This window comes from Erinaceus europaeus, chromosome 1, assembly GCF_950295315.1.
Source record: "Erinaceus europaeus chromosome 1, mEriEur2.1, whole genome shotgun sequence".
In the NCBI taxonomy this organism is placed as follows: domain Eukaryota; kingdom Metazoa; phylum Chordata; class Mammalia; order Eulipotyphla; family Erinaceidae; genus Erinaceus; species Erinaceus europaeus.
In genome coordinates, this window is record NC_080162.1 from 101,266,646 (window position 1) to 101,338,734 (window position 72,089).

Here is a 72,089-nt window from a genome sequence, read left to right on the forward strand (position 1 = left end):
CACCTGCTTCTGCTTGCACTCCATGTGGATTCACCAAAAGTACAAGTTAATTAAAAATAATGAAAACTGATGAATTATGAGGGGAAAAATAATTCCAGAAAAATCTAAGTTGATGTTAAATATGATGAGATAGACTAAGCACATGGCCACTGCTCTGCTCTGGCATTTAGTACAGTGGGGTATTGAACCTGGGACCTCAGAGCCTCAGGCATGAACATCTTTTACATAACCATCATGTATCTCCCACTCCAAGTTCAAATGATTTGAAAAAGATGATTCATTCTGAAGAACTGCTGTTAAAACCTAAAACCGGTGTGTATGCAGGACATTTAAAAATTAGCTGCTATCCAGAAAGAATTCTGTACTTGGGTTACTTCACCAGAGTCTTGAGTTATTTTTATTCTTTGAGATGGGAACACAAGACTCCTTCCTCCCAACAGTGAATCCATACACCAGAGAATAGGCTTTCACCTTAAAGACTGGCAAGTAACTATAACTTGTAAAGAGAACCAGAGCAGCATATGAGATGGCAGTGATTGAACTTGGGACATCGTGCTTGACAATCTAATGCCTTAGCCATTGTGCCATCTCCCAGTCTGCACATAGCTCATAAAATTGTTTAAAGGAATGTACATTCAACTTTTTTATTTATTTTATTGTTTAAAGGAATGTACGTTCAACTTTTTTTTATTCTGTTGTTTTAAGTCCATTGTTAAAATCCAATCAGGTTATCAATTTCGAGACCTTTGAGACATTCAATTTATTTTCCCCTCTCATATTGATTAGTGATTTATAAGACTGTAAGTTAATAGGAATATTAACACCAGTCCTGCCACCAAAGATTTGTGTCCCTATCCACAGCCTCCTATAGTGAAGCTGAAAATCTGCCCTCACCCTCCACCCCATTTTTGACTTTGGTGCAATACTCCAAACACAGTCAAATTCTACTGTGTGTTTTCCTTTCCATTCTTATTTCTCAACTTCTATTTATGAGTGGGATCATCCCATACTCATCTTTTTCTTTCTGACTTACCTCACTTAACATAATTCCTTCTAGTCCCACCCAGAACATCTTTTGATGCTCTACCATCTTACTTTGTTTTCTAAATTAAGCAATTAGACACATATCAATTGTACCAGAGTATAAATAAAGGAGGTAAGTTATTGCAATGAGACTTCTTGAAAAACTCAAGAGGAACAAGTGGGCAAAAATAGAAATATAGGTGCTTCTAAATTTATGCACACTCGGCACATGTTTGCAGTTGTGCTTCCTTTCTATTTATGGGTCTGTGCTTATTTCATGTGTTGAAAATAGGAGTGCATAATGGCGTTCATCAGCAGATAGCAGTAACTGGTCTTTCCTAATGATGCTTTTCTTAGAACATGAGTCACTACTGCTTTGCTTACAACAGAATATTAATGCCTTTAATAAATGTTCTTGGCAAAATGATCAGTAATAAACACACAATATCAATAGTTTCAGTTAACTCATTGTAAGATGTGATTTTGAAAGATGACTATTGACAAAGAGGCAAACTACCAAGGAATGTATGGAGAATACCTAACACATTTTGGAAGGCTGAAATGCATGTATGAAGGCATTGTAAAGCAAATTCACCCCCCAAATAATCTGAATTTAATGAAGTCTGATACCCCTGAATTTTTTTTTAAATTTCTTTATTGGGGGATTAACAGTTTACAGTCAGTAATGAAATATAATAGTTTGTACATGTGTTAACATTTCTCAGTTTTCCATATAATAATTCAACCCCCACTAGGTCCACCTCCACCATCATGTTCCAGGACCTGAACCCTCCCCCACCAACCAGAGTCTTTTACTTTGGTGCAGTACACCAACTGAATTACTTATTTATGACTGGGCATTCAAAAAGAGTAACAGGATAGCTAGAACATTTCACAGAAGACAGTTTTATGCATACATTGGTATACCGAGCATTATATAACACAATTCTAGAAGTGAAAGCTACTATTTTTCATGCATCGTTGATTATATTTTTGTTTAAATTTTATTATTAAACATTTTTATTAGTGATTTAATAGTGGTTTGCAGGATTATACTATAGGGGAGTAATTCCATACAGTACTCAGCATCAAAGTTTTGTGTCTCCTTCACCTAATGAGAACCACCAGAGTTCTCACAGTTTGAGATGAGAAAACTATAACTGATACTGAAAGTCAGAGATCAGTGAAACAGTGAGGTGGAACCATCTGCTCTATTCCTGCCTCTGGGTTCCTATTAATTAAATAGTTTGTCCTGCTTTATATCTTACCACTTTTCAGCTGCCAAGTTGCAGACACTACCATGACACTATCCTGGCTTCCCTGGGCAGACTTCACCAATATGTCCTGGAACCTCACCTCTTCAGAGCCCTGCTCCATTAGGGAAAGATAAGGAGAAAGAGGCTGGGAGTTTGGATGAATCTGCCAGTGCCTGTGTCCAGTAGAGAAGCAATTACAGAAGCCAGACCTTCCACCTTCTGTGCCCCACAATGATTATTGGTCCATACTCCCAGAGGTATAAAGAATAAGGAAACTTCCAATGGAGGGGATGGGATATGGAACTCTGGTGGTGGGAGTTGTACCTCTCTTATCCACAATCTTGGCAATCATTATTAAATCACTAATAAAAAAAAGACAAATTATGGGTTATTCAGTAAGTGGTAATGGAACAATGGGTTACCATGCAGGAGAGGCACTACAGCATAGTGATTAAGGGCAAATAGTGAAGAGATACTGCCTATCTTAAAGCAACAATACACATTAGAACTACTTGAGACCTTGGGTGACTATATAGCCATTTTTATCTCTCATCTCCCTCATAACATTGCAAAGAATAAGTAGGTAAGTGTGAAAAGTTCAGAGTAGTACCTACCAGAATATGATAGGTAAAGGGCCCAGGCAGTGGCGCACTGGGTTAAAACCCACATAGTATGAAGTGCAAGGACCCACTTAAGGATCCTGGTTCGAGCCCCTGGCTCCCCACCTGCAGGGGGGTCACTTCGCAAGCAGTGAAGCAGGTCTGCAAGTAATTATCTTTCTCTCCCCCTCTCTGTCTTCCACTCCTCTCTCTATTTCTCTCTGTCCTATTCAACAACAGCAGCAACAAAAACAATGGAAAAAATGGCTACCAAGAGCAGTGGATTTGTAGTGTGGGCACAGCCCCAGAGATAACCCTGGAGGGAAAAAAAAAAGACAGGTGATAGGTAAACATATAACCACTTGGAAAGAGAAAAAAAAAAAAAAAAAGCAACATCATATACCCAATGTTATTCACAGTAAATTCAGGTAGGTTAAGTAATTTTAAACTTGTAAAATACTAGAGGAAAAAAAATACATAGATTTTTTTTTTAAGTTTAAATTAGAAAAAGACCCAAACATGACCATGAAGCCAGAAAATAAGAACCTTGATGTGTTTTTCTTTATAACAATGTTAACAGAGTACAAATAACTAGTAAAATACATTTACAGTGCAATTCCAGACAGGTTTAGCATCCAGGACTTATTTTTAATTTTTATTTATGTATTTATCTTATTTGTGTGTGTGTGTGTTTGCTTCCAGCATTATCACTGGCACTCGGTGCCTGCACTAAGAATCCACTGCAAATAGAGGCCATTTTTGTTGTCCTGTGCCCTTATTGTCATTGCTATTATTGGATAGGACAGAAAAATTGAGAAAGGAGGGGAAGAGGGGGAGAGAAAGACACTGCAGACCAGCTTCACCACTTGTGAAGCTACTCCCTCTGAGGTGGGGAGCTGGGGAATCCAACTGGGATCATTATCATTCCGGTCTTCATGCTTCCCACCATGTGCACTTAACCCACTGCGCCACCACCCGGCCCCCTATTGGTATTATTATTATTATTTTTAACCAGAGGTCTTCTCAGCTCTGGTTTATGGTGGTATTGAGGTTTGAACTTGGAGCCTTTGGTGTCATAGGCATAAGGTATGTCTGCCATCCTTCCTTCCTTTTTTTTTCTTTTTTTTTTTTTCTACCAGAGAGCACTGTTCAGCTCTGATTTATAGTGGTGCAAGGGATTGAACCTGGGACTTTGGAGCCTCAGGCATGAAAGTCTCTGCATAACCATTATGCTGTCTATCCTCTGCCCTGTAGGTTTCTGTATAAATACTATGCTATCTCTCTAATCTACACCACCCTGAATTTCTTTTTTTCCTTTCTTTCCATGCTGGATTTCTAAGAAGTATTTCCCCAAAACAGGCAATGTAACAAATGCTATTAGTGTCTACCTGTTCCCTTTACAAGGTTGGTGTACTTGTCTCCCCACTGTTCTGGGTACTGAGTGCTAGTGACTTCACTCCCAGAGCATTGTCCTGAGTGGGCATAGTCACTTACCTGGGAAGCTCCCCTGCCCCCCATTGCTACAGGTTAGCCCACCACTACCTGATTTCAGGTGTTAATAATCCACCCTTCTGGGCTCAGCAATTTATGCTCCTGGACTCCTACAACTTTACTCTGAGAAACATCTTCAGAAGCCTTTTCTATTATTTACCTTTTCTATTCTGCCCTGTTCCTTGTTTGTAGAGCATTCTCAATAGCTTACACAAGACTCCTCATTTAAGTTCTGCTTTCAGAGAACCTGACTTAATAGAAAACTGAACAAAGAAAGATGACCCAGAAAAATGCTCAGTAAACATGAAGGTACTGAACTTACCTGGCAACCAGAGAAAAAGCAACAAAGTACATTTTTCTGTTTATCAGGTTGAAAAAAAAGAAAAATGTAAAAAAAAAAATTTCAGGATTACATAGAAAAGACAATAACATTGTGGAATATGTAATTTGATCATATCCTTACAGACATTCTCTGGCTACAAGGATGAAGTTTGTTATAACAATGTCTAAAGCAATGGGAAAGTAGAAACAATATACTAGCCCAAATGATTATATATTACTTGTTCAAGGGCAGAAAGGAAATTTTACCATTTGGGGGGTAAGGCAACATGATACATATTATGTCCTGAGGGAGGAAAGGAGGCTCAAGAGCACACCCCTAGGGAACAAACAAAGATGAAGTTTCTAGAATGGCTTCCTAGAGGAAAGAAGAGTTCATCTGGAGGGGGAGAATGGATGAGGAGAAAGAAATTATGCAGTGGAGTGTGATGAGAGCCTTTCATAAGAGCAGTAAAGCAAGCGCCTGGGTTTTAAAGGAACTAAAAATTCACTGGAGTTGAAATTTAGAATCCGGCTGAGGAAGTAATGAGAAATAGATGAAAATAGTTTACAGAAGTCAGACTTTATGGATTATTTATTTATTTGTTTATTCCCTTCTGTTACCCTTGTTTTATTGTTGTAGTTATTACTGATGTCGTTGTTGTTGGATAGGACAGAGAGAAATGGAGAGAGGAGGGGAAGACGGGAATAGAAAGATAGACACCTGCTGACCTGCTTCACTGCCTGTGAAGCGACTCCCCTTGCGGGTGGGGAGCCAGGGGCTTAAACTGTGATCCTTACACTCGTCGACTTTATGGATTTTATAAGAGGTTAAGAAGTTTTCTCTGGGAGTCTGGCAGCGGTGGCGGTGGCGCTGGCACAGCGGGTTAAGTGCACGTGGTGCCAAGCGCAAGGACCAGCTTAAGGATCCCGGTTCGAGCCCCTGGCTCCCCACCTGCAGGGGAGTCCCTTCACAGGCAGTGAAGCAGGTCTGCAGGTGTCTGACTTTCTCTTCCCCTCTCTGTCTTCCCCTCCTCTCTCCACTTCTCTTTGTCCTATCTAACAAAGATGACATCAATAACTACAACAATAAAAAACAACAAGGGCAACAAAAGGGAAAATAATAAAAAAATTAAAATTTTTTTTTTTTAATTTCTCTACATCTTTGGGGAAAATGGAAAACCTTTGAAGGATTTTCGCTTCACAGGTGGCAAAGCAGGTCTGCAGGTGTCTGCCTTTCTTCCCCCCCTCTGTAACTCCCCCTCCTCTCTCAATTTCTCTCTGTTCTATCCAATGAAATGGAGAGAAAAACAACAGCCACCAGGAGCAGTGGATTCCTAGTGCCTGCACCAAACCCCAGGATAACCCTGAAGGGGAGAAAGAAAAGAAAATAAAATAAAAGATGAAAGAAAAGGAAAGACTTGACCAGATTTGTATTTCAGAAAAATTATTGGCTGAAGGCTGGCATTTGAATAGCAGGGTAGAGGAAGTTAGGTGGAGGTAGTACCTGTGCCATGCAGGGTATGTCATCCAAGGACATAATGTGGTGAACTGAACTAGGGGATCGGCCTCAGGAATGTCAGGAAGTAGATGGATTACAGAACTGCTAGGTAGCTTGCTTAGTAAGAAGATATGGCTGATTGAAAGACGGGTGGGGGGGTTGGGTGGTAGCGCAGTGGGTTAAGCGCACATGGTGCTAAGCGCAAGGACCAGGGTAAGGATCCCAGTTCCAGCCCCAGCTCCCCACCCACAGGGGTTGTGGGTGGGGTCGCTTCACGGTAGGTGAAGCAGGTCTGTAGGTGTCTTATCTTTCTCTCCCCCTCTCTGTCTTCCCGTCCTCTTTCGATTTCTCTCTGTCCTATCCAACAACGACTATAGCAATAACAACAATGACAATAGCAATAAAATAATAAAACTACAGTGGCAACAAAAGAGAAAAAATAGCTTCTAGGAGCAGTGGATTCATAGTGCAGGCACCAAGCCCCAGCAATGACCCTGGAGGCAAAAATGAAAGAGGAAGGGAATGCTGAGAACAACTTCCAGACATCTCTTATTGGCTGAGCCTATTGATCATGTCCCTCATTTTGAAAAAGATCACAAGAGAAAGACTGCGGGCAAGGAAATGTACAAGATGAAGAACTTTAGAAAGCTGAGCCCTGGATCCTGGGGTTGGTGTCTCCAACTCAGCACACACATTACCATGTGTACTTCAGGTCTCTCTCTCCTCTATTCATCCCCCTCTCAATTTCTTTGTCTTATCAAATAAAAAGAAAGGAGAAGGGGAAAAATATGGCCACCAGGAGCAATGGATTCATCATGAAGGCCCCAAGTCCCAGCAATAACCCTGGTGGAAGAAAAGAAAAAAAATTGAGGACCATTCAACTTCAAACAAGGACAGAGGGGGAGAAAACAAGAAACAGAAATAGATGGTGAGGGGCCCAGCAGTGGCACACCTGTTCAAGTACACATAGTAATAAGAGCAAGGACCCATGTAAGGAACCGGGTTCAAGCCCCTAGCTCCCCCCATGCAGCAGGGACAGTTCAACAAGTGGTGAAGCAAGTCTGCACATGTCTTTCTCCCTCTCTATATCTTTCACTCCCTTCTCAATTTTTCTGTCCTAGTGAGTAAAATAGGAGAGAGAGAGAGAGAAAGAGAGAGAAAGAGAGGAAGGAAATGGCCATAAGGGCAGTGACTTTGTAGTACAGGCACTGAGCTACAATGTTATGCTAGAGGCAAAACAAAACAAAAAGTTCAATGTGGAAACAACATAGCACTGCTCCACTCTTCACAAGCTTACCCTTTTACTAGCATTCAAACCCAGGTCTTTATGCATGGGGGGTGTTTGCACTCTTCTCAGTGAGCTTTCTCCAAGCCCAGAAACTTGACATTTTTGCCTGAAGTGCTTTTCTTTTCCAATAGCAAAATTAACTAAGCATTGGCATTAATATATATATGCATAATTTATTTATTTGATAGACAGAAATTGAGAGGGGAAGGGCATTGAAAGGGAGAGACAGACACCTGCAGTACTGCTTCACTACTCATGAAGTTTTGCACCTAGAGGTAGAAGCTGGGTGGTTTGAACCCAGGTTCCATGTTTGTGGTAACATATGCACTTAGCCAAATGCACCATTACCCAGCCCTTGGGTTGGTCTTTTTCTAATGTGACTTAACTGCAACTTTTCTCTTTCATCAAAACTCATGGAGATAGCATAATGAGCTGTGTAAACAGACATTCATGCCTGAGGCTCCAAGAGCCCAGGTTTAATACCCCTACCACTGTTAGCCAGAGATGAGCCATGCCTCTGGGTGGGGGTGGTCATGGGGGGGTAGGGGTAGGGAAGAGAACTGCTAAATAGAAAAAGAAAGGGTCTGTCGGTGAATGACAATTTTTAAGTTGGGAAGCTTCTCTAAATAGGCTGTAGAGAAAGCTTCAAAAAAAGAAGACAAGAGAATCTGCTTTTATGCCAAGTAGAATTAAGTTAATGCAGTAGTCTGTAGATATTTAGGAGTGTTCTGGGAAGATCATACATATCTTTGAAACAGAAGGATGGGCATATAGTTAGGGGACATAGAGTTTACATGTGGTCCAGGAGGTGGTGTAGTGATAAAGCTTTGGACTATCAAGCATGAGGTCCTGAGTTCAATCCCTGGTAGCACATGTGCCAGAGTAATGTCTGTTTCTTTCTCTCCTCCAATCTTTCTCATAAATAAATAAATAAATAAATAAAATCTTAAAAAAAAAAAAAAAAGAGTGTACATAACCACACATCACATGCATAGAAAGTAGCAGAGAAAGACGACCAGGAAAGTGATTTTAGCATGGAATGAGGAGAAAGGTCAAGGTGTGCTCTACTGTTTGGACTCTATTGACCATTTCTGTCCAGGCAGTGGTCTGGAGGCACTATTAGTATGAGAAGAGGTATTTGTACAGCTCTGTTTTGTCTAAAGACAAAACAATATAGGTGTATGGCTGCTCCCCAAAAAGAGTTGTCACATCCTTCACACTGCAAGTCTCAGGTCAGCTAGTTTATATTATCTTAATGCCAAAGAAGACATCTCGGTGTTATTGGAGAAAAGAAAGGGTGCAAAATTGCAACTTGATTACATCTCTCATGACCTCTACCTCTGTACAAGTGCACATCTATAGATGTGGTAACATAAATGTGGTTTTTCAAAAGACTTTATTGACTGCTAACGAGAAAAAGAGAGAGAAGGTGAGGGAACCGGAGTATCACTCCAGCATATGTGATGCTGAGGCTTGAACTTGAGACCCCATGCTGAGGATTCATTGCCTTCCCCACTGTGCCATCTCCCAGCCCTCCATAAATGTGCTCTAAAGTCCTCTTTCTCTCCTTTACTTTTCCAGCTCTTGTGTGGAAAGATATACTAAAATAACAATACACCCAAGTTGATCCATGGGAGATGACAGGTCTAGCAATATTCATCTTGGAGGACATGGAATGATGTATTAGAGTCAAGTCCTTGGCCAATAGCCAAGGGTTAGAATAGAGGAGTAGCAAAAGAAGGGAAACAGATAGCAGAAAATAGTACTCCTGTTGCCAAAGGAGGTAGACTCCACTGATTGTCAAGAGACTAGATAGTAAAGTTCAAAAGTATTGTGAATCATCCTAAAAAAAAAAATGTATGTGTTCACAATAAGCTAAATGGGAGATCTTCTAGTATGGACTGTACCTAAATACTTGTCAAGACATGAGAGGCATAGTTAAGAGGTTATTTGTATGATCCTATTTGGAGCAAAGTATTTTTTTAATAGCAGTGACTCACATTGGCCTTAAGTTGCCCTTCATACACTTCCTCAAGTACCACACTGTCCCTATAACCTTATCCTTTTCTACATATTTAGGTATGACACCAGGAACATTCTGTGATTAAATAACTCCACTGTATTTTTCAGACAAACCTGAAAGGTCACCAGCTCAAAAATGTCTTTATAGAAACCTCATTATTCTTCCCACCAAATAATGTGTCTTCACAGCTTAGATCTCAGAACACTGTAATTTCCCCCTTCATTGTGCTTACCACAGATTGTTGCTATGTATTTATTTATGTGAACAATATATGTGTATACACACACACACACACACACATACACACACACACACACACACACATACACACATATATTTTGTTTGTTTTATTACCAATAGGGTTATTGCTGGGTCTTGGGGCCAGTATTACAAAGCTACCACTCCTGGCAGCCATATTTTCATATTTTCTTTTTTTTCTTTTCTTTCTTTCTTTCTTTCTTTCTTAATTGAGTTAATAATGATCAACAATACCATTGGATAAGAGGGGTACAATTCCACACAATTCCCACCACTAGAGTTCCATATCACATCCCCATCCATCGGAAACTTTCCTGTTCTTTATCCCAGCTTGGTGGCAGAATAATGGAGATGAAAGGTTGAAAACCCATGCCTGGCATCTCTAGACACAATCCAAAGTGAAACATGTCAAGGCAGCACTGGTTGTGTTGATTTGGTTGGGATCAGCAGATGCAGTAGCAAATGGTATGGATCAAGAGAAACATGAAGAAAAATGAGCAAAGCCTCAGAGGTTCCTGGACTGGGAGAAATGTGAGTTTTATAGAAAATGGGGAAGGTTCCTGCTGTCTTAGAATTTAAGAAGGCGGGAGTCGGGCTGTAGCGCAGCGGGTTAAGCGCAGGTGGCGCAAAGCACAAGGACCAGCATAAGGATCCCGGTTCGAACCCCGGCTCCCCACCTGCAGGGGAATCGCTTCACAGGCGGTGAAGCAGGTCTGCAGGTGTCTGTCTTTCTCTCCTCCTCTCTGTCTTCCCCTCCTCTCTCCATTTCTCTCTGTCCTATCCAACAATGACAACAACAATAATAACTACAACAATAAAACAACAAGGGCAACAAAAGGGAATAAATAAATAAAATAAATATAAAAAAAAAGAATTTAAGAAGGCAATAGATATTGTTATAACCAAGTTATTTGGGAACCTGGCTTACTTTGAAAAATGCCATGAATAGGATTTAATGAACCATACAATACCTTGCCATGATTTATATCATTTAATGCTATTTACAATTCAAGACCAGTTGCTTTTGTTCTCCCTGATCTAAGATTATAGGTGACTTAATATTTAATAAAAGGTCATCATTAGAAATGTATTAACAATTTAAGCCTACTGTTAAAATTCAGTCATGTTACCAACTTGAGACCTTAAGTATTTAGATTGAAGGAATATATACTCAGAACTGGGGTCTATGCCTCAAAAAATTAAAGACGGGGTCGGGCATTAGCGCAGTGGATTAAGCACATGTGATGCAAAGTGCAAGGATCAGAGAAAGGATCCCGGCTCCAGCTCCCCCCCCCCACTCCCCACCTGCAGGGGAGTCGCTTCATAGGCGGTGAAGCAGGTCTGCAGGTGTCTGTCTTTCTCTCCCCCTCTGTCTTCATTTCTCTCTGTCCTATCCAACAACAATGACATCAATAACCACATAATAATAACCACAACAATGGTAACACAACCAGGGAAACAAAAAGGAAAAAAATGGCCTCCAGGAGCAGTGGATTCATGGTGCAGGCACTGAGCCCCGACAATAACCCTGGAGGCAAAAGAAAAGAAAAAAAAGACAATATATTTTCCCCTCTCACATTGATTAAATAGTGATTTATGAATATAAGTTAATAGGAGTATATATATATATTTAATATTTATTTCCTTTTTGTTGCCCTTTTTATTGTTGTTGTAGTTGTTGTTGTTGATGTCGTTGTTGGATAGGACAGAGAGAAATGGAGAGAGGACGGGAAGACAGAGAGGGGTAGAGAAAGATAGACACCTGCAGACCTGCTTCAACACCTGTGAAGCGTCTCCCTTGCAGGTGGTGCCAGCCAGGGGCTCTAACAGCATCCTCACGCTGGTCCTTGTACTTTGTGCCACGTGCACTTAACCTGCTCCCCTACCGCCTGATTCCCAATAGGAGTGTGTATTAACACCATTCCTGCCACCAAAGGGGTCTGTGTCCCTACTCCTACCCCTCTACAGTAGAGCTGAAAATCTACCCTCCGCACCCCCCCTCCCCCAGAGATTTTTATTTTGGTGCAATACTCCAAACTCAGCCAATTCCTGCTTTGCATCTGCTATTGTGTTCTTTTTTTTTCTCTCAACTTCTTTATTTATTATATATATATTTATTTATTATTGGATAGGACAGAGAGATATTGAGAGGAAGGGGGAGGTAGAGAGGGAGAGAGACAGAGAGAAACCTGTAGCCCTGCTTCACTACTTAGGAAGCTTCCCTCCAGGAGGTGGGGAGCAGGGGCTGGAACCGGTTCCTTGAGTCCTGTAACATGGGCGCCCAACCCGGTGTGCCACCACCTGGTCCCCCCCTCAACTTCTTTTTATCCCCCTATATTTTCTTTTCTTTCTTTTTTCTTTCTTCCTTTTCTTTTCTTTTCTTTTTTTTTTTTTTTTGTCTGGCCCTGGTGTATTTTTATTTCTGAGAATGCCACTCAGCTCTGGCACAGGCACAGGCTGTGCAAGGGTCGAACCTGGGCCCTCAGGCCTGCCAGCCCTGCCCCCCTAGCCACTGAGATACCTCCCCAGCTTGGTTCTGTACTTCAACTTCTTTTTTTAAAAAAAATTTTTTTAAATATTTATTATTTATTTATTTATTCCCTTTTGTTGCCCTTGTTGTTTTATTGTTGTAGTTATTATCGCTGTTGTCGTTGTTGGATAGGACAGAGAGAAATGGAGAGAGAAGGGGAAGACAGAGAGGAGGAGAGAAAGATAGACACCTGCAGACCTGCTTCACCGCCTGTGAAGCGACTCCCCTGCAGGTGGGGAGCCCGGGTTCGAACCGGGATCCTTATTGCCGGTCCTTGTGCTTTGCGCCACCTGCGCTTAACCCGCTGCGCTACAGCCCGACTCCCTGTACTTCAACTTCTACAGTCACATGTCCAGGTGACACGGCCCAAAGCACGCGAGAGCTGGGTGGCCATTCACCTCTATCCTCCAGGAAGAGCCTTGGGTCGCCGGGGAGGTCTTCCTGCAGTCCTGGTGCACGAGGTGGAAGTCGGCCTGAAGGCCACCGGCAGGCGTTGGCCTTAGTGCAGCCGGAGCTCCAGCACGCAGCCTGGGGAGCCTCGTGCAGGTCAGTTCCAGCCTGCAGGGGCGGCAGGAAGCTCAAAGGCTGTGGTCTGTGGCGCTGATGCAGAGGTGAGGGTTAGTGAGGAGCCCAAGAAGGTTCTGGGCCTCTGCAGGCTCAGCAGGTGGTCAGAGACCTGCTCCTGCAGTGGCTCCTACTGGCTGGAACCTCCACTGCAGACTGCCAGGCAAGCCCCGTCAGACTTTTCTATTTTATTGGATAGGACAGAAAGAAATTAAGAGGGGAGGAGGAGGAGAGATAGAGGGAAAGAGAATGACTTGCTTCACCACTTGTGAAGCATCCCCCCTGCAGGCGGGGAGCAAGGGCTCAAAACTAGTCCCTTGCTCGTGGTGATACGTCTGTTTAATTGGTTGCACCACCACCTGGCCAACTAAAATTGTTATATTATCTTTATTTATTTATTGAATAGAGACAGCCATAAGTCAAGAGGGAAGGGGGAGATAGAGAAAGAGAGAGACACTTGCATCACTGCTTCACCACTTGTGAAGCTTTCCCCCTGCAGGTGGGGTGGGGACTTGAACCCGGGTCCTTGTACATTGTGACATATGTGCTCAACCAGGTGTGCCACGACCCAGCCCCTCCCCCTAAAATTTTTATTCCTGTCATTAGAACTTTACTCTTCTGGATTGAACTGTTTAGAGAGAGAGAGAGAAAGGGTGAGAGAGGAAGAGAAGAGAGAAAGACAGCAGATACGTTTCCTTCAGTGCAGAGGGAGCCAGGCTTGAGCCTGTGTTACTGTTTTGCTGGCCCCATGATGGTCTATTTAATACTTATTTATAATAGGAAGGCAGGGCAGGAACAATCTGTTTATCATTATTATTATTGTTATTATTATTAATCTTGGGATTTAGCCCCGCATTGGCAACAAAGTAACTCCCTTTGCAGTGATCATTGTGTCCACCAGGGGTCACATTCTCCACATCATTGTGGCCAAAAGAATGCCTTTGTACCTCCTTTCAGTTTTGCTCTTCCCAGGTGGTTGTGGCATGTCACTATGTCTGCATCACCTACATGTAGCTTCTCAGAAATGCACATTCAGACCCTACTGTCACCCCATGTTAACAAGATACTCAGAGAAGTGTCTTTCTATAGAAGTCTTAAAATTTGAAAGACAATTTGTTATTGTTATTATTACCATTGCTATTATTATTGCTGCCAGGGTTATCGCTGGGGCTCTGTGGCAGCACAACAAATCTACTGCTCCTGGTGGCCATTTTTTCCCCATTTTTGTTGCCCTTGTTGTTGTTGTTGCTGGATAGGACAGAGAAATCTCTAGAGGAAGGGGAGAAAGATAGACACCTGCACAACAGCTGCACCACCGGTGAAGTGACCGCCCCTGCAGGTGGGGAGCTGGGATCTCGAACCCAGATCCTTAAGTTGTCTTTGCACTTCGGGCCATGTGTGTTTAACCTGCTGCTTGAAAGTGTGCTTAACTATTATGCTATTTCCCTGCTCTGGGAGACAAAATCTGAAGGTTCCCTTTAACTTTTTTTCTTGCATACGTACTTACAGAAATACTTAGAAGGTTAGAATTCACTTGCTTTTATTATGAATATAAAATATTCATACATCATAATATACATTTACACATTTACAATTTTCAGTCCCTTTCATCTTTTATTCTCAAATTCCCTCTGCATGGCCCAGCTGCCAGCTCCTTCCACAGAGCTCTGCTCACATTCAGAAAGTTCTCTTCAACTAGGTGTAGGGCATGACTTGGCAAGATATACCAGGCCCAGATGTCAAACAGCTTCATGGCCCTCCTCACAGTCAATTCCTTTTCTTTCCTGTCACTACATGCCTTTTATTGCCTTCAGTTTTAGCATAAAAATTTCAGGAGAAAAGTGGGTTACAATCATCGCCTTTTGTCTTTCAGAAACACCTTGAAATGCCAGATGCTGAGAGCACTACTCAGTCACATGACTTAAGGACTAGGGAAGGTTCTGGAGTGTTGTGCAAATATTGCTCACCAAATGGATGCTCGTGAAAGATGTGCGTATCAGTGGCTATCAAAGTAAGTAAAATAAATAAGTAAACAGTAATAAGTAAAAATAAATAAGTGAGTTTTTCTAAGGGAAATATCAATGCCTATATCCTTGTGCTTTCTCCAAACTTTGGTAGGTGCAGTTTTACAGCAGGTTGATAAACAAAGGCTGCATTTTATGACTAGCTGCTCTTCTTTGGGGCCGCGTCTGATTTATTTTTTATTTATTTTTTTATGGTGAAGAGCGGTGGATGAGTCATTTCTTCAGAATGTGGCTATGCGAGAGGTCTTGTAAGAGTTCTCTTTGAGGCTGTCGAATATTGCTTTGGTGCCATTCTGCCAGTGGAGCACTAGGTCCATGGGGGTCTTCCCAGCCTAATCAAAATAAATGAAGACAGGTGATTTTCAGATGGGAGGCATCTACAAATTGACATCCTCTCTTGATTCGATGTCTAATGAGGTAATGGGTAGGAATATGTTATGAGGGTGGTTTCTGCTTTCCACTGAGTAATTTGCAGTTCATACTCAAAGCAGCTCTTTGTTTCTGATGGGAGTGCTTTTCTCTTGTCAGATCAGCATTTTTTTTTTTTTTCATTCAGGGACTTTTCCAGGAACTGGGGAAAAATATCCCCTATTCCCTAGACAGTAAGATGCAAAATCACTCCAAGATATTTTGAAACACACACACTCTCTCTCATGCTGTAGAATGGATCTTTTGTTGCCCTTGTTTTACTGTTGTTGTGGTTATTGTTGTTGTTACTGATGTCGTTGTTGTTGACTAGGACAGAGAGAAATGGAGAGAGGAGGGGAAGACAGAGAAGGAGAGAGAAAGATAGACACCTGCAGACCTGCTTCACCACTTGTGAAGTGACCTACCTGCAGGTGGGGAGCTGGGGGCTCAAACCGGGATCCTTGCTCTTCGTGCCATGTGTGCTTAGCCCACGGCGCTACTGCCCGAACCCCACTGGCAGGAATTCTTAACCTCTTGGTGAAAAATCATTTACTATATATTTGGAAAAATGATGCCTTGATGGGGGGCCTGGCAGTGGCATATGCAGTTGAGCGCACTTGTTACCATATGCAAGGATACGAGTTCAAGCCCCTAGTCCCCAGCAGGGAGGAAGCTTTAGAAGTGGTAAAGCAGTTTTGCAGGTATCTCTCTTTCTCTCCCTTTCCACTTCCCCCTCCCTCTCAATTTCTCTCTCTTATTAAAATAAAAAGAAAGGGAAAAGAGGAAAGGAAAGTGGCCACCGGGAGCAGTGGGCTTGTCTCACAGTAGCAGTGCGTTTGTGTTGCAGGCACTGAGCCCCAGTAATAACCATGTGGCAACAAAAAAGAAAAAGATCCCTTGATAAAATCTGATGGTAAAGGGCATCTTCAACACCCTGGCTTAAGTACTCAGGTACTGCTGCAGAGAGTATATATTTTCACAACTTCTCAGAATTTTAATGTGACTCCCATAGAAAATCTGTATTTTTTGGAGGAACTATCAATGACATGTGTGAATAAAGAATTTTTTAAAGAGGCCAGATTTTCATTTTTCTTATGCATATGCCTCAAGAGAGTTACTAAAAGACAAATCCCACCGAAAAGGACCTGAATTGGGGGTGAAAGTGTTTTGCAGACACCTGGCATAGTGAGATGAGAAATTGTACCCATGCATCAACAGCTGTACTCTAAACTATTAACCTCCTGCAAAACCATTTAAAAACAAAGAGAAATTATGTCTTTTAATTCTTGCCTTTGGATATGAGGAGTCTAGCTCCCCCCTCATTTATATTCATTCAGAAGTCTCCCTTTCACCTAGAGTTTTTGCAAATAGCTTTGAGATGCAAATCAGTCTAGAGACCTGTTTTGTTTTAGCCCAAGCAGACCTTAGATTATTTTTTTGAATTAGAATTAAGTGGCAACAGCTAGAAATCAATAGCTTCCATTTGCATTTGTGACCTCTATGAAAAAGTTGACAACAACACACCAGCTGTACTTCCACAGAGCATTCAGACTAAATTGGAGGATGGGTCACCACCTGTAAAAGCCACCTGTATAATACAACACTATTAATCATTAGTGACTAACAAAACACAATGAAACACTTCAGGAAAAAAAAAAGTTACTTGCCTCAAGGCCTAGAATGTAGCTCAGTAATAGAGCACATGCTTCCATGAGGCCCTAGGCACATAATTTACTGTAAAAGTCACGTGCACAGACCCCACTCAATCCTCATTTGCTATTTATGTGGTCTGTGGACCCCTACATGGATTTAAGTTAATGACCCTGAAACCTCCATTTTGGAACTTCCCCACTTCTGTGGTGTTTTCCTTAAGTACTTATTGGGGGTTGGGCGGTAGCACAGCAGGTTAAGCACACATGGCACAAAGAGCAAGGACCGCTGTAGAGATCCCGGTTCAAGCCCCTGGCTCCCCACCTGCCGGGGCTTCGCTTCACAGCTGGTGAAGCAGGTCTGCAGGTGTCTATCTTTCTCTCACCTGTCTTCCCCACCCCTCTGCATTTCTCTCTGTCCTATCCAACAACAATAATAAACACATCATCAACAACAATAATAACCACAATAAGGCTATAACAACAAGGGCAACAAAAGGGGAAAAAATGCTTATCAGGGAGGATAGATAGCATAATGGTTATGCAAAGAGACGCTCACACCTGAGGCTCCAAAGTCCCAGGTTCAGTCCTCCACCCCCCTACCTGTCACCATCATAAACCAGAGCTGAGCAATGCCCTGGTTAAAAAAAAAAAAATCATACAGGTCCTGGAAAAGGATGACAGAGGACCTGGTGGGGGTTGTATGGAAAACTGAGAAATGTTATGCATGTACAAACTATTGTATTTACCGTCTACTATAAAACATTAAGCCCCCAATAAAGGGAAAAAATAAAAACAAAAACAAGAAATGCTTATCAGCAATCATGAAGACAGCTTGGGACAATCATAGAATCTCATATAGTGTGTTGTTTACAATCCTTTAAAAGATGGCATTTAAAAATAGGCATGGAGGGAACATTTACCCACTGTTATCATTGACGTAAACAGTTCCCTAGTGTTTGGGTTTTACTGATAATTGAGATTCATGAGTCCTATTTGCAAATTACAGGCAACTCTTTGGTAAGTGCCTTAATTTCTATTATTATTATTATTATTATTGTCATTACCTATTCTAGGCTAAGTTTTTCAGATAGAAAAAGGCCACACAGCCCCAAAGCTACTCTTTTTACCAAAAGTTTATTAAGATTAGGTAAGACCAATCCTAGTACCAAGGATGAAGAAATCTATTGTCAGCATGTTGCTTCTTTCAGTCCCAACTGCATTTATTTTTTTGTCACTGTTTTCTTCTTCTTCTTCTTTTGATAATAAAATATTTCTCTCAGCCTCATAACATAATGGGAACAAATTATTCACATTACAACATGATGCTTTTTCTCTTTTCTTTATAGCAATTCCCCAAAAGCTTCTTTCAAGTTCTTTCTTTAGTAATTTACATCCATTCCTCTGGGTGATACTTTTAAAGCTTTTATTAGATATTTGCTTGGGAATTGAGGCAATAAGGAGGAGCTGGTTACATTCTCTGCTTATAGATGAAGCTCAGTTGAAACCTACTTGTAGAAGGGACTTACACAAGCATTTTACAAGCCTAAAGATAGGAAATTATTTTGAGAAATATGCAGATAGACCAGGGTGGAGATTTAATTATCTTTGAAATGTAGGCAAAAATATGGCTATCTCTAGAAAACGGGGTAGCATGCATACTGATGTAAGGAGGTGGTGGCCTATTCTGATTTATTCACTGAAGTTACAGATTAACTTAAATTGATGTGACTGTATTGATGGAATTTTCAACCAAAGATGGCCATGGAAGATTGTGCTTGTGTTTGTGTAGGTGACCAACTTGACATTTTACTTTTCCCAGGCAAAATGTTAAAGAGGGTCCTTACTGTGTGTGAGGGACAAGGGCACCACCACACGGGAGCACAGTGGCCAGCACCATGGAAACTCCCTGGATGGTGTCTGTCTCTCCCTCCCCCCACCTCTTATTTATAATTTATTTATTTATTATTGGGTAGAGACAATGAAATTGAGAGAGGGGAAAGATAGAGAAGGAGAGAGACAGAGAGATACCTGCAGCCCTGCTTCATCATTCCTGAAGCTTTCCCCCTGCAGGTGGGGAGCAGGAGCTTGAACCCAGCCAGGTTCCTTGAACGTTGTAATGTGTATGCTTAACTAGGTGCACCACCACTTGGCCCCTCTTCCTCTATCTTCCCTTCCTCCCCTCTCTCCAGCCTATCTGTGTCTGAAAGAAATACTGAATTTTTAAAGATATTTACTTCCTTTTGTTGCCTTTGTTGCTTTATTGTTATTGACATTGTCGTTGTTGACAGGACAGAGAAAAATGGAGAGGGGAGGGGAGGGCTCAAACTGGAATCCTTAAGCCGGTCCTTGCACTTTGTGCCACCTGTGCTTAATGCGCTGTGCTACCTACTGCCTGATTCCCTAGAAATACTGAATTTTTAAAAAGATGCAGGATCGAGCCCCCAGCTCCCCCACCTGCAGGGGAGTTGCTTCACAGGTGGTGAAGCAGATATGCAGGTGTCAATCTTTCTTCCCCCCTCTCTGTCTTCCCCTCCTCTCTCCATTTCTCTCTGTCCTATCTAGCAACAACAACGTCAATAACAACAATAGTAACTACAACAACAATAAAAAACAGCAAGGGCAACAAAAGGGAAAATAAATAATTATTTAAAAAGCTTTAAAAAAATTAAAAGATGCAAGAGAGGACTCTATAGTATTACAGAGGCCAAAAACTCTAGGCTCATTAAAATAAGCAAAACCTTAAAAAAATAAGCAAAAAAAAAAAAATTACCAAACACTAACTATTAAGCATCAATAAAAATTATAGCAGTCACTCTGTTCCCCTCCCTGATGAGGTGACCTAATTCTTTGTCAACTGGGGTTCATATGGAAATGGGTTGGATAAAGTATTAAAACTACCAGAAGATTCTCATTGTGGAAAGTTTTTTCCAGTGCACCAGCCACCCTGTTGTGACTTGTAAGGCTCTGTGAGGAGCCCGTCTTGGAGTACTTACACAGTTCTTGATGTTGAGGTCAGCACCATACATGATAAGGAGTCTGATCATCTTGTAACGATTCAGTCTCACTGCGTCGTGCAGGGGGGTGTCTCCTTCCTAGAGAAGCACAGTGAACAGGCTGAAAGTTGTGCTTTCAAGGCCAGGAAGTGGAACCCTCAAGGGAAGCTGATGAGTGATTCCAAATGACTGTGGAATGAATCTCTAAGAGGTCCAGTTTTCTCTGGAATACTTACTCTGTCTTTGGCATTGAGGTCGGCCTCACAGGCGATGAGGTGCTCTGCACACTCGTAGTGTCCTGTCCTCACCGCCACATGTAGTGCTGTGCTGAGCAGCTGAGGAATTGAGAAACATGGCTGAGGGGGCTGGGTAGGAGGACAGAGGCTGCCCCAGACCACAGAGCAGGACAACAGGGGAAGTGGCCACGATGGTGCCAGAACTACAGCTGGCCCCACTGTTGAGGTGGGGTTGGGTTAGAGAGTAAGGAGGGAGAAGATGAAGACAGAAAAGAGGAAGGTAGGGGTCGACCTGGAGAAGGAGGGAAAGGAAAAGAAGGTAAGAGGAGGAGGAAGAGGAATATAAAAATGGGAGGTGAGAATAGAGGAGGAAGAGGAGTGGAAAGAAGGAGACATACCTTATCCCGGGCATTGATTTTTGCTCCTTTGTTCAGCAACAATTTCAAGACATCCAGGTTTCCTCCACGACTTGCCCAATGGAGAGCTGTGGATTCAAGCTGTAAGCCAAAAAAAAGACATGACTTAAGAAAAAGGAGAAATTGATCAGAAAATTAGTTTTCAGTTTCTAAGGTTTACCTTTGCTAGTGTGTCTATGATAACATTCAACTAGATTTACTAATAAGAGAATGAGAGAGAAGAGAGAGAACCAGAGCATCACTCTGGCACACTCCAGATGCCAGGGGTTGAACTTGGCACCTCTTGCTGCAGAGTCCAGAGCTTCACCCAGTAAGTCATCTCCTGGATCTCAGTGTCCTCATCTAGATGGCTAATTCCAGCTATTCTCATGAAAACTGACTGACAAATGATTTAGATAAACTTGGTGTGATGTGAGTATGTGCAGTACTGTGTGTTCATAAGGGCAGGATGAGGGGGGAGCTTGGGAGGATCTTAATCATCTCATGAAAATATTTTCTTACTTGGGGAAATCTAATTTTAATTTCTTTAAATTTGTAGATAAATTTACTTTTATTAATGTCAAGGTAGTTTTCTAATTTATCAGCTTTCACATGTAGATTCTTCTCTCATGTCTCTGGGTCGTGATGGAATTGGAGTTCAGAGCCCTCTGGTCATCTTTCCCTGAATTTACCCTTCTGGGATTATGGACCTAAGTTTGTTTTTTTTTAAATATTTATTATTCATTCCCTTTTTGTTGCCCCTGTTGTTGCATTGTTGTACTTATTATTGTTATTGATGTCGTCATTGTTGGATAGGACAGAGAGAAATGGAGAGAGGAGGGGAAGAGAGAGAGAAAGAGAGAAAGACCTGCAGACCTGCAGACCTGCTTCACCAGTTGTGAGGTGACTCCCCTGCAGGTGGGAAGCTGGGGGCTGGAACCGGGATCCTTACGCTGGTCCTTGCGTTTTGCACCACGTGCGCTTAACCTGCTGCGCTACCGCCCGACTCCCGGACCAAAGTTCTTTATGGTGAGAATGTTGGTCCATACTCCCAGAGGGATAAAGAATAGAGAAATTTCCACACATGTAGGGGATGGGCCATGGAACTCTGGTAGTGGGAACTGTATGGAATTGTACTTCTGTTATATTACAATCTTGTTAATCATTATTAAATCACTAATAAAAAATTCTTACGAGGTGCAGAAAGTGGAAGGTCTGGCTTCTGTAATCGCTTCTCTACTAAACATGGGTGTTGACAGGTCAATCCATACCCCCGCCTGTTTCTGTCTTTCCCTAGTGAAAATTTTAAAAGAATAAAAGCTACAAGTTTGTGGATGCCTTCATGCCAGCATGGTGCTACATGCTCTCATGCATTACCCTCCCAGAAACATGATGTGATATGTGTTTTGTAATTGTTTTACATGTTGAAATAACAGGGCTCCAAAATATTCAATATTTTTGTTTTTAGTATCTTTTTATATTTACTTATTTATCTTCCTTTTTGTTTCCCTTGTTTTTTATTGTTGTTATAGTTATTATTGTTGTTGTTATTGATGTCATTGTTGTTAGATAGGACAGAGAGAAATGGAGAGAGGAGGGGAAGACAGAGAGGGGGAGAGAAAGATAGACACATGCAGACCTGCTTCACTGCCTATGAAGCAACTCCCCTGCCTGTAAAGCAATTCCCCTGCATGGGGGGATCCGGGGGGCTTGAACCGGGATACCAGTCCTTGTGCTTGGCACCATGTGCACTTAACCTGCTGCACTACCGCCTGACTCCCAATATTCAAGATTTTTTTCCCCTCTGCCCCAAGGAAAGATAGTAAGTGACAGAATAGGCATTTCAACTTAAGTCAACCTGAACTTTTAACCACTTTTCCCAGATGTACTCAAAGGCTCTAGACAAATGTATTTTAATATTCTGGATGAATAAAAATAGTCACTCTGAAAGATTTTTACCTGGACCTGACACCTCACTTGGGTTTCTGTTCTCTCCTATGTCCCTCTGGATTCTGCTGTCATCCGTGCTTGCACTGCCTCTGTCTGCCCATGACTGTACTCACTGCTCTGTGTCCACTCTTGGCAGAGCTGCTTCTTTCTACTCTCTTTGTAATGTCCCTGACCTCCAGATCTCACACTCATGAGTTTTAGTGTCTTTGGAACCTGGAGAGTTTTCAAGTCTTTCCATGCAAACTTACTGTTTCTTCTTTCCTCTCTTTTTGTTTGTTTTTTATTTTTATTTATTTATTTATTTTTGTTTTTTATTTTTTTTAGGTTGTTTTCTGAAATGCTTCTCTCTTTGATTCAATTCTGGTCAACTCTTTTGATTGTTTTGATAATCTTTTTCAATTTTGCTATAAAGTCAAATTGAGCTGCTTTTCAATAAACAAACACGCCGTTTCTCTCAGCCCAGCTTTTTCAATTCATAAAAATGTCATACTTTAGCTTTTATAGAAATCACAGTGACTGAATTATTGAGGTCTGAATAGCTGCTACTTTCCATAGATGCAATTTATTTCATATGCAGTCCATCCTCAAATCTTACTGATGATAATCAGAATCTGTCATATAAAGAGTACAGCTTTACTCCAATAAAATGCCAATGCATTGCTAGTAGCTTCAGGGCCACGAGCTGGCATCTCTATATAATGGAAAGACAGGGATATTGAAAAGGAAGTGTCAACTATATTACTTCTGGGTAATGCCACTGACTTGATAATGACCCAACTCTCTGATGAGGAATTTTGTTCAGCAGTTTTCACTTCCATCTTTACCCTGAAACTCTGCTCTCCTTTTCAGTATTTATGGAAAATACTTTTCATATGACCTAGTGCCATCTCCCAGCTTTCCTTTGTGTGGGGGGAAATGAGCTTTTGCCTTCCTTTCTCAGATCACTTTTCAATCCAATCTGCCCAGTTTCTCATTGCTTCTCAGACTTCATACAGTCTACTTATTTTGGCTCATTTCCAAGCAAAGAAATATATTTACCATATCACGGAATTCGATCCGGGCTCCTGCTTCCATTAACTTCTCCACAATTGCCAAATGTCCTTCTAAACATGCTCTATGAAGCGCTGTCCGTTTATACTGTCAGGATAGAGATTTTAAAGAGAGATATAGAACTGCATATACAAGCTGAAGAAATCTTTCCAAAGAGAAATAAAATGGGGACTTTTATGATCTAATTGGTAGAGATGGGAATAGTTTATGAGTTAGAAATGTTAAATTTATTAAAAGTGCAAAACTAGACTAAGCACCCTACCTCTGGGATTCGGGCTTCCTGCAATGTAGGTTCTAAGTGCACAGAGGTCTACATCAAGGGATGTGAACTTAAAGGTTTCAGACTATCTCCATGCCTGCATCTTTCTTTTTCAAACTTTGTGCCATCTTTGTGTAGTATTTGTCATGCAGACAGCAGTTTCTCCCATCTGGGACTGTTGCTAGGTTGAATATCAAATAGTATCCAGTTCATTTTTTTAAGATCATGGGAGACTCATTTTTATTAATAGTTTAGAAATGGTTTCTCATTTCAATTCATGGGAGAGAGAATACAGAAAATGATTATTGATGGCTAGTAAGTTAACTTCATATAAATGGGTTAACATAATTAAACTGGAACAACCACTGTCATTATTTTACTCTATTGTCCTCTATTTAGAGATAAGAAAACTGAAGTCCAGAAAATATAAATGAATTGTTGAGAATTAGTCAGTCAAGTAATGACAAAACTGTCCCTTAACTCCAATTCTCCATACTCCTTATATGGCCATAATCAAAGGTGTTACAAATCATGTATTTCTCCAAAGGAGACATTTTGGCCCTTCCTTATTCAAAGTTCAACCCAAGAATCTAAAAAAAAAAAAAAGGCAATATGAAAAAAATCAACCCAAAGTAAATGGCAGTGAAAAAAATGATGCAATCCACACCATGGATCTAATTTTTTTTTTTTTTTTAACTACTATACTCTCCCACTCTCCTATTATGTTACTGGCATATGTGGCAACAGCTGGGGAAACTGTTACAGGTGGATTGATTTTTGGAACCATATTAACAAACCTACAGGAAAGTAGAAGAAGCACAAGATTAATGAGCTGGATTTTGCAGTGCTTTGTATAAGCTTTACCTCATCACAGGCATCTGGATTGTTCTTGTCTGACAAGAATTTTTCTACTACTGGCAGTTTATTCTCCAGGGCAGCCTTGAGAAACTTAGGCACATCTACAGGTTCCGTCTAAAGCCAAAAAAAAAAAAAAAAAAGAGTGAGAGCTAACATGAGCTTTCCAACAGTCAATCAAATCCTCCACTGATATTTATTTCTCCATAGCATGACAACAGATGTATAAAACAACAAAGCCAAAGAGCACTTACAATGAATTCAGGCTCAGGTTCCTTCACAACTGGAACTTTCGTTTTTTTAATTTTTTTCCTCTTCTTCAGTTGAATGATCACTTCAAGATCTTCTAAATTTTCAAGCTTTGATCTTTGTTCAAGTTTTTTCTTCTTGAGCTAAAAAAATAAATCCACATCTTATGGTATTGATAAGCATTCTGGTTGTGTTTAACCAAAGTCTGCAAGTTCTGAGTTAAGCACATGAACTGTTTGGAAATTAAAAAATATATATATTGGTGATGTAATAGAAGTTTACAAGATTATGTTTATTACAGGGGTATAGTTCCACACAGCACTCATCATCAAAATTTTATGGACCCTACTTCTCAGCACCATAGTTCTCACTAAGTCTTAAAGACAGTTTGAGGGAGTCGGGTGGTAGCACAACGGGTTAAGCGCACATGGCGCAAAATGCAAGGACCAGCATAAGGATCCCGGTTCGAGCCCCCGGCTCCCCACCTGCAGGGGAGTCACTTCACAGGTGGTGAAGCAGGTCTACAGGTGTCTATCTTTCTCTCCTGCCTTTCTGTCTTCCCCTCCTCTCTCCATTTCTCTCTGTCCTATCTAACAACAACGACATCATCAACAACAATAATAACTACAACAACAATGAAAAACAACAAGGGCAACAAAAAGGGAAAATAAATAAATATTAAAAAAAAAGACAGTTGGACTATTTTAAAAATATTTGACTTTCGGGAGTTGGACGGTAGCGCAGCGGGTTAAGTGCACGTGGTTCAAAGTGCAAGGACTGTCAGAAGGATCCCTGTTCGAGCCCCCAGCTCCCCACCTGCAGGGGGGTCACTTCACAGGCGGTGAAGCAGGTCTGCAGGTGTCTGTCTTTCTCTCCCCCTGTCTATCTTCCCCTCCTCTCTCCATTTCTCTCTGTCCTATCCAACAACGATGACATCAATAACAACAGTAATAATTATAACAACAATGAAAAAGAATAAGGGCAACAAAAGGAAAAATAAATAAATTAAAAAAAATATTTGACTTTCATTTAGTGACTTCTTTCCTTTTTTTTTTTTTTTTTTTGCCTCCAGGGTTATTGCTGGGGCTTGGTGCCTGTACTACGAACCCACTGTTCCTGGAGACTGTTTTTCCATTTTTTGTTGCTATTGTTATTGTTGATATTATTGCTGTCGTTGTTGTTGGATAGGAGACAGAGAGAAATAGAGATAGGAGAGGAAGACAGAGGGGGAGAGAAAGATAGACACTTACAGACCTGCTTCACTGCTTGTGAAGCAACTCCCCCCCCCTTGCAGGTAGGGAGCTGGGGGCTCGAACAGGGATCTTCATGCCAGTCCTTTGTGCCATGTGCACTTAAGCCCAGCCTGATTTCTTTCCTATTTTGATCTTGTGATTTCTTTTTTTCCCCCCTTATTATTTGTTTATTTTTGCCTCCAGTGTTACTTCTGGGGCTTGGTACCTGCACCACGAATCCACTGCTCCTGGAAGCTATTTTTTCCATTTTGTTGCTCATTGTTGTGGTTATTATTATTGTTGTTATTGATGTCATTGTTGTTGGATAGGACAGAGAGAAATGGAGAGAGGTGGGGTAAAAATGGAAGGAGAAAGAAAGATACCTACAGACCTGCTTCAACGCTTGTGAAGTGACCCCCCTTCATGTGGGGCTGATCCTTACACCAGTCCTTACACTTTGCAACGCACAGTGCTACCGCCCAACCCCCAATCTTGTGATTTCTTATTTAATTTTTATTGAATCCTGCTACTCCTGCCTCCCCCCTCTACACACACACACATTGGTTCACAGAATCAGCCTTGACAAACTGGTGATAGGACCTAGTCTCTCAGTGATGCTTTTGCAGTTGCTGCCATGAACAAGCCCCCAATTGTTGTATACATATATTTAACACCCCCCTCCAAAGTCCACTAATAGGAGTTCTAAAAAGCAATGCCAGTGTCTTTCGGGTGGCCCACTGAACAGAGTTTTATGCAAAGCACTATCCTGGGACTACAGATGACTAATGCATGTTTTCTCTGTGTTTAGTAAGGAAGGAAAATTCACCTAGAAACACAGATTTTGTCAACACAGAGAGTGACCACAGTCAAACAGTGATCTATGGGTCAGAAATTGCTCATCAAGGAGAAGCAATCTCTATTTCTTGGATGAACTAAACTAAGGTACACTGTGCATGACTGAAATTCACAGGACACATTGCTCTTTCCAAGACTTTCAATCAAAACATGGTCACAAAATATTTATTCATTATTTCAGAATTCTGAGAGTAAGTCTTGTCAGAATTATTTCCCATAGTTTGTCCCATAGAAGTTATCTTTTAACTGATTAGAACTTGGTGGTAGAGAGAAATCTTTGCAATGCCTGCATATATTTTGTTTATCTTTTTGCTATTTCCTACCTGGGACCTCTACCCTTCCCCCAGCCTAACCTCTCTCTGGTGGATTCTAGGAGGCTTCTTACCTCTGCCTCTCGTTGTTTCTCGATTTTCCATTGCTGCTCCCCTAGACTCAGAGAATGTGCTGGAAGTGTTTTCAGATCTTCTTGCTTCTCTAAGGTAACAGCAGTTTCATATTCTCCATTTCTGAAATCCTCAGGAAGGAACTCTGCTGTCTCCCCACTGCCATTCTTCCTCCCTGTGACCTATGAGGGAAGAAAATGTTTAAGTCAGATTAACAGTGCCTATACTGGGTAATTTTCTACAGAGGATGCTACAGGTGGCCCCTGGTCCTCCCTGCTTGGTGACAGCTGTTTCGTTGTAACATTTTCAGGCTGTAGTGCATTACTGCTGGATCCCAGGATTACCTTCAGGCACTTGTCCTGTTGTCTTAGTTAACTCAAAGAAAGCTTAGGTTAGGCTAGTATTTTCAAATCTATTTTAAAGCTGCCTGATCACATTCCTCCCCCCCCCCAGCAAAATCATAACCGCTCTCTGAATATTTTAAATTATTTCACTTTAGGTATTTCTGAATGATGCTTGACTTTGTGTTAGAAAGTCTCTAGGCATAGTCTTGAAATAGAACTACTTTTCTAAGGCATTGTGATAACTATATATGATTCCATGCTTTAGTGATAAAAGTAAAAATAACACAGGAGAAATACACAGAAAGATCATTACTGTCAGCTCCATCTTTCCAGTTTCATTAATTTCATCCAATACCTCAACCATTTCCTAGATATGAATTTTCCTAGTACCTGAGCATTGTACCTGAAAGGAAAAGGCATTTCAATTTTCAAAGAAAAATTAAGACTTGAACTGGTTTTCATTGAATAAAAATAATGTGTCTTACATACCAGCTCTTCTACTTTGAGTACCATCATGTCAGCTTGAAGTTAGTCTGTATGCTTCTCTTCTGTGGATTGAATCCCTTGAGCCCCTGCTGACCCCCTCGACACTGGTCAGCTTATATAGCTAGGGCTGGTGAGATAATCTTCCAACCTGGGAATCCAAGTAACACCCTGCCCCCACAGTGGCCAACTCAGAGGCAGGTGAATTTTCATCCCAGACTCAGTGTCTGGGAAGCAGAAAAGGGAGGGGATGACAAGTATCCCTACTAAATATGTGAATCAGGAAGAAATGTGAGAGGGCCATTCCTCTGGCAGTGACCACACCGCTCAGCAATGCAAGTCATCCTATTTATCATGAAGCCAGGGGACAGCTGTCTGTTGACATTGCACCATAACATGGCTCTTTTTCCTTCTTTGTCAGCTTTCATATGACTAACCCTATCAAGGAAATGTAAATGTCCTGCAAATCACACTCCCAATAATATCTTTCAGATAACCAGACTTATCAACACTTCACTTGGGGGAAGTGTGGCTTCAGGACATCCTATTCTTATGGGTAAATAGCCTGAGAGGAAAGCATCCCGGGTCCTAATGGCCCTTATCTATATCTGTTTGCAATTCTCTGTAATGATGTCTAGGGCTAAAATGGCCCAATGACACGATACCTTCCCATCATTATAAGAAAGTAAAAGTGTTTAGTAATGTAGTTTTTAAAAATGGTGTCATTGGCCATAATTAGCACATGATATAATCACTATGTTCTAAAACAGCATACTTACTGGAGCATTTTTGTTTAAAAAGGACTCCAGTGGTTCTCAGATTATATGAGACCAGTTATTACCACTGGTGTGATCTTGACTAATTCATAAAAGACAAGCATTCTTAGATACAATGGTTAAAAGACTTACCTGTGGGAAACTGTCACAAATTCAGATCTATGGACCCCACTCCAGGGGACCTTAAGTAAATTTATGCTAATTCATAAAAATCCGGACTTTTTCAAAGCACCCAGAACATTCTGATCAGATTGACAAACATGGCCAGAGGGTAAACACTATATGTTAGGGAGGAGTGAAAAAAGACTTCTGTTTCTGGTTTCCCATCTCTGTGATGTTAGCTTACAACATAAAATATTTTGGGTTTTTGTTTCTTTTGCTTTTTGTAGCTTAGGTTTCACAGCTTGTTTTGTTGTTGTTGTTGTTTGATTGGTTTTTTTTTGGGGGGGACTGAGTTTTCTAGATTGAAACAAGGGTTTTGTTTTTATTAAAAGCAATTTAAGTTTTTTTTTTTTTGTTATAGAAAGGATGAGGATAGGGAAAATAGTACATGGTTATACAAATATTTTCATGCTAGAGGCTCTGAAGTCCCAGGTTCAATCCTGGCACCACTGTAAGCCAGAACTAAGTAGTGTTCTGGGGAAAAATATATTAATTTTATTATAGTTATATATAATGTAAATTATATATATATATTAATATATATATATGTAATTAGTAACTTGTAACTTGACAGTGTCTATAAAATTCCAGGAGTATAATAACACATCAACACATGGTGCTTGTAAGTCACAACACCCTCCATCAAAGGGAGCCCCTCCACTCCTCTTATACCCACCCACCCCCAACTCTTAGAACCACCATAGTTCTCACAAAGTTCAAGAGATAGTTTGGCCATCATGTGGTTTTTTTTGCAAGTTTTTTACTTTAGTCATCTATATTCCATATGAGTGAAACCATCTGGTAGTTGTCCTTCTCATCTTTACTTATTTCGGTTAGCATATCATCTCCAGTTAAAAAGAATTGAGAACTATGTTGATTAGGGTGTGACTGACTTCTGTGTGTGTGTGTGTGTGTGTGTGTGTGTGTGTGTGTGTCACTCCCTGAGACTCACCCAATGAACCAACATGTCTGCTATTCTCTTCTCCTTTAAACATATATTCCCCAAAGTGGTTATTTTGAAACTTTCAGAATGAGATATTGATTGACCTTCATAAAGCCAAAACAGTGGCAAAGAAGTGTCCTCCCTGTAACTTTCTGTACTGCCTTGACCTCTTAATGTTCTGAGAAAGGGTTTCACTTAAAAAAAAAAAAAAGTATTATCTTTGAGGTGGAAATAGCTATTACTACTTTTGTTGATTTCTTCATTCAAATGAAAAGTGGAATGTAAACCTTTCTAGCCATTTCTCTTGCATTCTTTTGCTGCAGGCTTGACCCAAGTGGAGGAGAATGTTAGGTGGTATCTTTGGGGATAAGTCATGAGTTCGTTAAGGGTTTTAAATATGGAATCCCAGAGTGGCTAGTGGGAAACTGAGCAAGACAAAGATTTTCATTTGATAGCGAGGATACGGAGGCATGGAAATGTTGCAGATATACAACTGTGTGGTGGGTGCTAGGTTGAAGTCTTTATTCTGTTCAATAGAAGCCAAGAACATTGAGCCCAGAGGAGAATTTTCCTGAGACAGTTCATACCTAGATCCATTCAGGACACAACTGAAACTGATTTAAATTTTCCTTCATGAAGTGTTCAGATCATCTCAGAGAGTTCTATTCTTGTAATCATTAAATTATCCTCTCACACTAGCCTGATTGTGTATGGTAAGTTTCAAGAAAGTTTGGGGAAAAAGAAACTTTACAGAGGTTGACAGTTGAAGAAGAGTTTATGAAATAGGCTGAACTGAAGAACAGAATGAACTAGAAACATCCTTTGATATCCCCAGGGCCAAAAATCTACTGCCAGCTCTTTTCATGTCCCTTTTCCCCAAGGTTATTTAGTTTGTCATTAGAAAACACAAGTGAATTTGCTTTGTTTGTTTGTTTATTTTTGTGGTGCCAGGGCCTCATACATGCACAATTTCACCACCCACAAACTGACTTTTTTACTCTTTCTCTTTTATATGAGAGAGAGACAGAGACAGACACACTATGGCTAGAACTACCCCTGGTCTTGTGGATCACATGGTAAAATATGTACCTTATCTTCCAACTCTCCGCATTTTGAAAAAGAAGTCTAGATAAGATAGCTCTTCAACAAACCAAAACAAAATGGTGTTTTTCAGTTGTTCTTAGTTACTAAAAATGAATACAAACTTCATCAACTATAGGATATAAGTTCTTTGTCACCTGCTTTTAAGGAGGTCTCTTCTTAGAAAATTTCATCTGATAAGAATAGCATAACTTCAGACTTGATATAATCTTCCTTTACCAAGATAAATTAAAAAACAACAAAGTTTTAAGTTGGTTCTACAAACATTTTGCAATACCATGTTAGCTATCCATATCCAAAATGAGTAGAGGATGTCCCTTGGGCTTTGCACTATTACCTCAGGAGACCCCTCCCTCACCCCCACTCTCCTCAGGATGTATGCATTTCTGTGGGACAAAAGTTTTTGTTTTATTAATTCTATCCACTCAGTGGAGTAGGAATTCAGACAGGGGCTAGCAGAGACCACTTGTCTCTGTTCCACAGCATATCTGCCAAGGTGAGAATGTTCAAGATGGCTTTCTGAATTGTTTTTACTTTCCAGTTAGAAGTCTCCAATGATGAGGGTTTGTGTGACTATGCTGGGGTCATATGTACAGGGTCTTGTTTGTTCTATTGATTGAGTTCTTCAATTCTTCTTATTATCTTTTTTATTTATTGGATAGAGACCACCAGAAATCAAGAGGGAAAAGGGTGATAGGGCAAGAGACAGAGAGACACCTGCAACACTGCTTCACCCCGCAGGTGGGCACTGGAGGCTCAAACCAGGGTCTTTGCACATTGTAATTGCACTCAACTAGGTATGCCACCATCCGGCCCCTTCAGTTCTTCTCTTGGTAATCTTATGACTAATCTTCTCTCTCCATGGGCTTCTAGATAGACAATCTGTACTTAGGTACCTAGACTTCTTACATGGCACTTTAGAGTTTCTGTGGGATCAAAATCACAACCCTGCTTATAGTTGGAAAAAGTGATATGTGGGAAAGGAGTACATAAAGCACTTATTTCTGTCAGCAGGGTTTGAAAGATATTCTCAGAAACCACTGGGTTCATGTGCCAGAACTCAGCTCCAAGGACTATTTTGTCTTTCTAAATTTTAGGGCATAATATTTCTACTCAAAATGTTTTCTAATTCTTATTATATTTTCTTAATTCTATAACAAATGTATGATTGCTAAAAAGTAAAATGACGCAGAGAAAATGTTACTCAATTACAGTATTACTGAGAATTGATTTCATACTTGATTTTTTTTTGCTCCATAGCACCACTGAGGCTATTAGTGGTTCTAAAAATTCAACCTACAGGGGCCAGGCAATGGCACACCTGCTTAAACACTCACATGATAGTGCACAAGAAAACAGGTTTAAGCTCCTGGTCCCCACCTGCAGGGGGAAAGCTTTACGAGTGGTGAAGCAGGGCTGCAGATTATCTTTCTATCTCTTCTCCCTATCTCCCCTCCCCTCTCAATTCTTCTTTGTCTCTATTCAATAATAAATAAATAAATAAATTGACCTACTAGTCTTTTGTTTTAAATATTTATTTTCCCTTTTGTTGCCCTTGTTGTTTTTTATTGTTCTTGTAGTTGTTGTTATTGCTGTCGTCGCTGTTAGAGAGGACAGACAGAAATGGAGAGAGGAGGGGAAGACAGAGGGGGAGAGAAAGATAGACACCTGTGGACCTGCTTCACCGCCTGTGAAGTGAACCCCCCCCCTGCAGGTAGGGAGCTGGGGGCTTGAACCGGGATCCTTACACAGGTCCTTGCGCTTTGCACCACGTGTACTTAACCCGCTGCACTACCACCTGACTCCCAACCTACCAGTCTTGTGTGCTACTGCTGCTCTGTCTCACTGACACTGCTACCTGATTTTTTTTTTTTTTTTGCCTCCAGGGTTATCGCTGGGGCTCAGTGCCTACACTATGAATTCACTGCTCCTGGAGGCCATTTTCCCCATTTTTATTGCCCTTGTTGGCTACCTGATTAAAAAAAAATTATTAAGTTTATTTATTTATTGGATAGAGACAGACAGATATCAAGAGGGAAGGGAATGATAGACAGGGAGAGAGACAGAGAGACACCTGCAGCCCTGCTTGAACACTCATGAAGCTTTCTCCCTGCAGGTGGGGACTGGGGGCTTGAACCCTTGTGCATTGTAACACGTGCTCTCAACCAGGTGCGTGGCTGGCTACCTGATTTTTTAAAAAAAAAAATATATTTACCAGTACAAACAAATCTAATTATTTGTAACAACTGCATGACTTTTCCATGTGTGGGTATGCTACTACTGGTTTCACTACTCTGTTACTCATGAACACCTAGGCTGTTTTTCAAAATGGTCGATTTTATTTGTTACAACCAAAGGCAATTTCTTTTTTTAAAATTTTTTTTAATTTTCTTTCTTTCTTTATTGGATAGAGATAACCAGAAGTCAAGAGGAAGGAGGAGACAGGGAAAGAGACAGAGAGACACCTGCAGCACTGCTTCACCACTTGCAAAGCTTTCCCTGTAGGTGGGGACTGGGGGCTCGAACAGGGTTCCTTCAGCATTACAGCATGTGTTCTCAACCAGGTGCACCACCACCCAAAGGCAATTTCTTTTTTTTTTTTTCCCTTTCCCCCTAAAGGCAATTTCTAACATATACAATTTAATTGTTATTAATAATCCTTGTCTCAGAACACACACCTTGATGCTGAAAGGAAAGCATCAGAGGATGATAGCCAGATTCTGGCTTGGAAGACACCTTGTTCCACTGTTGCACTTAAAATTGCTCATTTTGCCATCCCCCTTAATAGCCTCCCCACTCCTAGCTGCTACTCACCTTTCTTGGCTCAGAGAAATGGCTGACTTTGCCTAAGTAGGAATCCAACTATCCTTACAAGCCAAGGCATGGCTCAGTTACATGCTTGAAAATGCCAAGGAGAGGTCATAAAAGTGAGGCAAGCAAATCTGAAGGTTGTTTCCTCCCCCTCCCCCACCAGACATAGACGTCACCTGTATTTGATAAGTCAAACACACACTGGGGACGTTTTGAGAAATGTGACATCATTATTCTTCATTCAGAGGACACGGTCTAGACTAAACACACCATCTCTACCTGAGAGTTTTGGTAGAAAGTGCCTGTCTCTAATGTTAGAGACACAAGCTTCCTTTTTGAGGGTACCTCTGACCTTAGAGGTTGCTGAAAGCTGTAGGTCTCTCCTTTACACCTGGCAGCAAGTACCTTGTTACAGTAAATAATGTGTCTCCCTCACAGTTCTGCTGTAGATAGGAGTCACTGTCAACCAACAGATATACAGTCACACATTGCTTTACCAGAGCACTGTTCAGCTCTGTCTCATAGTGGTGCAGGAAATCAAACCTGGGACTTCGAAGCCTCAGATATGAGAGTCTTTTTGCATAAGCATTCTGCTGTCTCATCTGTCCCACACAGGTTGTTTTAATCCATACCCAGACAGTATCTGGAATAAAATTCTAGCATAACTTTTTAGTCTAATTAGACATCAGGACCTTCTGTGTGTAGCCCAGTACGAAATTCTGACCAAGGCCTAGCACTTGCTATATGTAATCTGAGGTCTTCAGAGGGTATAAAAAGTAGCTGACACATAGTAAGTTAAATATCTAACTGACCCCTAGGCAGAAGGCAGTCTTTTCTAGCCAAACCACATCTTTCTGTATCCTCCTTTCAGTGACAAATAACTTGTAACATTTGTACAATTCTAATGTGAGTTAAGAAATAATCCTTACATGGTAGAGGTAAAGAGCTAAACACAAGTGAAATTTCACAGTTAGGGCACCTCAGATGTGAATTAACATTTCCCAGGGTAATTTCTGTCCAGGAAAAGGACATCTTATAATTTTCCAGAAAGCTTTAGAAAATTGCTAATGACCAAGTGTTGCCTAGGTAAAATAAAATCTGAATCTTGGCTCTAAAGTCAAGGTGTTGGAATTAAAAAAACAAAGAAAGTCACAAATTTCTTCAGTTAATTAAAAATTAATATAATTTATTTATTTATTTATTGGATAGAGACAGCAAGAAATTGAGAGGGAAGGGTGTAATAGAGAGGGAGAAAAAGGGAGAGGAAGGGGGGAGAGAGAGATAGTGCTGTAACACTGCTTCACCACTTGCAAAGCTTTCCCCCTCTGCAGGTGGGGGGGGACTCAAGGTTCAAACTTGGTCCTTGCACATTGTAACATGCATGCTCAACCAGGTGCACCACCACCTGGCCCCTCAGTTGATTTTAATTTCCACTCAACATTGAGAGTTCTGCCATATATTAAACACACACACACACACACACACACACACACACACACACACACACACACACACACACACACACACACACACGTTCTTGAAGTTGTAGTAACCAGTGAAGACATCTTTGTCCTGATCTCAGAATGTTGGTTGTTAAAGAGTCTGCTTTTACCAAGACTGTAGAAAACTCAGACATTTTACTCATTCCAAATGTACTTGGTGTAGCTTTTTTTTTTTTTTTTTCCTCCAGAATTATAGCTGGGACTGAGTGCCTGTACTATGAACGCACTGCTCCTGGAGGCTATTATTTTTTCTTTTGTTGTCCTTGTGGTTTATCGTTGTAGTTGTTATTATTGTTGTTATTGCTGCCGTTTGTTGGATAGGATAGAGAGAGAAGGGGATGACAGAGGGGGAGAGAATGATGGACACCTGCAGACCTGCTTCACCACTTGTGAAGCGACTCCCCTGTGGGTAGGCAGCTGGGGGCTCGAACCAAGATCCTTATGCTGGTCCTTGTGCTTTGTGCCATGTGCGCTTAATCTGCTGTGCCCCACTCAGCCCCCTGTATCAGCACTTAAAAAAACGTTTATTTATTGATTTATTTCCTTTTTGTTGCTCTTGTTTTTATTGTTGTTGTTATTATGGTTGTTGATGTCGTTGTTGTTGGATAGGACAGAGAGAAATGGAGAGAGGAAGGGAAGACAGAAAGAGGGAGAGAAAGATAGACACCTGCAGACCTGCTTCACTGCCTGTGAAGCGACTCCCCTGCAGGTGGGTAGCCGGGGCTTGAACCAGGATCCTCACGCCAGTCCTTGTGCTTTGCGCCACGTGTGCTTAACCTGCTACGCTACCACCTGACTCCCTCATATCTGACATTTTTATAGAGCTGAGATATACCAGTGCTTACAAGAGAGAAATTTTCTTGCCCTCATGTAGCTTTCACAGCTTTACTGAAGCATTTAAGGAAAATGTAACACTGTATTAAATATTTCTCCATGAAGCCAAGAAGGGTTCTAGAAGGCAGCACTTCTGTATGTGTGAAGTTGTGCAGTATGAAGTGTGTGACATGAGAAATTAGAGAAAATAGCTTTTACTCTCCTCTCTACCTTGTGTCTAGCAAGCTCCTCATCCTGTAGAATCTCAAATCTTCAAATTGTCAAAGAAGAGTTTTGAGTGAAATGGTCTCTATGAGTTTATCCAGGCCTTAAGTTTTATCCAGGCCTCCAAACCACTGAATCAAAAGGTAGAAATCAACCTGCATGATCCAACATAACCTGCAGACAGAAAGCAGAGCCAATTAATGGGAAATTGTTCACAAGGCCTTCAGTTTCCCAGTGTACTTGAACCTTCTTTAAAAAAAATTTTATATTTATTTATTTATTCCCTTTTGTTGTCCTTGTTTTATTGTTGTAGTTATTATTGATGTCAGCATTGTTGTATAGGACAGAGAGAAATGGAGAGAGGAGGGGAAGACAGAGAGGGGGAGAGAAAGATAGACACCTGCAGACCTGCTTCACCGCCTGTGAAGTGACTCCCCTGCAGGTGGGGAGCCGGGATCCTTACGCCAGTCCTTGTGCTTTGCGCCACCTGCGCTTAACCTGCTGTGCTACCGCCCAACTCCCTTGAACCTTCTTAAAGACAGGCCTTCATTTGCTAAACATGAAAATTTCACGCCTTCTATTAACATGAACAGAAATGTCAAGAGCAGAGGCAGAAAGATAGCTCAACATGAAAGCACAAGACTGGTGTGTCCAGGGCTTCAGAAGCCCTAGATTCAAGCTCAGGCACCATCATATGCTAAGAACTGAGCAGTGCTCTGATCTCCCCCTTTCTTTCTATCTCTCATAAAAACAAACAAATCATTTTAAAAAAAGCAACTGGGAATATGTACAGCAGTAGAACAGGATTTGCATGCTTGAGGTCTTGTGGTTGATCCACAGCATTGCATGTGCTAGACCAATGCTCTAGTTTATTCTCATTCTCTCTCTCCCTCTTTCATTAACATGAGAATCTTTATATATATATATATAACTGAGGATGGAAGAAGATAGAATGATGCTTATACAAAAAAGTCTTTCAAGCCAGAGACTCTTGATGTCCCAGGTTCAATCTGCTCACAGCCACAAATCAGAGATGAGCTGTACTCTGGCTAAAAATAAACAAATAAGGGGTCTTGGTTGTGGTGCACCTGGTTAAGCATACACATTACAGTGTACAAGAACTCAGATTAAAGCTCCTAGTCTCTGCCTGAAGGGGGAAGTTTCCTGAGCAGTGAAGCAGTGCTATGGGTATTTCTCCCCTCCTCTCTACCTCCCCATTTCCATCTTGATTTCTCTCTTGCATGTGCTCTCTCTCTATTCAGTAAATAAGTAAATATAATACATAAAATATTTTACAGACAAATAATAAATAAACAAACCTTTCAACATTTAAAAGAGCAACTTGGGGTCAAAGCCAAATCCAAATTTAATTTTCAATATGTTTTCCCATACTTCCCCTACCCATAGAGATCTGGTAAGATTTCGTTCCTCTTTATTCATTCTGAGAATCTCTAATTTTCACTTTTACTGGAGTCTCTTTAAAAAAAGGTAAAGGCAAACAGGAGAGACTGTCAATATCTTTATATTAAAATGCTCATCCCCACCCTCCAAACAATAGGTACTTTTTAGTTTTCTCCATGATTCCTATAACATAGTGGTTAGACACAGATCCTTTAGCAAGCAACATTTGGAGATAGTGATAAAACAGAGTAGACTATTACAACTTGGAGAAGAATGCAGGAGAATCAGTTAATGTGAATGTATAATTATTGCCCCTCCTGTCTCTAGGCTTTTTTGAAAAGCTAAACTTTCTGTGCAGAATTAAATTTCAGTGAATGGACAGTGGGATGATGGAGAGTTTGCACTGAAGTGATTTTTTTTTTTTTTGAAAGAAGTCTGATTGGCATAGTAATACTCTGAAAAGATGCGGATGCAACTTTGGAATTACGTCACATCCAATTACATAGGGCAGCCACTTGGGGTGAGAGATAAGCATTGCTGTGACTGCAAACACAGAAAGAAAATCCATTTAACCTCTTAAAGTCAATTTATTAAAGAAGGTGAAAACTATTTTTAAAAATGCAATTCCTTACTCAAGTAAGGCATATTGGACCAAAAAAAAAAATTCCTGGTGTAGTTTGGAATTTCCTAATAAAAGAAAAAAAATTCTATAAGGGATCTAAAGGTTTCTAAGGAATCAGAGAAATTTAGAGCCAGTAAAAGCACTGAGTCTCTTCTCTGACCATCAGGAAAGGACAGGCTCAAACAGGCAAGGCTTTTCTGACATTTAAAACTAAAGCCTCCTTTTGTAAACAATGTCATGATGAGAAACCATTATTTGTTATGATTTATGTAAATCTTGGGAATTTAGTCTTTTTTTTAATTTTGAAAATTATCTTTATTTATTTGTTGGATAGAGAAAGCCAGAAATTGAGAGGTAAGGAAGGAAGGAAGAGAGAGATAGAGATAGAGAGAGAGAGAGACAGAGAGAGAGAGAGACTAAGACTCTTTCAGCCCTGCTTCACCACTTGTGAAGCTTTTCCCTTATAGATGGGTACTAGGGGTTTAAATCTGGGTCCTTGTGTATTGTCGCATGTGCTTTCAACCAGGTGTGCCACGACCTGGCCTCCACAGTTTAATCTGTTTGTCTCATTCTAGCTACATGAAAACTTACTACTGCAAAAAGAAAGAAAGAAAGAAAGAAAGAAAGAAAGAAAGAAAGAAAGAAAGAAGGAAGGAAGGAAGGAAGGAAGGAAAAGACATCTACTGAGTTTTGCTAGATCAAGAAGAGAAATAGCTAGAAAATAAAGTCTCCACTGAAATCATACAGGATCAAATTTTTAAGTGAAAACAGTTCTTATAACTGTATATTGTTAAGCTCTTCAGAATATCAAATTCTGGAATGTAGAAAGGGAGCCAGGATTGCTTAGTTTGGTCCCTTAATTGAATACATTGGAGCAAGAGAGTCTGAAAGAGGTGAAGAGGCTTACCCGGAATCACATACAGAGTCAGGATTCAAATGCAGATCTCTCAACTTTTAAGCTAGTGTTCCTTTCCCTGATTAAAAGTCTCTCAGTTATATTTTTCAAAGAATTTTCTCCTAGCAGTTACTTAATGCTTTATCCCCTTCCTTGGAAATGTCCACACATGCATTTCATTCTGTCTGCCTCTTCCTCTGTAAAGATTTATAGGCCAGTCACTTTAAAAGCTGTAAATAGGTTCCCATTTCTTGGATAAATAGCTGATTCCAAAGTTTTGAGCAGACTCTTTATCAAAGAAGATATTCAGATAGCAAATAGGTATATGAAAAATGTTCAGAGTTTCTCATTATCAGAGAAATGTAAACCAAGACAGCAATGTGACTACCTGATAATTTCCTGAGGTGTTATAACAAGTGTATGTTTACCTTTACTCTGGAGAAACAGCTCAGTGGTAGAGCACAGGACTTCCAACCCTGAGGCCCAAACTTGAACCCTCAATATCACATATACCAAAGCTGAGTGATACTTCCCTTCTTTTTTTTTTCAGTACTTATTTAATTTTGTTGCCCTTGTTGTTTTATTGTTGTAATTATTATTGATGTTGTTGTTGTTGGGTAGGACAGAGAGAAATGGAGAGAGGAGGGGAAGACAGAGAGAGGAAGAGAAAGAGAGACACCTGTAGACCTGTTTCACTGCCTGTGAAGCGACTCCCCTGCAGGTGGAGAACCAGGGGCTCGAACTGGGATCCTTACACAGGTCCTTGCGCTTTGTACCACCTACGCTTAACCTGCTGCGCTACTGCCTGCCTCTCTATACCTCTCTTTATACCTTTCTCTCATAAAAATTAATTAGTTAATTAATCATTCTTAAAGAAGAGGTATACACACCATCAATTATGTAATAGTCTACAATAATGTTTAATTGAAGTCAGTCATGACACAACAGAGAAATTCAAAATGTCAAAATATGCAACAAGATAGCTACCTAGGTCCTTTTTTTTTTTTTTTTTTTTTAAGAAAGGGCAATAACTTAGAAAGGAAGGAAAAAAGAAAGAAAGGAAGGAAGGAAAAAGTAGGTATTGTTTAGATAAACAAAAAGTCACTACATAAGTAAAAACCTAGCAAACAAAATGCAATGTTGGCTGAATCCTGCAATTTAAATAACAAAATCATAAAATACAATTATAGAAATACAAACATGGCTTTATTTTACTTATTTATTTTATGTATATTTTACATAAAATTTTTGAGGTAGCCTAGGTTTACAAGACTGTAAATGTTTTAGAAGCATAATTTCACACCTGTCCTTTATGATACCACACCACACTCACCAAGTACCATTATTCCTTTACCAGTGTCCATTGGACCACTTCCGATGGCTTGTATTTTAGACACTGTTATTGAGTTAATCATAGTTTTCTTATGACTAATAGTGGTTCTGAAATAACATAAGAAACTGTTTTGATTTTTAGGGGGATATATTCTAAATTATTTAGGGCGAGATGTTGTGACAACTGCTTTCAAATGGGTCAGCAAAAAAGCAAAACCGTGTGTGTGTGTGTGTGTGTGTGTATGTGTTTGTGCATGTGTATAGAAAGAGAGAAAGAAAAATCATATAACTATAAAATATTAAAATTCCGGACGAGATGGTGGCACACCTAATTACGCACACATGCAGATGGACACATGCCCCATGTTCCCACCTGCAGGAGGGAAACTTGACGAGTAGTGAAGCAGTGCAGCAGGTGTTTCTCTTTCTCTCTCCCTTTTTATGTTCTCCTTCCCTCTCAGTTTTTCTGTCTTATCAAATTTAAAAAAATTAAGACAATATTAAAATACTTAAAACAAATACAATTGCATTGTCCCTCATTTTTCTGTAAACTTCAAATTTCAAATTTAAATAAGTAAGACCTTAATGGTTATACAAAGACCTTCATGCTTGAGGCTCTGACGCCCCAGGTTCAATCCCTAGCATCACCATAAGCCAGAGCTAAGTAGTGCTTTGGTGGTCTCTCTCATTCTTTCTCTTTGTATCTTTATTTCATTAAAATAAAATTAATAAAAAATATTTTTAAAAATAGAGCTTTAAAAAGAAGCCTCATGAAGAATAGGTTGTTTGGTTCTCTTACTGACCTATGTCAAGCAATTAGAACAGTCCTTGACACATAGTAGGCACTCAATAAGCATGTTCTTATGAAAAACAAACAAACAAGAAAGTTGTCCCAGCTTAGGGTCAGAGGAAGGGAGAGAAGCCAGGAGCAGGTGTGTCTGCCCAGGACAGATCCCTGCCAGTCAGCGTTTCTCTTCAAGAACCACAAGAATGCCGCACAGTGAGCCTCATGTGGGCAGTGCTTTCTCATCTGCGTCCGCTGTGGTACTGCCAGCTGGGCAGAAGTTTGGAGAGGAGAGTCACTCAAACCAGAATGGCTTACCCGTGACCTGCTTTCTCATCACCTGTCATGGTGGACCTGGCAACAGCAGGGAAGTGATCCTGTTCAAAGTACAGAAGTGGTGGCACCTGTCAACATATACCAGCTCAGCAATGCTATGAGTTCAGGTGAATTGATGTGCATTTTGTATATCTGTGGAGCTCCAATTGACTCCATGTTATGTTGTGACAAAATGATGCAGTGAAAAGTTAGAAGAGGGGACTGGGTGGTGGCACACCTGATTGAGAGCACATGTTACAATGCGAAAGGACCTGGGTACAAGCCCCCAGTCCCCACCTGCAGGGGGAATGTGTTGCAGGTGTCTGTCTGTCTCTCTCACCTCCTTTCCCTCTCTTTTTCTGGCTCTCTCTATTCAAAAAGTAAATAAAGATAATAAAACAATTTAATAAAAAAAAGGGCTGATTTTTTTGTTTCATCATTTTTAATTATTTGAAAACAACATTATTGTTTTTTGAAAGACGAGTTTTCTAGGCTGGGAAGGTGACTTGTCGTGCTTGTATGTGACCCTGGTTTCCAGCATGACATGAGTACAACAAAGACAAAATGAATGAAACTCTGACTAGTGCTTGGTGCTCTCTCTCTCCAAACACTTCCTTGATTATAGAAGAGAAAAAAAATTAAAATAAATGGGTGGGAAAAGTAACTCAAAATGAGAGCTTACATATGAGAGAGAGCCTGAGTCTAAACTCAATAATCCATTAAAAAAAATAAAAGAAAAAGATGAATTTTCTAAGATTGTACTAGTTAATGACATACTAATTTTCTGAATTCTGAAGTTGAGATATATATATATATATATATATCCAAAATGTAATATTTATTCATTTATGATTTCTTTTAAACAAAAATATCCAGGAAGGTTAATGGAGAACTCCATAGATTTGGGTGAAATTGTGATGGACTTGAAACCCAGTGGCTCACCTTAAGGCTGTTCAGCTATATTTTTCAGCTATATATTTCTTTCTTTTTCTTTCTCTTTACACTTTCCTTTGCTGTCTCTTTTTCTTTTAATACCTTTATTTATTTATTATGGATAGAAACAGAGAAAAAAATGAAAGGGGAAAGGAAGAAAGAGAGGGAGAGACACAGAGAGACATCTGCTGCCCTGCTTCACCACTCATGAAGCTTTCCCCCTGCAGGTGGGTACCAGGGGCTTGAATCTGGGTCCTTGCACACTGTAGCGTGCACCACTTAGCCAAGTGTGCCATTATCTTGCCCCCTTTTATCTCTTTTTATTCTTTTCTCTCACTTTTTGCTCCTCTTTCTCTTCCTTCCTCCCTCTTCTTCTTTCTTTCACTCTGTGTCTTTCTTTCAATACATCCAGCAGTGATAGGACATGAAGACAAGTTTGGGTGTGACCCCCCCACCTCAGGGCTGGTTGATACTTCCCTGCCTTCTAGTAACCCTTTGAATAGTCATTGAAAAAGAGATTCAGACCCTTTTAACTTGAAACCCTCCACCCCCCCACCCCCCACCAGCATGTCATCATTTTCTTGTGTAGACCTGCCAGGGAGGTGATCATACCTCTCTCCTTTAAAAGGAGCCTGGCTGTGTTTTCTGAACTGAATTCACATAAGAAAGGAAAAACAGTCTGTTTGGAAAAACAGACTCTTCTGCTGCCAACACAAGCAGATCTTTCAGGGAGGAGGGAACTGTAACCCCTCCAAGATCTTTGTTCCCCTTTGGGGCTGAAGCTCTCAGGTTTCACAAAGGAATTTATAGAGCAGACTGACGCCTCTGGGGTTGGAATCAGCTCAGGACTAAGTGGAGAGAGCTTGGAGGGGGACAGGCACCCTCTGCTTTGTACAGGCGGGGGATTGTTTACCAAGGGATGAAAATGTCCTCTCACTGAAAAGGAATGTTTGGCAAGGAAATGACCTCTGGAGGCCTAGCCCAATTGCTCTCTGGGGAGTCAGTTTGGGTTAGTAACAGATCAGAACCACCAACCTGGACAAATCATGAAGCAGGGCAGAGAAAGGGCTTCGGATCACAGGAGCTTTGTGATATTTTTGTCTTCTAGGTAAATTATATATGCTAAAAGAAAGAAAAGGGGAAAATAGAAGTGAGTAAAAATCATATGGAAAAATAAAAAGGGTGTTTGATTTGTTTGTACAAGCATTTCCTGACTATGCCACTTAGCTTAGAGCTAGTTCTAGACCCCTTTGAACCTATATTTAGAGACTACTACCATGGTGTGGGTGAGTTGCACTGGTTGCTGACATCTATACTTGGATGTAGTGGAGAAAGATGAAGTTATTCCTTATTTGGTGGCTCTGGAAGCCACATTCCCTCCTCGCCTATCTTCCCAGTAGGACCTTGCCCTGGTTAGCTGAAGCCTAAGCCATTCAGCAATCCTTACCCTTGGCACTTCCTTATCTCAGTCTTTACTGTGGAATTCCAAAGCCCACCCCAATGCTCCGGATGTGTTTCCATGGCCTGCCACTTGGCTACTCTTGTGATGACAAGCAGATAGCATAACTCACATGCCTTCTCCTTTCCCTGCATACCAGCTAAACCCCAGCTCTCAAAAGGAAGTAGGACACAAACCAAGAGAGATGGAGTTTGATTTTTATATAGACATTGTTAAGATCTTGTAATAACCCTAGAATTGTGAAAAGTATTTCCCATCTTACTCCAGCTAATCTCTTCAATTACCCTGGGATTTTCACAAATGAGGAAATTAGTGGGTACATAAGTTAATTAAAGATTCAGTCACAGAGCAAGTGTGCATGTCTATGTCTGTGTTAAGGGGAGGGGTACGGAGGGGCTGTGAATTTAAAATCAAGGCTGACTCTAGTGTATATCAGCTTTGTTATATCTAAATCCTGTCACCACTAAGTATAATGCCTATGGCAATTACTGTCATGATGAGACCAAATTTGGACATCATTAACTCCAGGACAAATATTCTTTCTTCAAGTAATAGTATCAAAAAGTGCACTTCTGTTACTCATCATTGCCATGGTTACAATAGCAACTCACATGCAATTTACAAAAGTACTGGGGGCTGGGTGATGATGCATCTGTACTAAGCGCACATAGTACTAAGTGCAAGGACCCGTGCAAGGATCCAGGTTCAAACCCCCTGGCTCCCCATGAGCATGGGGGATGCTTCACAAGTGGTGAAACAGTTCTGCAGGTGTGTATCTTTCTCTCTCCTTCTCTATCTCCCACTCCCCTCTCAATTTCTCTGTCTTATCCAAGAGCAGTGGATTCATAATGCCCAGCACTGAGCCCCAGTGATAACCCTGGAGGCAAAAAAAAAAAAAAAGAAGTACTATATCTGAGGAACAACCTTAAAACCAGGAAAATATTTCTTGAGTTTACCAGTAAGCGGACGGATATAGATATGAAATAAAGCAACAAGAATATAAAGTCAGTAAATCAATCCAATGCCTCTTTTAAAAGATAAATACTCTTATATGGGGGTGGGGTGGGTGAAAAACAATACAGGTCCCTGTTTGTAATGCAGACAGTTATAGAAGAATTATATTGATAAATTAATAAGAGGATGGAAAAGAGATGCTACCAAAATGTACAAAAAGAAGCAATTTTAGTAGTGCTAGAAAAAAATAAATTTGGGGCTGGGGTAGATAGCATAATGATTATGAAAAGGGACTTTCATGCCTGAGGCTTCAAAGTCCCAGGTTCAACCCCTATAAGCCAGAGCTGATCAGTGCTCTGGTTAAAAAAGAAAAAGAAAAAAAAAAAACTAAATAAATAAATTGAGTACTCAGTACTAAAAAAGATAATGGAGATGAAAAACTCTAGTAATAAATCCTACTAATAATCAGTATTATATAACCAACAACATAGCATCAAAGTAAAGACCATATCTATACTCAAGTCTGGTAAGAAAGGATACTCAGAGTAAAAAATTCTACTTGGGCCTACAAGATACTGGCTGTCTCTTTCAGTGGATAATTTGTCTTCAGTGCATTTAAAGCAGGGAACTTGAGTTAAGACTTCCAAGTTGGAAAGATGCAAAATATGTCAGGGAGTGGTTCTTTATGCTACATGAAAATTTTACATCAGGGAAGCATTATAGCAAATGGACCATGAAAATTCTCACCACATCCTAAGGAAAAACAAAAAGCCACAGAGGCTCTTGGAGTGTTTCTCCAAGAAATCCTCAAGCGCTGAAGAATCTTGCCAGTTAGGGTAATGTGTTCATAAATTACCCCTAACAAACTCATCCCAGCAACCAAAATGACAAATCAATCAAACTTTAGAGGATTGATAGCTCAACTCTCCCAGAATTATGGGCGTGAATCCAAGAGAGGAATTTATGTCAGAAAATTGAACCCATCTCTGCCAGAAATGGAAATAGAAACAAACAAACAAAAAAACTACTTTAATTCATATTTACCATGTTTTAGGCAAGAGGATGAGAATGCAGTTTAGAGCTTCTCACAAGTGCAACGGAATTTACAGCAAAATTAAAGAACTAAGAACTCACTTCTGAACTTAGTTTGGACCAGTGGAGCAAAAGGTCTTGGGAGGATAGAGAGATTGTCTAGGTAGCGTCGGGCAGCAAGATTTTTAAAGGATAATTTTCAGGGGGCGGGGGTGTATGATTTGCTTTGCTACTGAATAAAAATCTGAATGTAGTAGGCACTAATCTAGAATTTATTTGTTCTGATACGTGTAAATTTTGACAATGAATTGGTTGGAAATGCTGGATAAATAGTTTTCTTTTTTTTTAACTGAGGCCCAATTTCTTTTTCTTTTATTTTCCCCTTATGTTGCCCTTGTTGTTTACCATTGTTGTTGTTATTATTGCTGTTGTTGGATAGGACAGAGAGAAATCAAGAGTGGAGGGGAAGACAGAGAGGGAGAGAGAAAGATAAACACCTGTAGACCTGCTTTCACCGCCTGTGAAGCAAATCCCCTGCAGGTGGGGAGCTGGGGGCTCGAATCAGCATCCTTATGCCGGTCCATGAACTTTCCGCCATGTGTGCTTAACCTGCTGCGCCACTGCCCGGCTCCCATAAATAGTTTTTTTTCCAAGTGAGGAAGACTTTTGCTTCCTGATCCTTGGTCAGGTACACTAAAACAAGACTCATATACTTGAAGAAGAATCACTGTATTTGAGTTTACTAGGACTTTATTTACTTATTTTTAATATTTCATTAATCATTTTATTAGATAGAGACTGAGAGAAATCGAGGGGGAAAGAGGAGAGAGAGAGGAAATGGGTAGTCCAGGAGGTGGCGCAGTGAATAAAACACTGGACTCTCAAGGATGAGGTCTAGAGTTCAATCCCTGGCAGCACATGTACCAGAGTGATGTCTGGTTCTTTCTCTCTCATGAATAAATAAGTAAAATCTTAGAGAGTGAGAGAGGGAGGGAGGGAGGGAGGGACGAAGGGAGAGAGAGAGAGAGAGAGAGGAAAACGAAAAGAGAAACACCTGCAGCACCACTTCACTACTCATAAACCTCCCACCTGGAAGTGGGGACTGGGGACTTGAACTTGGGTCCTTGAGCATGGTAATGTGTGCATTCAACCTGGTGCATCACTGTTTGGCTGCTTACTAGTGCTTTATACCTATAGCCAAACCAAAAGTTATCTCCTAGCTGTGGAAACATATTAAATAATATGCAGACTTTACTAGGTCACTGACCAGCAAGAAATTTTGGATATATGAATGGGTTGAAGTCACACACACACACACACACACACACACACACACACACACACACACACACACACACACACACACACACGAGAAAAGTTAATTTTTTTGTTTCTTTATTCTTTGTGCTCTCTTTTCTCTTCTTTCTGATTTAGTCTGTCAATAGTTAAATCTTTATCTCTACGTGTCTCTCCATGGGGCTCAGTAGTTTTATCTTAGTCTCTTACTCTTCTCTGTTTCTTTGTGTCTCCCTCCCTTCTTTTGCATTTTACTCTGGCTGTGGCCACTGCTGCTTTTGCTGCTGTGAAGCCTTTTCTACTGGAGCAGTGAGCATTAAGAATGCCCAAATATGGTAGCAGGGTTTGATCAGGGCTGAGGTTATTATGCTTGTACCCTGGTCAGTGCTCAGGAAACTCAGGACTGTCACAAACAGGTCCTTCTTCTATCCAAACTCCTAAAAGCATAAAGACAGAGTGATTTAGCTAGACCCCAGTTTAGAAAAGGCAGCTCTGTGTTAGCAGCTGTGCCTTCTAATAATTCAGTCAATTTTCCACTCCACAGCAATTTACATTCATGTCTCTGTTATGATTTTTTTTTTTGTGCCTTTTGCTGGAGAGGAAACCATTCTCTTTACAATCATTTAGATAATCAGATTAAGTCCACTGGATAAGAAAAGCTCAGGTATAACAATGGAACTACTGAAAGATCTTTTCCCTTTTTCTTTTTTAAACCTACCCTGTTTATGAGAGAATGTTCAAAGAAATTGCTGAGTTGAAATGGTAAGAATTTCTTTCATTTCTTGCTAAAGCCAGGAACTTTCTTGAACACTGCAATTATTTGTTCCTTAGGGTACAGGATAAGGGATAATTTTGTTTGTCTGAGATTTAACTACCTGAATATTTTTTCAAGATGTTTTTAAGCAAAGAACCTGATGAAAAAGACCATCAACTAACTAAACAAACTAATGGAGAAATAACATTTTAAATTAAAAAGCTTTGTTTCATCAAGAATTCCTTCATAGGGGATCCTCCTCCTCCTCTTCCTTTCTCTTCTTTTCCCCCTCCTCCTTCTTCCTCTGCTTCTCCTCCTCCTCCTTCTCTTCTCCTTCTTCTGTTCCTTTTCTCCTCCTCCTCCTCTCTTCTTCTCCCTCTTCTCTTCTTCCTCTCCGTCCTCCCTGAATCCTTCCAGAACAGCGGAAAATTGTGAAAATGGACACTGCCAATTTCTACTTCAGAAAAGCTTCACTATGGTCAGGAGAGACCGGCTATAATGTAGACACTTAAGACTTTTATTTGATTTATCTTTCTTTTTTTAAATTTTATATAAAACCATAGGATTAGAGGAGTACCACTCCACACAGTTTACACCACTAGAATTCTGTATCCTATCCTCTCCCCTGATAGCTTTCCTGTTCTTTATCCCTCTGGGAGTATGGACCTAGGGTCATTATGGGGTGCAGAAGGTGGAAGGTCAGGCTTCTGTAATTGCTTCCCCACTGAACGTGGGCGTTGACGGTTTGATTGATACTCCCAGCCTGTCTCTCTCTTTCCCTAGTGGGGCGGGGTTCTGAGGAAGCGGGGCTCCAGGACACCTTGGTGGGGTCATCTGCCTAGGGAAGTCTGGTTGGCATCATGCTAGCATCTGGAACCTGGTGGCTGAAAAAAGATTTAACATATAGAGCCAAACAAATTGTTGACTAATCATGAACCTAAAGGCTGGACCAGATCAGATGAAGAATTGGGGGGAAGGGGTCTCCATTTTATAGATAGTTAATAGGCCTATTTTAGTTATATTCCAAAGAGACCATGACTACTTTTTTTTTTTTTTTCCTGAGCCTGATAGTTGATATGCAGTTGTATCCTAATTATTGTCTAGGGAGATGATGTCATGGCTGGAAAAAAGATAAAAAAGCTGGGTCAGGGAAGAGAGTAGCTCCTGAATATGGGAAAGGTGTATAAATGTTGTTGATTGTAAACCCCATCGATTTGATCTCATCTAGGGCCCTTATTCAGCTTAGGAGCCTATGTAACCTCTGCAGGCTTTTTCTACATTTCCTTTCTGTGTTTTAGGGAAGTCAAAGTCAGACATACATAGAAGCCTGTCTTTTATGTTCACATTGATTAGAAAAGGATTTTAAAATTTATGGAAGGACTATGTAGGTTATGAAACTTCCCACCGAGGAGAAATTCTAAACTATAATGAAACTTTCCTTGACCCAACTTACTTATTACCATTTATCAAATACTCATTACCTACCAAGTTCTGGGGTAAAATAATTAGTTTATTCAAATCTCACAGTGACCCTTAAATAGAGATATAATTTTTATTTAATTAATTTTTACTTAATTCTATTTATTTATTTAAAAAAGGAGACATTATCGAAACCATAGGATAGGAGGGGTACAACTCCACACAATACCCACCACCAGATCTCCACATCCCATCCCCTCCCCTGATAGCTTTCCCATTCTCTATCCCTCTGGGAGTATGGACCCAAGGTCATTGTGGGTTGCAGAAGGTGGAAGGTCAGCTTCTGTAATTGCTTCCCCACTGAATATGGGCGTTGACAGTTTGATCCATACTCCCAGTCTGCCTCTCTCTTTCCCTAGTAGGGTGGGTCTCTGGGGAAGCAGCTCCAGGACACATTAGTGGGGTTATCTGTCCTGGGAAGACTGGTTGACATCATGCTGGCATCTGGAACCTAGTGGCTGAAAAGAGAGTTAACATACAAAGCCAAACAAATTGTTGAACAATTATGGACCTAAAGGCTGGAATAGTGCAGATGAAGTGTTGGGGGGTACTCACTGCAGACTATTGTGTACTTCTGCTTTCAGGTATATATTTTGCCCTAGTTTATGGATACGTGTGAACATATTCTCTATCTCAGGGGACCTGGTCTATATCTAGGTTTGGGGACTTTATTGGGGAGTGGACCACCTGGAATTAGAGAATGTAATTAGAGAATACTATGAAAGGAAAGGTCTCACCTGAGTAATGAAGCTGAAGGGTTGTCATTCCACACCTGAAGTCTCTGGACACAGTCTGAAGTGAAGCATGCTGGGGTGGCACTCATTGCATTGATTAGGTTGGGATCAGCAGATGCAATATTATTTGGTATGAATTGAGAGAAGCATGCAGGAAAGTGCTCCCCACCCTAAGGTTCCAGGACTGGTGGAAATATAGGCTCTATAGTGGAGATGTGAGGTGCCTGCTGTCTTAGGGTTCAAGAAGACAATGGATAGTTATTGTTATCATCACATTATTTGGTAATTGGGCTAACTTTGAAAATCCCTTTGTTAGGGTTTGTTGTATAATACCCAGCATCTCGTATATAGCTGTGCCACTGGCTGCTTCTGTTCTCCCTGGTCTAGGCTTTTGAGAGAGTCAACATATCAAAGACTCAGCCTATGTATTAAAAAGACTCAGTCTGTGTTTTAAAAAGTTCTAGACATATGATCAATTTTCCCCTCTCATATTAATTAAATAGTGGTTGATATGACTATACTTTAATAGGAGTGTACATAAACACCATTCCCACCACCAAAAGACTGTGTCCAATCCCACCCACCCACCCCTACCCCCACCCCCGCTGCCCCGGGAAGCTGAATGTCTACCCTCCCCCTCACCACAGGGTTTTTACTTTGGTGCCCTACTCTTGATTTAATCAGATCCTGTTTTAGTTTCCCTTTCTGTTCTTCTGTCTCAGCTTCTGTTTCTGGGTGGGATCACCCCATACTCAACTTTATCTTTCAGACTTAGCTCACTTAACATAATTCCTTCTAGTTCTGTTCAAGATGGGTCAGAGAAGGTGGGTTCATTGCTTTTAAAGCTGCATAGTATTCCATTGTGTATATTTACCACAGCTTTCTCAGCCACTCATCTTATGTTGGGCACCTGGGTTCCTCTGTCCCCACAGCCTCTCTAGCATTTGCTACTGCTGTCCTTTTTGATGTATGCCATTCTCACAGGAGTGAGGGGTATCTCAATGTTGTCTTTATTTGGATTTCTCTGACAATCATTGACCTGGAGCAGTTCTTCATATATTTGTTAGCCTTTTGGATCTCCTTTGAAGTGAATTTTTGTTCATATCCTCTGCCCATTTTTGGATGGGGTCATTTGCTTTTTTGTTGCTAAGTTTGCTGAGCTCTTTGTATATTTTGGTGATTAGTTTCTTGTCTGATGTATGGCATGTGAAGATCTTCTCCCATTCTGTGAGGGTTCTCTTTGTTTGTGTGGTAGTTTCTTTGGATGTGCAGAAGCTTTTAAATTTGATGTATTCCCATTGATTTGTTTCTGCTTTAGTCTTTCTTGCAATTGGGTTTGTTTCATTAAAGATGCCCTTGAGGTTTAGGTGGGAAAGTGTTCCACCAATGTTTTCCTTTAGGTAGTTGATAGTTTCCGGTCTATCATCCATATCATTGATCTATTTGGAGTTGATTTTTGTTTCTGGTGAGATAAGGTGGTTCAATTTCATTCTTCTGCATGTTTCAACCCATTTTTCCCAGAACCATTTATTGAAGAGAGCCTCTTTCCTCCATTTAATAACTTGGGCCCCCTTATCAGAGATTAGATGTCCATAGATGTAGGGATTTAGATCTGGGCTTTCAATTCTGTCCCACTGGTCTGTGTGCCCATTTTTGTTCCAGTACAGAATATTCATTTTGACGATATTTATTGTTCCAATCCATGAGCATGGGATGTCTTTCCATTTCTTGGTATCAGTTTCTATTTCCTTGAAGAGTGACTCATAGTTTTCAGTATACAAGTCTTTCACTTCTTTTTTTAAAATTTTTTATTTAAGAAAGGATTAATGAACAAAAACATAAGGTAGGAGGGGTACAACTCCACACAATTCCCACCACCCAATCTCCATAACCCACCCCCTCCCATGATAGCTTTCCCATTCTCTAGCCCTCTGGGAGCATGGACCCAGGGTCATTGAGGGTTGCAGAAGGTAGAAGGTCTGGCTTCTTTAATTGCTTCCCCGCTGAACATGGGCATTGACTGGTCAGTCCATACTCCCAGTATGCCTCTCTCTTTCCCTAGTAAGGTGTGTCTCTGGGGAAGCAGAGCTCCAGGACACATTGGTGGGGTCTTCAATCCAGGGAAGCCTGGCCAGCATCCTGGTGGCATCTGGAACCTGGTGATTGAAAAGAGAGTTAACATATGAAGCCAAACAATTTGTTGAGCAATCATGGATCCCAAGCTTGGAATAGTGGAGAGGAAGTGTTAGGGAGGTACTCACTGCAAACTCTGATGTACTTCTGCTGTCCGGTATATATTTTGCAGTAGTTTATGGATACGTGTGAACATAAGCTCTCTCTCACAGAAACTGGTGTATATTTAGGTTATGGGACTTTGTTAGAAAGTGAACTACCTGAGATGAAATTAGAGTGTACTATAAAAGGAAAGGTCTCACCCGAGTAATGAAGCCGAAGGGTTGTCATTCCACATGTAGTCTTTCACTTCTTTGGTTAGCTTTACTCCTAGGTATTTTATTGATTTTATTGCAACAGTGAATGGGAGTGGTTTCTGAATGTCTTCTTCTTCAGTTTTAGTATTTGCATAGAGAAATGCCACTGATTTTTGTACATTCATTTTGTAGCCTGATACCTTGCTATATTGTCTAATAACTTCCAGTAGTTTTATGCTGGATTCTTTAGGTTTTTCTATGTATACTATCATATCATCTGCAAATAGTGAGAGCTTAACTTCTTCCTTCCAATCTGTATCCCTTTGATTTCTTTCTTTTGCCTAATTGCTATGGCAAGAACATACAATACTATGTTGAAGAGTAATGGTGATAGTAGACAGCCCTGCCTAGTCCCCAATCTGAGGAGGAATGCTTTCAGCTTCTGTCTATTGAGTATGATGTTGGCTGTAGGTTTGCTATATATCAATTCCACTATCTTGAGGAATTTTCCATCTGTTCCCATTTTTTGTAGAGTTTTGAGCATGAATGGGTATTGGATTTTGTCAAAGGCTTTCTCTGCATCTATTGAGATAATCATGTGGTTTTTGGCTTTGCTTTTATTAATGTGGTGAATGACATTGGTTGACTTACGTATGTTGAACCAGCCTTGCATTCCTGGGATAAATCCTAATTGGTAGTGATGAACAATCTTTTTGATATACTGCTGTATCCCGTTGGGCAACATCTTGTTTAATATTTTGGCATCTATGTTCATCAGAGATATTGGTCTGTAGTTTTCCTTTTTTGCTGTGTCCCTATCTGCTTTTGGTATCAGGGTGATGTTGGCTTCATAAAAGGTGAAAGGTAGTGCTCCTTTTTTTTTGATCTTATGGAAAAGCTATAGAAGTATGGGTATTAAATGTTTCCTGAAAGTTTTGTAGAATGTGTTTGTGAAGCCATCTGGTCCAGGACTTTTGTTGTTGGGGAGACCCTTAATAACTGTTTCAGTTTCTTTGTCTGTGATTGGTGTATTTAGGTTTTGTAGATCTTCTTGGTACAGTTTTGGAAGGGCATTTGTTTCTAGGAATTCTTCCATTTCTTCCATATTTTCTAGCTTGGTGGAGTATAGTTCTTCATAGAAGTTTCACATGATTTTCTGGATTTCTGTGGTGTCAGTTGTGATATCTCCTCTATCGTTTACAATTCTATTTATTTGAGTCTTCTCTCTCTCTCTCTCTCTTTTAGTGAGTCTGGCTAGGGGTTTGTCAATCTTGTTTAATTTTTCAAAGAACCAACATTTGGCTTCATTGATCTTTTGTATGGTTCTCTTATTTTTGATGTTGTTTATTTCTGCTCTAATTTTAGTGATTTCTGTCCTTCTGGTTGCTTTAGGGTTCCTTTGTTCCTCTTCCTCTAAGTCCTTAAGGTGTGCAGTAAGGTCGTTTATTTGAGCTTTTTCTTGTCCTTTAATATGTGATTGTATGGCTATGAGTTTCCCTCTCAGTACTGCTTTAGCTGTGTCCCAAATATTTTGATAGCATGTGTCTTCATTTTCATTTGTTTCCAGGAACATTTTAAATTTTTGCTTGAGTGTCTCTCTGACCCAGTGGTTCTTAAGCAGTATGTTGTTTAGTTTCCAAAATCTGTGTCTTTTAGTAATTTTCTGTTTGTTGTTAAATGTTAGCCTTACTCCACTGTGGTCTGAGAAGATACTTGTGATTAGTTCAGTGCTCTTGAATTTGCTGATGCTGTTTTTGTGGTCTATCCTTGAGTATGTGTTGTGTGGATTTGAAAAGAATGTGTATTCCAGTATTTTGGGGTGAAGAACTCTGAAAATGTCCAGGTGGTCTAGTCTGTCTATCTCTTCATTTAATTCTCTTGTTTCTTTGTTGATTCTCTTCTTTGTTGATCTGTCTAAGTGTGAGAGTGGGGTGTTAAAGTCTTCCACTATTATTGTATTACTATTGATGTATTTTTCTAGTCTTTCAGTAGGTGTTTGATGTATTTAGATTGTACCTCATTGGGTGCATAGATGTTAATAATTGTTAAGTCTTCTTGGCTGATTTATCCTCTAATCATTATGTAGTGGCCTTGCCTATCTTTTATTACTTTATTTAATTTAAAATCTGTTGTGTCAGAGATGAGAATGGCTGTTCCTGCCTTTTTTGTTTTTAATTAACCTATATGATAGTTTTCCATCCTTTCACTTTAAGTCTGTGTTTATCTTGTAGGGTCAGATGGGATTCTTGCAAGCAGCATAAGGTTGGGTTATGTTTTCTTATCCATCCTCCCACTCTGTGCCTTTTGGTGGGTGAGTTTAAGCCATTAACATTTATTGGTATTATGGACTTAATGTATTGTAGTGCCATTATTCAACAGTTTTTTATTTGCTCTGATATATTGCAAGTATTCTAATGATATTCTTATTTATAAGAGGTCTTTTAGGATCTCTTTCAGGGCAGGCTTGGTGATGGTTGCCTCCTTTAATTGTTATCTGTCTGAGAAGGTTCTGATTCCTCCATCTAATTTGAATGAAATTCTAGCAGGATATATTATCCTTGGTTGAAACCTTTCTCATTCAGGGTTCGGTAGATATCTTGCCATTGTCTTCTGGCTTTCAGAGTGGAGAAGTCTGCTGATAGTCTTATGGGTTTTCCCTTGTATGTGATTTTTTGTTTTTCTCTTTCAGCCTTTAGGATCCTTTCTTTATCCTTACTTCTTTTCGTTTTAACTATGATGTATCTTGGTGTCTTCAGGTCTGGGTTTATTCTGTTTGGGACTCTCTGGGCCTCTTGAATCTTATTGTTCTTTCTGTTGTTTAGGTCTTGGAAGTTTTCTTCTATAGTTTCCTCTAGAATAAGATAGAATTTCCCCCCCTACTTTACAGATGAAGAAACTGAGCGTAGGTGCATCTAAACAATTTCTTCAAAGTCACAGAATTTGAAAGGAAGAAATTTTGGATTCAAACTCAGGTCTCCTGCCCACACAATCTGAATTTTCAAATATGCCTCATGACCCAAACTTGCCACTAAGAGTTCAACTACAGTGAGAAAATTGGCCTTGAAATCCAGTGGCAATAACTGTCCTGGGTGTGGAGCCTCTTTACTTTCTCCTGGGTATGTTCACTAAATCTCAGAATAGTAGCAAGATTGTTCTGAGGCCTACTTGAGAAATGCTGAAACTTCTCAGAATTTAAAATTGAGTTGATTCCAACTGGACAAGAATTGTATTGAACTGAAGAGATACATATTGATGTTTTAAACATTTTTTTTATTAAAAATATTTCATTTTAATAAGAAAGAGATAGAGAGATCAGAGTACTACTCAGTTCTGGCTTATTCCTGGGAAGAGGGTATAATGCACATGCCATTGTGCTTCCTCCCTGGCTCAAAGTTAATGAGTCTGAGCCCTACTACACTGAAGGAAGCCTTGATGCTATGATGTCTTTTGCTCTATTTCTATGTGAAAAGTTGGTCTGGAGTGGTATAGTTCCAGCGACCAAAATGAAAAGGTAAATTTATTATTGTTGAGTTGAGTTAAATGTATTGGGACCAGAGAATATTAGGCCTGGTGACTAATACTTTACACAGAAAAATGTTGAATTAAAGCAGGAATGGATCTAGAATTTATTAGATGGGAGGGAAGGCATACATTAACAAATCCAAATCCTCAGTGTCCAAAAATTTTGAACAAAGTGATAGCAAATATCAATTAATTTGCAAAGATGACAAGTTTTCAAGTGATATTTTTCTTCTTGCCTGGACTCGGTATCTAGGATTCATGGCTAGTGAAAAACAGAGATTCCTTCACATACTGTGAGAGTTGGAATCAAAAGCCTTATTTTAGGACTAGTGAAATAGCTTACTTGGTTAGGGTGCTATTTTTAGTGTTAGTGATATAAATATAAATATATCTTATAAATATATCTCTTTGGAGTTTTCCCTCATCTTCAGGTAGATTTCTCCCTATATTTCTGTGTTTTCACATGGTTGTCTTCTGACATCAGTTATATGGAGCTAGGTGCATCCTACTCAGGTATAACTTTATCTTAATTTTATTTTTCAAGGCCCTACTGTCAAATAAGGTATTTGAGTTACTAATAGGACTTTCACTTTATGGTGAGTCACAGATAAGCATGGCAATGACTTGTATCTTTTGTTATACTGCAGACCATTGAACAACATGGATTTGAACAGTATGGGTATACTTATATTAGGATTTGTTTCTACCCTTGGGTTCCACATTCATGAATTCATGAATTAGAACACTCATGGAACTGGAAAAAATAGCAGACCTGGGTAATGCATGGACTTTGTGATTGTCTGACCCAGGTTTAAACCCAGCACTGTCTGTACTAGAAGATTTGACTCTACGATCTCTCTCTCTCTCCCTTTCCCCCTTTCTTTCTCTCTCTCTCTCTCTCTCCCTTGCTCTCTCTCTTCCCCTACCTCTTACCTTGCTCATATCCCTCTAAAAAATCATCCTGTAGCAGTGAAGCTATGAACAGTACAACTAAAAGAATAACTGTAGGTGGTTGAATCTGTGGGTATGAAATCCACAAATGTCTATAACTGTAAGTTATAGTAAAAAAAAAATAGAACCACTGAGGGGGGAATATAATGGCTTACAAGATAGTTATCACATATGTAGTTTGAAGTCCAGCTTTATTTATTTATTTATTCCCTTTTGTTGCCCTTGTTATTATTGTTGTTATAGCTGTCATCATTGTTGGATAGGACAGAGAGAAGTGGAGAGAGGAGGGGAAGACAGAGAGAGGGAGAGAAAGACAGACACCTGCAGACCTGCTTCACCATCTGTGAAGCGACTCCCCTACAGGTGGGGAGCCAGGGACTCAAACCGGGATCCTTATGCTGGTCCTTGTGCTTCACAGCATGTGTGCTTAACCAGCTGTGCTACTGCCCAATCCCCCTGAAGTCCAGCTTTTATATGCAGTTCTCTTGGCAATTCTTCCTTACTTGGCTATGGTGGAAAGTTACCTCCTGCCTCATTCTCATCTAAAAGGATGCAGTAGGTATGACTGATGATGCTCTCTTAGATTTCCATTCTTTTTCCAGTCTTCTACAGAAGACAATGTCCTCTACAGAAAAAGATAACATCTTCTAGTAACACTAGCAAAATATGTGTTTTTAGTTGCTACAGTGAGTGGGAGATTGTATTAACACATCAGGAATGCTATAATTAGGATCATTCAAATGGTACTCAAGAAAGTCATATATTGAATAGCCTACACTTCTTATTTGTAAAAATAATTAATTAATTTTGGCTAGAGATAAATAGAGAGAGAGATGGCACTGTAGTACTGTTTCACTGCTTATGAAGCTTCCCTGCTACAGGTGGGGATCTGGGGCTTGAAGATGGGTACTCTTGCACTGTAATGTGGGTGCTCTACAGGATGCACCACTGTTCATTCCCTTCCTTCCTATTTTTCTTACTCTATATCCATTTGTTTTTCAAATTAAAACTTATCCATTATAAGTAGGCCCACACAGTTGACTATTTCATTATGTAGAGTACCCCAAGAAACTATTTGTTGACATCATGCTATTTTAACATACAGTTTTAGTTACACTATTTCTGTCCTGTTTTTAAACACTATTTTGGTTTTGGGGAAAACTGTATGTATAATTAAGTCATATTGCCTATCAATTTGATATCATATTGCAAATGTGCATTGTTAACTATTACTAAAACAGTTGATGCAGACTGATAGAGTTGATAGTCACTGTATTACTGAAAAGGAGATAATGAATGGGAGGGGTTATAATTTTGTTTCTATAGAACTAGTTTTAATACCCTTCCTAATGTAAGGTTTCTTCCTTTTCTTTCCTCTTCTTTTTCTTTTTCTTTTTTAAAGATAGAGGCAGAGAGACAGAGAAAGAGAGTAAAAGAAACAACAACACAGAAGCTTCCTTCAATGTGCTGAGAGTTGGTCTCCTCGAACCTGGGTTGTGTGCTTCTAATTCATGAATTCATGAATGTGGAATCCAAGGGTAGAAATGAATCCTAATATAAGTATACCCATACTGTTCAAATCCATGTTGTTCAATGGTCTGCAGTATAACAAAAGATACAAGTCATTGCCATGCTTATCTGTGACTCACCATAAAGTGAAAGTCCTATTAGTAACTCAAATACCTTATTTGACAATAGGGCCTTGAAAAATAAAATTAAGATAAAGTTATACCTGAGTAGGATGCACCTAGCTCCATATAACTGGTGTCAGAAGACAACCATGTGAAAACACAGAAATATAGGGAGAAATCTACCTGAAGATGAAGGAAAGCCCCAAAGAGATATATTTATAAGTGAATAACACTAAAAATTGCTGTCTGTCAGCAGAAACTAAGAGAGAGAGGTAAAGGACAGATTCTCCCTCAGGGCTCTAAGAAGGAATCAACCTTACTGTTATGCCTAATTTTTCATGTCTTGTCTCCAGAACTATGAAGAAATACATTTCCATTGTTGTGAGTCATTCACTTTGTGGCACTTTGCAACTAGAAAGCACTAGTTTTAGGAAACCAACACACCTTTTATCTCAAAATATAATAAATATCTTTATAAATAAATTTATAAATTTAAAATTTAGAATTTTAAAATTAAATTAAAATTTTAAATTAAAATTTATAATTAAAAATTTTTTTATTGGGGAATTAATGTTTTACATTCAACAGTAAGTACAATAGTTTGTTCATGCATAACATTCCCCAGTTTCCCATATAACAATACAACCCCCACTAGGTCCTCTGAATCCTTCTTGGACCTGTATTCTCCCCACCCACCCACCCCAGAGTCTTTGGTGCAATACGCCAATTCCATTTCAGGTTCTACTTGTGTTTTCTTTTCTGATCTTGTTTTTCAACTTTAGCCTGAGAGTGAGATCATTCTATATTCATCCTTCTGTTTCTGACTTATTTCACTCAACATGATTTTTTCAAGGTCCATCCAAGATTGGCTGAAAACGGTGAAGTCATCATTTTTTACAGCTGAGTAGTATTCCATTGTGTATATATACCACAACTTGCTCAGCCACTCATCTGTTGTTGGATACCTGGGTTGCTTCCAGGTTTTGGCTATTAAAAATTGTGCTGCCAAGAACATATGTTTACACAGATCTTTTTGGATGGATATGTTGGGTTCCTTAGGATATATCCCCAGGAGAGGAATTGCAGGATCATAGGGTAGGTCCATTTCTAGCCTTCTGAGAGTTTACAATTTATAAATTGTAAATTTAGATATCTAGACAGATATCTAGTAGGTCTTATCTATCCACCTCAACATTTAATTCTCTTGTTTCTTTATTGGTTTTCTGACTGGTTGATCTATCTGCTTGAGAGAGTGGGGAGTTAAAATCCCCTACTAGTACTGTGTTGTGTTGCTATCAATGTACTTCCTCAGGTGTCTCAGTAACTATTTTACATATTTCACTGCCCCTTCATTTGGAGCATAGATGCTGATTATTGTGAGCTCTCCTCACTGAATGTTGCCCTTCTTCTTCTTCTAGCGTTTGCCCTTCTTCCGTAGCCAGTCAACAGCATCAGGTTGAGCCTGATGTAAAGTTTCGAGACCTCCTTTGAATCTGGAGAGGTGGCAGTCGTTGACTATGTGGGTCATAGTCTGTCTGTAGCCGCAGGGGCAGTTCGGGTCGTTAAAATTATGTAGTGGAATCCTTGTCTTTTATTGCTTTAATTGATTTCAAGTCCACTGTGTCATATATGAATATGGCTGTCCCTGTTTTTTTTTTTTTTTTTGAGATCCATTGGCTTGTTTATTGGTTTTCCATCCTTTGACTTTGAGCCTATTCTTGTCCTGTTGAGTCAAGCTTCCTGTATCTTTATGTTTCCTGTTTTTTCATCTGGGGGAAATTCTCTGCTATTATTTCATTACGAATGTGTTCTTCCCCCTTATCTTCTTCACTTCCTTCTGTCATGTTGATGATTCTAAGGTTGTTCCTCTTCAGGTTATCACACATGTCCCTGGTATTATTTTCATTGTTTCTTAGTCCCTTCTTCAGGTCTCTTTTGTTAGATTTTACAGCACCATCTTTACATTTGCTGAGTCTTTCTCCAGTCTCTGTTGTACTCATTGCAAGCCCCTCAAGTCTGTTTGTTAATTCAGTTATTTTGTCCTTTTGTTTAGCTATTATTGTTGCTTTTAGCTGAACTGTTGTCATTTCTATTTCATTTGTTGTATGGTTTAGAGCTCAATTGTTGTTACCTCCTTTAGTTTTGCTTTTTTTTTTTTTTTTTTTTTTTTTTTGCTATTGTGGCATTTACTTGGGCTAATGTGGCTAATAATTCATCTATTTTGATATTTGACTTCTTACTTTCTTCCATGAGTTTTATCACTTCAGTTGTAGACTTATGAACTAGTTTTTGAGGTTCTACCTTGAAAATTCTGATTGTCTTTGGTTTATTAGAGTTCTTTTTTACTGGACTTTTTTTCCTCTTAATTTTATTAGTGACATAATATTGATTTACAAAATTGTAAGATAAGAGGGGTATAATTCTGCATTGGAAAAATGAGGTTCCAGGGTATACTGATGAAGACATCTGTCCAGGGAAGTCAGGATGGAATGATGATAGCATTTTAACTAGGTGGTTGAAAGGCAGTAAGATATAAAGCAGGACAAAATGATTATTAAACAGGAACCAAAAAAGTAGGGTATGCCAGGGCTAGAAGGCCTCAGGTATGACAACAGTAAACAGGGTCTCAGGCTGAAGTCCTGGTGCAGGCTGGGATCCGCAGCCACTGCTGGGTCTCTGGCCGGGATTGCGTGGTTTCAGGAACTCTCCCCCTTGCCCCTCTCCACTCCTTGATTTAAGGTGCAGATCTGCCCTGGATATGGGTCCACTGGTGCCCTTGCAGGCTATAGTGGACTGCAGACCGGGTGTGTATTAGGCAGACATCAGGGTGCAAACTTGCTTGCCCAGATAACAACTGCAACTGTGGGACCTCTGGCGGAGTGTGTGGGTGTGTGTGTAGTTCAGGACCCTTCCGTTTGGTTAAGGTTTAGGTCTTCCCTGGGTGTAGATGGTCTGTACAGGGTAGTAGCTATCAGGCAGGATGTGCAGTACTAATGGGGTCCTATTCTGGGTTGACAATACAAACTGGCCCAAAATGTCGCCAGGTTGAGGACTGGCAGGCAGATCTGGGGCGCCTCTCCATGGGTCAGGATGTGGGTTGGGCAGGGTTGCTATTAAGGGGGGAGATTCTCGCCACTAGGAAGCCTGTCTGCAGACCTGATGGTGCTGGAGGCTGTGGGCTGGGCTATGCAGGCAGAGAGGTGCAAACATGCAAACACCAGGGTAGGTCTGCCGGATGTGGGGGGAGCTCACCCAGAAGACTTAAGAGGTCCTAGCTGCATCTAAGATTTCTGTTGTAATTTAGGCTGATTTAGTTTTGGCTAGGGTCCTCAGGACTGCTTTTTTCCTAAAACCTTGCTATGAGGGCACTATGAGGGAGGGATCTTGTACCTTTAGGCATTATTTTCTTCTCTCCTGTGCTCTTTTTTGCCTCCAGGATTATCGCTGGGGCTCAGTGCCTGATCGACTAATACACTGCTCCTGGAGGCTATCTTTTTTTCTTCTTTCCATTGTTGCTGTTACTGTTATTGTTATTGTTGTTAGATAGGACAGAGAGAAATTGAGAGAGGAGAGGAAGACAGAGGGGGAGAGAAAGACAGACACCTGCAGACCTGGCCAAGATGCTAGTAGACTAGCAGATCCTGTTTGCTTTCATCTCCCCCACCACCCCCCAACTACAGCATACATGGAAAAACCAGCACAGAAGTAAATTTGGAGTGCACGTGAACTATCCACAAAGGAAGAAAGCCCAGAATCTGGTTTTCAAGGACAAAAATTCTCACAACAAAGATAAAAATCAGCTCCCTGCTTGACTATATGCCAACCAATCAGGACTTTGCTGTTGCAGCCAGTGACAGGACTCTTTTTTAAAGAAAAATATTTATTTTATTTATTTATTCCCTTTTGTTACCCTTGTTGTTTTTTATTGTTGTAGTTGTCATTGTTGGATAGGACAGAGGAAATGGAGAGAGGAGGGGAAGACAGAAGGGGGAGAGAAAGACAGACACCTGCAGACTTGCTTCACCGCCTGTGAAGCGATTTTCCTGCAGGTGGGGAGCCGGGGCCTCAAACCAGTATCCTTCTGCCGTTCCTTGTGCTTTGCGCCACATGTGCTTAACCTGCTGCACTACCACCCAACTCCCACACTACAGGACTCTTTTTTTTTTTAAATTATTTTATTTATTTTATTTTTGAGAGAGATGCAGAGAAAGAAAGACAGAGAGAAACACCAGAGCACCACTCAGCTCTGGCTTATGGTGGTGCGGGGGATTGAACCTGGGACTTCGGAGCCTCAGGCATGAGATTCTGTTTGCATAACCATTATGCTATCTACCCCCGCAACTACAGGGGGTATCACCACCATCCCTGATGGCCTCAGCTCCAACTGCATCTGCTGCTGCAACCTAGTTGGCTTCTACCGCAGACTTCCATGGCTGCCTACTGGATGCCTGGCTGCATCTGTGGTTGCTGTCCAGTTCCACACACCTTGTTCAGCCTATGTTTGCTTTAGCTTGTATATTATAGTTCAGTCTGTATTCAGCTCAGTCACCCAGCCCAACCATTCTATTCTGGCTATGTCCTCTGCCTCAATTGCCATCATCTGGTTCTAATCTCTGCCAATCTGGTTCTGTCTCTGCCAATCATTGCCCTAACACTCACCACAGTTAGCTCCTACACAGATTGCTGGCTCTAATCTTCACAGAGAATCAAACTAGTTGATATAGTTTTGGGCTGGTAATAGCAATTATGTATGCAGAGTCATGAGAGTCAACAAGCAGCAGACGGTGTTACAGGTGAAGCAAGTTTATCACGCAAGTGGACAGATCCAGGGATAGTCACCAAGGAAGGTGACTGGGCAGGATAGTAAAGGACCGACTTCCATGGGTTAGGCAGCTCACAGTTTAGATAGATTTTATTTACTTATTTATTTTTTAATTAGTGATTGAATAATGGCTTACAAGTTTGTAAGATTACAGGAATATATTTCCACACTGCACCCGCTGCTGTAGTTCTGTGTCCACTCCCATCTCCACCCCAAACTTGTAGTTTAAAAAAATTTTTTTTCCATTTATGTATTTATTTTTAATTATTTTTATTAGTGATTTAATAATTATTGACAAGATTATAAGATAACATGGGTAAAATTCCACAACACTCCCATCACCAGAGTTTTGTGTTTCTACCCTCCTCCGGCAGTAACTGCCATGATTTTCCAAAGTTTATAGATATGGGTAGTCTCTTTCTCTCTGTGTATTTTTCTGTCCCTTTTTATTCACATTTATGGCCCTGCCTTCACTTCCTTTCTAAGCCACACCTACATCTATTATAACTTCCAGGTGTTTTTCCTTTTTCCTTTTCCCTTTACATAAGAGAAATAGCACCTGACTCTTACAGGTGTTCCCGAGAATCTTTTTCCTCTTAGTCATGTTATAAAAACAAAGGTTCCAGGGAGTTAGGTGGTAGTGCCATGGGTTAAGCACTGGTGGCACAAAGTGCAAGGACCAGCGTAAGGATCCTGGTTCGAGCCCCTGGCTCCCTACCTGCAGGGGAGTCACTTCACAGGTGATGAAGCAGGTCTGTAGGTGTCTTTCTCTTCCCTCTTGTCTCTTCCCCTCCTCTCTCTATTTCTCTCTGTCCTATCCAACAAAGACAACATCAATAGCAACAACAATAATAACTACAACAATAAAACAAGAGCAACAAAAGGGAATAAATAAATATTTACAAAAAACAAAAAAACAAATGTTCCTTGTCATAAATACTCCATGTACTGGTGGAACTGGAGTTCAGAGCTCTCTGGTCATATTCCCTTAACATTTCTCTCTGGGAATATGGGCCAAACTTCTTTTTAGGGTACAAAAGGAAGGAGTGCTGATTTTCGTCATTGCTTCTCTGCTGGGCATGGACATTGACTAGTTAATCCATACCCTCAGCCTTTTCCTAGGGATCATAGTAGCCTCTAGAGCTTGGGCTTGGTGGCTAAAAGGCAGTAAGATATAAAGCAGGGCAAAATATTTAATAAATAGGGACAAAAGAGTAGGAGGAGTAGGGCAAATGAGAATAGGGATCAGAGAGTGGAAAGAAGCTAGGATGTCTATTTTAAATATGCTCCTAGGAGTACAGGACTTTAGTCATCTTTGCTTGAGCTTGATAGCTAACATGGAGGTGGACTAGAAATATCATCTGGCAGGATTATTTCAGAGTTCAGAGTAGAACTTGAAAGCCAGATTAGGCCAGAGGGTAGCTTCCAAACTTGGGAAAAATATATACATACATTTATATATATCTGTTTACCACATCTGACCTGAGTCCCATGTATATGAATATTTATCACAGAAGCATGTATAACCTCTGATTCTCTATTAGTCAGAGCTCACAGTTCATGGGTCACAGCCGAGTAGTATTCCATTGTGCATATAGACCACAACCTGCTCAGCCACTCATCTGCTGTTGGACACCTGGGTTGCTTCCAGGTTTTGGATATTACAAATTGTGCTGCTATCAACATAGGTATACACAAATCTTTTTGGATGGATGTGTTGGGTTCCTTAGGATATATCCCCAGGAGAGGAATTGCAGGATCATAGGGTAGGTCCATTTCTAGCCTTCTGAGAGTTCTGCAGACTGCTCTCCATAGAGGTTGGACCAGTTGACATTCCCACCAGCAGTGCAGGAGAGTTCCTTTGACCCCACAACCTCTCCAGCATTTGTTGCTGATACCTTTTCTGATGTATGACATTCTCATAGGAGTGAAGTGCTATCTCATTGTTGTCTTTATTTGCATTTCTCTGACAATCAAAGACTTGGAGCATTTTTTCATGTGTTTCTCAGCCTTTTATATATCTTCTGTGGTGAATATTCTGTCCATATCCTCTCTCCATTTTTGGATGGGGTCATTTGTTTTCTTGTTGTTGAGTTTGGCAAGCTCTTTATATATTGAGATGATTAAACTCTTTTTCCCCCCCTCCCCCGATGATTAAACTCTTGTCTGATGTATGGCATGTAAAGATCTTCTCTCATTCTGTGAGGGGTCTCTTGGTTTAAGTAGTGGTTTCTTTTGCTGTGCAGAAGCTTTTTAATTTGATGTAGTACCATAGGTTTATGTTAGCCATAGTCTTCTTTGTAATTGGATTCGTTTCATTGAAGATGTCTTTAAAATTTATGTGGAAAAGAGTTCTGCCAATATTTTTCTCTAAGTATCTGATAGTTTATGGTCTAACATCCAACTCCTTGATCCACTTGGAATTTACTTTTGTGTTTGGTGAAATATAGTGGTTCAGTTTCATTCTTCTGCATGTTTCAGCCCATTTTTTTCTAACACCATTTGTTGAAGAAACTGCTTTCCCCATTTAATAGTCTGGGCACCTTTGTCAAAGATTAGATGTCCAGGTGTGGGGGCTTACTTCTGGGTTCTCAATTCTATTCCACTGGTCAGTGTGTCTATTCATGTTCCAGTACCAAGCAGTTTTGATGACAATGGCCCTAATATACAATTTGAGATCCGTGAGTTTGATGCCTCCAGTTCTGTTCTTTCTTCTCCAGATTGTTTTGGCAATTCTAGGTCTTTTCTGGTTCCAAATAAGCATTTGTAGCATTTGTTCCATTATTTAAAAAAAAATGCAGTTGGGATCTTGATGGGGATAGCATTAAATTTGTAGGTGGCTCTGGGTAGTATATTCATTTCAATGATGTTAATTCTTCCAACCCATGAACATGGAATATCTTTCAACTTCTTTGTGTCTTTTTCAATTTCCTTGAGTAGTGACTCATAATTTTCAGTATACAAATCTTTCACTTCTTTGTTTAGGTTTATTCCTAGATATATTATTGTTTTTGTTGATATAGTAAAAGGAATTGATTTCCGGATTTCATCTTCTTCTAATTTAGTGTTTGCGTAGAATAATGCCACTGACCTTTGAATGTTAATTTTGTAGCCTGATACCTTACTTTATTGCCTGATGATTTCTAAAAACTTCTTGCTGGATTCCTTAGTTTTTTCTATGTATACTATCATGTCATCTGCAAATAGGGAGAGTTTGACTTCTTCTCTTCCAACCTGTATGCCTTTAATTCCTTGCTCCTGCCTGATTGCTATGGCAAGAACTTCCAAAACTATGTTGAATAGTAATGGTGATAGTGGGCATTCCTGTCTAGTACCTAATTTGAGGGGAAATGCTTCCAGTTTTTCACTATTGAGTATGATGTTATCTGTAGGTTTGCTATATATAGATTCCACTATCTTGAGGAATTTTCCATCTATTCCCATTTTTTGTAGTGTTTTGATCATAAAGTGATGCTGTATTTTGTCAAAGGCTTTCTCTGCATCTATTGATATGACCATGTGGTTTTGGTCTTGCTTTTGTTGATGTGGTGGATCACGTTGATTGATTTATGTATATTAAACCAACCTTGCATGACTGGGATAAACCCCACTTGGTCATGATGAACAATCTTCTGAATAGACTGCTGTATGCAGTTGGCTAGAATTTTGTTCAATATTTTTGCATCTATGTTCATCAGAAATATTGGTCTGTAGTTTTCTTTTTTTTTGGTGTGTCCCTGTCTGCTTTTGTTATCAGAGTGATGTTGGCTTCATAGAAGCTGGAAGGGCATATTCCTGTATCTTGAATGTTCTGGAAGACTTTTAAAAGTAGAGGTATTAGTTCTTCTTGATGGTTTTGTAGAATTCATTTGTAAAACTATCTGGTCCAGGACTTTTATTCTTGGAAGGTTTTTGATAACTGTTTCAATTTCATTAGCTGTGATGGGCCTGTTCATATTATCTAGTTCATTTTTATTTAGTTTATTTATTTATTTAATTTTTGAAATTTGTAGGTATCTAGGAAATCAGCCATTTCTTCCAGGTTCTCTTGCTTGGTGGCATATAGTTGTTCATAGAAGCCTTGCATGATATGCTGAATTGCTGCAGTTTCTATTGTGATATCTCCTCTTTAATTTACAGTCCAATTTATCTGGGTCTCATTCACCATGTTCTCATCAGGAGAACAATGTGGAAAAGCTCCCACTATACAGCCATATAGCCCCCCTGCTAGACTTGTGAGGTGTAGCTCTTCTCCTGAGTTTTCTGGTCAGTTCTCTGTTCCCAGATGTCAGCACTCCCCCCCACAATGCTCCAGCCTCTGAGAGCAGAAGCAATAGAGACTCACAGTTGCATTTGGTGAGTCTTAGGGGAGTCTTCTCCTCCCTTCAACAGTCTTTTTGCTGGTAAAATAGACTGGAGGTGGTGCCTCATTGGTAAACTGTTACCAGCCGCTCAATCTCTCCTTAGACTCCTCCCTGTCCATGAGCCACAAGTGTTCACTTTCCTGAAGTGAACACTTCACTAGTCCTGCCTTGTGGTTTCAGGTGGTCTCCTTTGGTATTCCTAGTTGACCCAGAGGGGAGAAGAGAGAGGAGAGAAACACAGCTGCTGCTGCTCTGTAGCTCTGCCTCCAGACCAATTCTGCTCTTGCCTTTAGACTCAGATTTGAACTGGAACCAGATCTTCAACTATACTAGGTTTTCAGTGCAAATCATGGAACGTTCTTGCCTCCATAACTGCATGAGTCAAATATTTCTTTCTTTTTAAGCTTATTTATTTAGTTATTTACTAGACAGAGACAGAGAGAACACAAGAAGGAAGGGGGAGGTAAAGAGGAAGAGAGACTGACAGTTGCAACACTGCTTCACCACATGTGAAGCTTCCCATACTGCAAGGTAGGGGCTGGGGGCTTGATCAGAGATCTTTGCACATGTAAGGTGCTCTTAACCAGGTGTGACACTGTTTGGCCACTATGAGTTAATTATTTATTATCTGTTTTCCACTCTTTCTCATACTGGAAGATCTTATTTTCACAATTCTGCTGTCTTTTGAGATACCTTTGTTCAGTCTTAGGGATACAGTTGAGATGTAATACAAAGTGAATTACGATAGGAACCTGAAGACTTGGCTTTAGGCTCCACTTAAATTGATTAATTTGAGTGATCTTAATCTCCCATTTTTCTCATATATAAAACTGAGATAGTAAACCTCACCATTGAGGACAAAGATGAGACTATATGTACAGAGAATCTTTCTAAATTGTAACCTGAAATTATGCAGTATGATATTTCTGGGTTAAATTCAAAAGAAGGAGAGAAACTAGCTATCTGTCTGAAAGATTACTTGATTAAAAATAAAGAGACCTCATACTTAACCCCACCTGCCGGGGGGAAGCAGGGCTGCAGGTGTCTCTATCTCCCTCTCCTCTCTTGATTTCTGTCTCTATCCAATAATAAATAAGTAAAAATGAAAAGAAAAGAGACCTCATACTTACACAATCTTCTTCCCAATAAATGACCCACCATTCTGACAAACTTCTTCCTAAAGTTTTTAAAAACTTCAAGAAGTTTAATTTCCTATTAAATGAAGTTAAACCGGAGGTTATAAAATACCCTTTCATGTCTCTAACTATTCTGAATTTTGACTGTTGATTTGCTTCAGTATATGTTTTCATGTTTGTGTAAGAATATAAATTAGGAGGTGGGGTAGATATTATAATGGTTATGCAAAAACTCTTGAGCTTGAGGCTCCAAAGTCCCAGGTTCAGTCCCCTGCACCATCATAAGCCAGAGCTGAGCAATGCTCTAGTAAAATATATATATACACACATATATGCTAGGACCAATAATATTATTGCCTGGGTTTCTATTTTGAAAAAGTGTGAAATGGAAGATTCTCAACCCTTGGTATTTGTATCGAACACTTGTAAACTTGTTCATAGTGACTTCTGGAATATTTTTTTTATCTGTCAACAGATTTGGATAGAGGCATCTTGAGTGCTGAACTTCAGATCTTGAATGTGTTATAATCTCTGATTTCTAATTTCAGTCTCACCTCTTAAATTGCCTTTTACTTATGGTTACTCTGTTAGTTTTCTTGGGTTGCTGTAACAAAGTGCCATGAACAGGATGGCTTAAATAACAGAAATTTAGTGTTTCACATTTCTGACAGCTGGAATTCCCATGTCAAGGTGTCAACAATGTTGGTTCCTTCTGAAGTCTACAAAGAACAATCTGTTTAATACCTCTGCCCTATCTTCTGGTGGGCAGAATACCACCCAAACCCCTCAAATTGATATGCTGAAGTCCTAACCTTTGTGCCTACATGAAACACAGAATGTATGAATAACACCAATTTTGACCTTTCAAACTAGAAGTTGAAAAACTGCAGTGGACCAAATCCTGTCCTGCTTTTTTTCCCCTCCCCTCTTGCCTGCTTGCTAAGAATGGTTTTGAGCATTTAGTGATTGGAAAATTGGAAAATGTCAAGAGAAGAATGATAGTTTTGCAACACATGAGATTGTATGAAATTCAAGTCTTAGTGTCCACAAGTAAAGCTGTGCTGGAATGTGGTCACACTCTCTTATTGACATAGTGTCTATGCTTGCTTTGGTGTTTATTGGTGAATTTGAGTAACTAAAGCAGAGAGCATATGGCCATAGAAGCCAAAGATGTTTTCTATTTGGCCCTCTGTAGAAAAGGCTTTTCTACCTCTGCTCTAAGCACAGCTGAGTCTCTAATTGAACACTGCTGTGGGAGTGAGCCTAAAGAGGCAACAGAGGATCTGTCCATGGAATCAGGAACAGATTGTTTCTATAAATTTCTCAGTTTGGGAGGGGCTTCTTATATATCAGTAGATAACCACTCTATTAATTTACTTGAATTTGTATTGTTTACTGTAATCCAGAGAACTGCTTATGATCTACAAAGTAGATCTCTCTCTATACTGATATCCCTCAAGTATGTCTCTAGTTGAGGCTACTTCCCTAAAATTCAAACTCCTATATCATTTTTATTTAAATTTAATGTAACTTTTCTCAGTGATTTAGTAGTGGTTTACAAGATCATAATATCACAGGGGGGTAACTCCATATCACATCCACCACTAAATTTCTCTTCCCCATCCCCCCAAACTCCTATCTCTATACTGCCTTTTTAGTACATAATCTGGATGTTGAAAAATAAAATTTAGTATGACGCCTCAACAGAACATGTCTGTAGTTGACAGAAAAGGCCCAAATATCAAAATAACAAGAATCTACTCCAATCTTTTTTAAAGCACACTGTTGTATTTAACAGTTTAGAGAGCAAGCTGTAGAACCCAAACTCTTTCCTCCCCTGTGTCAAATGCCATCGGTTTGGATTTCAATGTAAGCCCTAATTGTCAGATTTTCATGCTCTCTTGACTGGTGATCTATGACTCTGACAAGTGTGCCTGAAAGCAGCTGACAAATTTTGTCCAATCCATTTTGTCCAATCCGTTGTGTGTGTTTCACTGGTGGTAGAATTGAGCTGCTCTGAAATGATTCTGGAAAGAAGTATATTGCTTCAGTTTGTTTTCAGAGGATGGCCATGGCTAACTGATTTCCTGTGCAAGAGACAGAGCCACAGCCTAACCACAGAAACTGGCAGTTTCTGGCCATGAACAATGAAAGCTGTGACCCACGAGAAATGGGAAAACTTAGAGCTCTTGCCTTGACCACAGAAGCTGAGTTCCCACAAGGTCTGAGAGGATCACAATGACAAGTTAAAAGACTCTCGTTATCAACCTCTACCACTTTAGACATCTTTTCTATAAGAGTATGATATGCCCGGCATACTATCTAATAGCAGTAACACTTAAAAGTACCTAATTATGATACCAAGTAATACAAATGCCCAACATTCATATATTAAATGATAACAGTGTTCTGGGTTTTGCTCTAGAGAAAGGGCAATAACAAAACTCAGTCCTTTCTCTCATGGAATCCCTCCTCGAGGAGGTAAAATTCTACAAGGGAGAAAATAAGCAATAAGCATATAAATAAGAAAATGTTTAGACTAAACAGTGATGAGTGCCTTGAAAGAAAATAAAACAAGGCAAATAGTTGCATTGTTATAAATGGTGATCAGGAAAGGCTCCACCAATAAGAAATAGCTGCACAGAGAAGGAAGAAGGAGCTGTGGGGGTATCCATGGGATGTGTTTTCTAGG

The 72,089-nt window shown here is 40.1% G+C and overlaps 1 protein-coding gene across 1 annotated transcript; it reads right to left on the bottom strand.

The window, feature by feature from the left end:
* Window positions 1–14,374: 14,374 nt before the first annotated feature.
* ANKRD1 (ankyrin repeat domain 1) lies at window positions 14,375–28,479 on the bottom strand. Its single transcript, XM_007516807.2, has 9 exons — window positions 28,226–28,479; window positions 27,395–27,574; window positions 24,928–25,065; window positions 24,683–24,790; window positions 23,548–23,646; window positions 20,563–20,661; window positions 20,165–20,263; window positions 19,929–20,027; window positions 14,375–15,207 (listed from the first exon to the last, which is right to left on the bottom strand). The coding sequence occupies exons 1-9, from the start codon at window positions 28,250–28,252 to the stop codon at window positions 15,097–15,099; spliced, it is 960 nt and encodes a 319-aa protein (XP_007516869.1). The 5' UTR covers window positions 28,253–28,479; the 3' UTR covers window positions 14,375–15,096.
* Between the last annotated feature and the right edge of the window lie 43,610 nt (window positions 28,480–72,089).

What these genes read in the sequence shown, in the direction of transcription:
- ANKRD1 (XM_007516807.2), bottom strand. Translation starts at nt 28,252, where the DNA reads ATGATGGTACTCAAAGTAGAAGAGCTG. An exon ending in TACTCAAAGTAGAAGAGCTG is followed by an intron (nt 27,575 to 28,225) that starts GTATGTAAGACA and finishes CTTCCCTCATAG; the next exon opens with GTCACAGGGAGGAAGAATGG. An exon ending in ACCTCAATGCCAAAGACAGA is followed by an intron (nt 20,028 to 20,164) that starts GTAAGTATTCCA and finishes GTGCTTCTCTAG; the next exon opens with GAAGGAGACACCCCCCTGCA.